At 36.5% G+C, this 72,089-nt stretch overlaps 1 protein-coding gene across 1 annotated transcript; it reads left to right on the forward strand.

Moving 5' to 3' along the window:
- The first annotated feature begins 35,231 nt into the window (after positions 1-35,231).
- LOC115695060 (uncharacterized) lies at positions 35,232-36,659 on the forward strand. Its single transcript, XM_030622157.1, has one exon. The coding sequence runs from the start codon at positions 35,232-35,234 to the stop codon at positions 36,657-36,659; it is 1,428 nt and encodes a 475-aa protein (XP_030478017.1).
- The last annotated feature ends 35,430 nt before the right edge of the window (positions 36,660-72,089 follow it).

Below are 72,089 nucleotides of genomic sequence, written 5' to 3' on the forward strand. Positions count from 1 at the left end.
ACTTCCCATATCTCATTGTGTTTCGCGGCCTCGGCGTATCGCTTTCGCTCCTTGCGAGTGTTCCCTCCGATATGGGGACCTCCGGAGATCATGGCCACCCGCCCGTTAGGCCGGGGCGGTAGCCCGGGAATATGCTGGGCGTCACCTGCGGGAGCAGCTGGAGCCAATACTCCTGCTGTACCCCCTGGTGTTCCCGGAGCCATACCCCCAGCCACCTGTCCCGGATTAAGGTGGGGCAACCTATTTTTGATCCACTCATAGAGGTGGCCCAAACGGATTAGATTTTCGATCTCGTCCTTGAGATTTTTACACTCATTGGTGCTATGACCAATGTCATTGTGGTACTCGCATCTTTTGCTCGGATCTCTCCGTGAGCTGTCTTTGTACAACGGTTGTGGTCTCCGGTAGTGCGTATTTTGCCTAGTGGCGAAGTACACACGTTCCTGAGAGTCCGATAGCTCCGTGTATTAAGTGTATTGGGGGGTGTACCCCTTTTTCTGGCGCTTCTCTCCCGTTCAGGTGCTGCCTTTGGAGGACCTTTTACTCCTCGATCCCTGGGTAGGGCCTGTTAAGCTAGCAGTCGGGGCAGCCTGCGAAGGAGCTTGCCCATTCACCCCGGACGGGTTGCCAAAATGAGAAGATGCTGGCGCCAAAGCTTGGCCCTGGCTATACCCGGGGGTAGCAGAGAACTGTATGCCACTCACCTGCGGAGTTGCAGTCGGGGCAGTACCCGAGGGTGATACTCCGGGCATGTACCACCTTATCCCGGTGGGATAATAGCCTCCATAGGCCACGATTTGGGCTTCTTCGAGGTTGATATACTTTTGGACTCTTTTCTGGAAGTCCTGGAGGCTAGCAGCCCCTTCTTGCTGCAACTCATTCCAGAAGGGAGTCCCAGTACGGATTCTTGCTTGGAGAAGTGCAAGCTGTTGTCCGTCATCAACCTTCTTGGTCTTCGAGGCTTCCTCTCGGAACCTCTTGATGTAATTCTTCAAGGTCTCAGTGGGCAGTTGCTTGATATTGGTCAAGGCACTAACCTCCAAGTTGACCTTTCTGGCGGCGACAAACTGTCTCCGGAAGTTGGTCTGGAGCTTGTTCCAACAGCCCACGGATCCTGGTTCCAGCTTTTTGAACCATTCCTCCGCGGACCCACTCAGAGTGAGTGGGAAGCACAGACATTTGGCATCATTGCTGACCCGCATGATCGTCATGACACGGTTGAACCGCGACAGGTGGTCACTGGGATCGGAGTTCCCGGTATATGCCGCCATTTCGGGCATCTTGAAGTTTTTAGGGAGCTCCGCCTCCAGGATGTGCTTGGCACACGGCTCCCGATCCTCGCTGTCTGAATCGGAGTCGTCTCCCTTCTGCCTCCGGGAGACTCGAGCAATGTCTTTTCGGAGTATGGCGAGTTCCGCCATAATTCCTTCATTTAACGTACCCGAGGAAACCACGGGCCCGTATCTTTTTTGATCAAGGTGATCCCGGAGGTCACCTTGATTCCCATTGATTTGATTTCTCAGATCAATGGGAGGACATCTCTGTCCTCTTCTCCCTCTACCCCCTGGTTCCTGGTGCACAGAAACACTTTTTCGGTCCCCTCGATCCTGAGGGCCAAGACTCCCTTTTTGGGGCTTGCCCCTCTGCGGAACTTTCCCCTTAGGGAAATCTGAGCGGACCCTTCGCGGATCCTGCACCTTTTTCTTTCGCCCAGGGGTAGAAGTAGGGTTTTTTGTCTGATTTCCCGCAGCAGGATATCTTATAGGGCTAGGTTCCCTAGATTTCTGCTACTGGGAATTAGGCGAAGATGTCGCTGGCTCCCTGTTGAGTCCAGCGGTCATTGCCTTGGGGTGCACGTGAATGCCAGCTGCTTCCATGGCTTTCTGCATGGCTAGCATCACTTCCTGCATTTTCTCGTTTTACGCTTTCTGAGCTTCGATCTCGGCTTCGTGATCGATAGCTTTTTGTCTGAGAAGCACCAGCTCTGAGTAACTTCCTTCGTCATAGGCATACTCGTCGAGGTTCCCCTCGTAGTCCTCGTCGGGGACTATTTCTTCTTCCTCGGATTCCTCTGCTGCTCTTGAGGCTACATCTTCCTCATTCGGGTCTTGAGCATCTTCCAGAGGGCGAGGCTGACGTGTACTTCTTGTCTCCACCATCTTTGTGAAGCCAAACGCTTGTTGTGTAGCAGCTTTCTTCAGCTCTCAATGAAAGTACCAAAATGTTGACCGAGATTTTCGGGAACTATTAAAATATGATTATAATATTGAGCTGTAAGAAAGCGAGATAAGGATTTTTACGTGGTTGGGGCGTTAATGAGCCTTAGTCCACGAGTCTTTGTTATTGATGGATGTATTTAATACAGATTCCACACTTGTGGGAATGTTACCCTTATAAATACAGAGAATGTTCTTGGTGAGTATTTACTCTTCTTGCTCATATGCAACCCAAGATTCTCGATCCCATTAAATGAGCTTTGAGGGGGTATTTATAGTGTTTTGGTGGGGTAATCCCTAGAATTGTTCTTACAAACGTATCTGTAAGTATCCATAAAGTTGGGTATTCCCAATGAATATACCATGGGTAATGCATGGTCAAATCCCTAGGTGCTGTAGGGTTTTTATGAGGAACGTCCTTTTTGCCTTGTGATTGATGTGACTCTTCGCAGAGTAGCCGTCGCTAGACTTAAATGATCATTACTGTGGCGCTGCTGTTTGGAGGTTGTGCCGTCAGACTTTATTGCGTGTTGCAGTCCCAACACGCTTCCTCCCATGCAGCATTAAATGCGACTGGATTGCTCAGGAGAAGCCTGACACTTCGCGGAGAGGCTTTATGCTATGCGAGCTTCCGAGAGCACCTTGTACTCCGGGTGCCTCCTCCGGGACTTATGCCCAGGGTGCTTCCTTGTGGCATTCAAAGACTTAGCAAATATTTACAAGTTATCTGATCCACGTGTCCCTGCTTGATTGGTCCACGTATATTGGGCGAAATCAGGGGCAACAGCTATCATAAACATGGAATCTATAGCTTCTTCTGGCGAATAGTAAGCAAAGGATGATCTCCTTCGAGCTTGACCAAACGAACATAAATGGTGGAGTACTCATTTCACATAAGTTGAAATATCATTTATACGGGGTTAAGTATTTTAAGGATAAAATACATTGTAGGGTGTAACGGTAATTTAATCCCTTTACAGTGTAGATCATTCATATAGAGGATCATTGATCACATTAGGATTATAACAATGGATAACTAATGATGTGTCTATATGGTGGAACATATAGAGCATTCTATATACTGAGAGTGCAATTCTAAGTTCTATGCGTGGATTCAACGAAGAATTAATAAGTTAGTGAATTTTAGTAATAAATTCTTGATCTACTTATTGGAAGCTCGGTTATATAGACCCATGGTCCCCCCACTAGTTGAGATAATATTGCTTGTAAGACTCATGTAATTGGTTTTGATTAATCAATTATAATTCTCAATTTAGACTATGTCTATTTGTGAATTTTTCACTAAGTAAGGGCGGAATTGTAAAGAAAGAGTTTATAGGGGCATATTTGTTAATTATGATACTTTGTATGGTTCAATTAATAAATATGATAAATGACAATATTATTTAATAATTATTTATAGTTATTAAATAGTTAGAATTGGCATTTAAATGGTTGAATTAGAAAATTGGCATTTTTGAGAAAATCTGATGCAGAAAAGATAAAACTGCAAAATTACAAAAAGTGAGGCCCAAATCCACCTTGTAGGGCCGGCCACTTTTGTAGGGTTTTTCCCTCTGATATTTTCATTATTTTAATGCCAAATAATTCAAACCTAACCCTAGTGGAATGCTATAAATAGATAGTGAAGGCTTCAGGAAAATTACACACTTTTCTTTTGACACTTTCTGAATCAGAAAAACCTGAGCCTTCTCTCTCCCTATCTGGCTGACCACTCCCTCTCTTCTTTTCTTCTTCAATATTTCGAAATCCTTAGTGTATGAGTAGTGCCCACACACAGCAAGTGATACCTCAATCATAGTGAGGAAGATCGTGAAGAAAGATCATCAGCAAAGGAGTTTCAGCATCAAAGATTCAGAGAAAGAGATCCAGGTTCAGATATTGATAATGCTCTGCTACAGAAAGGAATCAAGGGCTAGATATCTGAACGGAAGGAGTCATTATATTCCGCTGCACCCAATGTAAGGTTTCTTAAACTTTATATGTGTTTATTTCATCGTTTTAGAAAGTTCATATTTAGGGTGTTAATCAACATACTTGTGAGTAGATCTAAGATCCTGGTAAAATAAATTCCAACAACATCGTTCTTCTTGATGTCCCTTTTCATTACAATTCGAACATAGAAGATTATGTCTAATAATTGTACTTGAAGAAGCAGCTTTGCTAGATCCTTCATACCTAGTCCTTTTCCTCTGATTATGAATTGCAAACCCAGGGGGACCTATTGCAACCAGATTCCGTTCATGGGCTCGTAATTTTGCTTCGAGCTTATCCATGTCGGAGGAGTTGAAATTGTTGATCATGTAAGAGATAAAAAATTCATTATACTTCGGAGGAACACTATTAAGGATGAGTTGGACCCATTGTTCTCTTGATAAATCAATTCCTAGTAGATTTGCCTTTTGGAACTTCAGATTCATCATCAACAGGTGCGAGTTTATGCAACTACCAGGATGCATTTTCACACTATAGAGTTCTTTTGCTAAGATATTAACTAGGAGAGGATCGGGGTGTGGGTTATTCATAATGACACTACAACACATCAATAAAACAGAAGTAAGGTTTTAGCTCATAAATTCATACATAGTTCAGAAAATAACAAGTAATGACATATGTTATAGAAATACTAAATCTAACATAGTTTATTTTCCAATGTCTTTCAACAAACTGATACAGTGTCCCGTTTAGGCGAGAGTCAAAGCATCATCCATTGAATAGAGTTGTCAACTCATCTAAAATGATAACCATTCTAGCAACCTTTTATTCGATCAAGATTGAAATTCAGTGTTGTCCCGTTTAGGCGAGAGTCAAGGCAATTCTATCTTATGAGCTTCCACCATTGTTTCATAATTTGCAAGTCAAGTATGGTCGCCACCATTAGGGTGATCTATACCATACAAAACACTTACAAACTACTTATCTTTTGAGATTAAACGGTGTGAAATTGCTAATGAACGTTCCTCTATTAGGGAGGATTACTCACTAAAACAAACGCGATGTAAAACCAACAATGGAGATCGAATGTCTCTTGATTAAAAGCTCATTATTTAAAAATATTATATGTATTTTGTATAATCATTTTATTCGATATTATAATAATGAAAAATTACAAACTAAAGTTGGTTTAAATAAAAAATCAACTTCAATTAATTTTCAATTATTATTTAATTCGAAAAATAAATTCGAATAAATATCGAACAAGTTCCATATTATAATAATGAAAAATTACAAATCAATGTTGGTTTAAATAAAAAATAAACTTTGATTAAATTTCAATTATTATTTAAATTCGAAAAATAAATTTGAATATAATGGAACAAATTTGAAAATATCTTGTTTAAGTTGTTTTAGAAGAATCTAAACAATTAACTTAAATATCTTTCAAATTAGATTTAATTAAATTAAAATTAAGTTGTAACCACTTAATTTGAAAATATTTTTTAAGTTAATATTCGAAAAGATATTAACTTAAAAAATATCTAAAATATTCCATTTTAAGTTAATATTCGAAAAGATATTAACTTAAAAAATATCTAAAGAATCTTAATAACCAATGCCTAAAATTCCTCAACTTAATTTTGAAATTTTAAATCCAAAAGATATTCAGATTTAAGTTGGTTAGTTGTAGATAACTAAATATCAACTTAAATAGGAATATTTAATGAAAAATTTAAATTAAGCTTCAGAAAGAATCTAGATGGTTATAATTCTATATTTAATTAAATACAAGAAAATACATATAGTTTAGCTTAGAATATAAAATTCTTTAAACTATGGTTTTCTAAATTAATTTCAAAATAAATGAAATTAATTATGTTGCTAATCAATTTTATTAGGTTAAACTAGTGTAATTAACCTAGTACAGTTATTCAAATTAGGCAAATGGGCCTTCACAATTGGGGTGGTTCATGTGAGGGGGTGCTGGGTTCAGTATGTCGTACCCACTTCTATGGCTCCCAACTCTCACACAAGGCCCAAAAGAGAGGAATTTAACCTTAAAATGAACAACTGTTATTAATTGAATAGGCCCAAAAACTAAATGGGCCTAAATAAAATCTATCAAGAACTATGATATTTTATTTAGCTACAGCAACCTATATGCATCTATAATGAAGTTAAACACATAGGTTCACACAGGCACACTTTGGATGGGTCCTATCATGTTGCTAGGTCATACACAGATGAAAGAAGATTGTAAATATACATGTTACAAATTATTTACTTGACCAAGGGAGCCATCAGAACATTAGATCTCGCAAAAGTAACCATGGCTATTTGCAATCAAGTAATAATAGGTTTTGAAAACTTACAAACAAGCTAAAACACATACTCCTGCAACAAGATTAGCTAGATAGTTGGATGTAGGATTTATTTAATTTTAAATAAAATAATTTCGAAAAAATAATTAATTAAATAAAAAAATATTTTTGAAAATTTTTTAAAAAAATTTGAAAAATTCTAAATTAAAAAAAAAATTAATTTAAAATTAAACCTACAATTTTGAAAAAATTAGGTTTCAACCAACCTAAATATCATTTCAAAATTTGCTAACTACGTTTAAAAATTAAATGTTATTTTATAAATAAAAATTAAATAAAAAATTAAAAAAAAAAGATAAATGAATATCTTTTTCAGATTTTAAATGTAATTTAAATAAATAAAATAACAAAATTCAAAAGTTAGCAAAATATCTAAAATCTATTTAAAATTACATGATTATAGTTATCTTATTTTAAATTTAAATAAGGTGAAATTATTTTAAAAAAAAATTAATTTAAAAAATTTAAAATCTGACCTTAAATTTAAAAATAAGATAAGATATAATCAAATTTAGAAATAAGATAGATAATTAAGCAAAAAAAAGATAGATATTGACTATTTCAAATTCAAATTACACTAATATCATGAATTAAATTTAAAAAATATTAAATTAATTCATTATGATAATTACAGTTGAATTAGAAATAGTAAATATATAAATACAGAACTATACAAAAAATTGGAAGTTAATTCCATGAAAAAGCATGAAAAAACGAAGAAAAATGAAAAAATTGCAAGTTGTACGGACGAGATGCAGTGCATACCCGTCCACGCGCGCGTGCTGGGTGCTGGGCCGAGTTTTCTCGGTGGAATGCGTGTCACGCATGATTTCCGCGCGCGCAGGGGGAAATCCAGCAACCCTATCTTTTTTCGAATCTTCAAAAAAATCATAACTAATTCAAATTAAATCGAAATTGAGTTCTGTAAAAAAAGTAACTTGCTTAATTTTTTCCACACTATCGAATAAAAATAATTCTAGAAACAGATATTCAATTATTTTTCACGAAAATTCACAAACATCAATCAATCATCAAATAACACTCAATACAACATGATACCATCCAAAACATCAAACAATCGTTTTAAAGTCCAAATTTCATGCAAGCAAATCAATTACCATGGCTCTGAGGCCAGTTGTTGGAAATTATTTTGCCAGGATCTTAGATCACAAGTATGTTGATTAACACCCTAAATATGAACTTTCTAAAACGATGAAATAAACACATATAAAGTTTAGGAAACCTTACATTGGATGCAACGAAATTAAATGACTCCTTTCGTTCAGATCTCTAACCCTTGTATCCTTTCTGTAGCAGAGTATTATCAAGATCTGAACCTGGATCTCTTTCTCTGAATCTTTGATGCTGAAACTCCTTTTGTTGATGATCTTTCTTCACGATCTTCCTCACTATGATTGAGGTATTTCTTGCTGTGTGTGGGCACTACTCTAATCACTAAGGGGTTTCGAAATTATCAAGGAAGAAGAGAGAGAGAGGTTGGCGGCCAAGGTAGAGAGAGAAAGGCTCAGGTTTTCTGAATCAGAAGTGTAATTTTCCTGAAGCCTTCACTACCTATTTATAGCATTCCACTAGGGTTAGGTTTGAATTATTTGGCATTAAAATAATGAAAATATCAGTTTAGATTGCCTACAAAAGTGGCCGGCCATGGGTTATTGGGTTTGGGCCTTGCTTTTTGCTATTTTGCAGTTTTAACACTTTTGTATCTGATTTTCTCAAAAACGCCAATTTTCTAATTCAACCATTTAAATGCCGATTCTAATTATTTAATCACTATAAATAATTATTAAATAATATTGTCATTTATCATATTTATTAATTGGACCATACAAAGTATCATAATTAACAAATATGCCCCTAACAACTCATTCTTTACAATTTCGCCCTTACTTAGTGAAAATTTCACAAATAGACATAGTCTAATTTGAGAATTATAATTGATTAATCAAAACCAATTGCATGAGTCTTAAAAACAATATTATCTCAACTAGTGCGGGGACCATGGGTCTATATAACCGAGCTTCCAATAAGTATATCAAGAATTTAGCACTAAAATTCACTAACTTATTATTTCTTCGTTGAATCCACGCATAGAACTTAGAATTGCACTCTCGGTATATAGAATGCTCTATATGTTCCACCATATAGACGCATCATTAGTTATCCATTGTTATATTCCTAATGTCATCAATGATCCTCTATATGAATGATCTACACTGTAAAGGTATTAGATTACCGTAACACCCTACTATGTATTTTATCCTTAAAACACTTGACCCCGTATAAATGATATTTCAGCTTATGTGAAATAAGTACTCCACCATTTATGTTTGTTTGGTCAAGCTCGAAGGAGATCATCCTTTGCTTACTATTAGCCAGATAGAAGCTATAGATTCCATGTTTATGTTAGCGCTCCCACTCAATTGCACTACCGTGTTCCCAAAATGTACGTATCACCCTGACCTAAAAGTAGGCTTAACTAACAAATCAAAGAACACGAATAGCCTTTCAAGATTGAGCGTAATCATAACAGGATTAAGAACATTTGATCTACGATCAACTTGGCGATATTTACTTGAATAGATTTTATGGTAAGTTTAATTAAATCTAAGTCAAAGTTCAATATCGTTCCCTTCCGATGCATACTCCATGCATCCAACGTGAGCTTTACTTTAACCAATGTTTTGGAAAGAACATAGCATTTCTCCAAATGCGAATAAACTCTTGTTGTAGATTATCATATCAGCAAAACCCCTGTGTCCGATAAATCTAGGAAACTTTATTCACATAGTCATGTTTACTTTCTAATGTGATGACAACGCAATAAACAGGATCAAGTATGTGAAAAGGGTTTATGATGAATTTATAAATCAAATAGACAAGCAATTGATAAAGTGAACCAAAACATACACAAATGAATGAAAAATACTTTTGTTTCTTTATTGATGTTAAATAAAATAGATTACATTGAAATGGAGTTTTATTTAGGGCATAAAACCTAACACTTAAGACGATCACTCTAGATTTTACCTTATGCAGAAGAAATTTGAAATGTTTAGAAAATTTCATAAATTTCTAGCTATGTTGAAAAACATTAAGGTAAGTGGTTAAAGATCTTGCGAACTGATCGGGGTGGAGAAATAGTTAGTAGATATGCAGTTCAAAGATCATTAAGTTGATTTTTGAATTATATCCAAACTTACCTCCCCAGAAATTCTATTTGTATATTGATGATTAGTTACTAGTCGTTGCCTAAGTCCTTCTAGGGATATACCCTAGTGATAGGAAAATTTCAGAATGATGAAATGGTTGTGTACTTAGTGTAAACCATTACTAGATTCATGGATGACCTAATTGAAATCTTAAGAAAAGCTAGAACTGTTAACCAAGGTTTGCATGTTCTTTAGCTATTCTAAGTGATTAGGGGTGGACCATCCCATAGTCATTAGATAAGAAAGTGTTTGTTTAAACAAATACTACTTTTCTAAGAAAATGACTAAGTCTGAAAATAAAGTAGCAAATAAAGGAGATAATTTTCTTGATACCAAAAGTGTTCTATCATCTTATTCTATAGAAGATGATCCCACTTCCTCTGTTGTTTTAACACAACCGAAGAGGTCAATATCATTTAGTTTTCTTAGACATAATTCACGGTACCTTGTCGTAGTGGGAGAGTTTCAAGGAACTCACCCTATTATGACTTGGAAGACACTAGTGATTAAAATCTATTGTTAGCTTAAACAAGTAATGGATTGTCAAAATAATAAACTACGAAATAAAGCCAAGAGAACTATGGTTTAATCCATTCATATGGAACAACCAAAAGTTTTCTATTACAAGGACATGAAAGAAAATTTCGTTAGTAAGTCTATTTAATGGACTTAACAAAACTTCCTGTTCCTAGTATTATATGTTTGAGTTTATCTAAACCTATGGCTTGTGGTATGCCTGGTTGATTTACTTACGCTAGTGCAAGCAACTTACTTTAGTAAGATGCTGAGGCATTTTCTTTTATAATGGCAATCTATAGAAGTCTCGACTTCTAGACATAGATTTTATTTATCTAAGGAAAAGTCTCAACTATTCAAGAAAAGATAAAGCCATGAAAGAATTCCTTCAATCAACAGTGAGAGGTCTCAGATATGCTTTAGTATGCCTTAGACCAGACACCTGCTGTTGAGGGGGAGTAATGAGTAGGTATCAGATTAATCTAGGAAAGGAACATTGGAAGACAATGAAGTAAATCTTAAGATCAAGAAGAGAAACTATATGTTAGTCAATAAAGGGTGTATTTAATACTCTTAGACTACACCAAATCAGATTTCTAGACTTGCCTTAGTGCTAGAAAGTCTGTTGATGAGATGGTGATTACTCTGGGGGTGGACTGGTGATTTTGGAGAAGTGTAAAAACCAATCTGAAGTCTCTAAGTCTACCAGAGAGAGACTGAATGTTAAAGTTGCAGGAAAGGTACTTATTCAGTCTAAGGAAAGTTCTATACATTTTTGGCATTGTTCCAACATTTCTTAATTACTAGTGTTACTTCTTGATTAACACAAAAGTAGTTGCCAATAGTAAAGAATCCAGTATCCCAAGAGAGTAGACATATAGAGAGGAATTTCACAATATCAAGAATTTTGTGATTAAGGAAAGGTAATGGTGGAGAAAAGGTTGTGTTTAGTACAAACTGTCAGATCCTATTACGGAGAGTACACTACATACTACACTTGATTTGGATATCAAGATGTTGAGATTATTTGAAATGCACTTTTTGTTTTATATTAGTGCAAGTGGGAGTTTGTTGGGTTTTGTGCCCTAAATAAAACCCATTTCAATATAATCAGATTTACTTATTAATAAAGATCAGAAATAACATTTTATGTTGCATGGTTCACATGATTTATTTCATGATTATATTTAATGTATAAGTTCTATTAAGTCCAGAATATATATATTTGTTAATGATTATAGTGTTGTCAACACAGTGGAATATAATCGTGATAATATGTTCGAAAGTTTAATTCCCTGATTTGTCAGTTCACTAGATTTAGACTGGCATGATAATCAGCGATAGGTATTCTTACACCTTGGATAAGTGGTATGTCCATTCCAGGGCATTGGAAAAGTTTACCAGTATTAGATGTATGGAGTATACATTGGAATGGACCGATATTGAACTTTGATTAGATATGTTAAATTTACCGTAATATCTATTCAATTCAATATCACATAGTTGATCCAAGATCAAATGATCTTAATCCTGATATGATTAGGTTCGATCTCAAGAGTATTATACATGTTCTTTGATTTGTTAGTTAAGCCTACTTTTGGGTCAGGGTGATATGTACATTTTGGAAACATGATAGTATAATTGAGTGGGAGCGCTAAACATAGATATGGAATCTATAACTTCTATAGGTATTTAGAAGTGAAACGATGATTTCCTTCGAGCTTGGCTAAACAGAGATAAATGGTTGAGTACTCATTTCACTTCGCTGAAATATTATTTATACGGAGCTAAGTGTTTTAAGGATAAAATACATTGAGGGGTGTAACGGCAATTTAATCCCTATACAATGTAGATCATCTATTAGAGGATCATTGATCAAATTAGGATTATAACAATGGATAATTAATAGCGTATCTATATCGTAGAACATATAGAGCGTTCTATATGACTGAGAGTGCAATTCCAAGTTCTATGCGTGAAGGCAACAAGGAATTAATAAGTCAGTGGATTTACTTGGTAAATTCTTGATCTGCTTATTGGAAGCTCGGTTATATAGGCCCATGGTCCCCATACTAGTTGAGACCATACTGCTTGTAAGACTCAGTTAATTGATTTTAATTAATCAATTGTAATTCTAAAATTAGACTATGTCTAGTTTCTGAATTTTCACTAAGCAAGGACAAAATTGTGAAGAAAAGTGATTCTAGGTTTTATTTGTTAATTAAGAGACTTTATATGTGTAATTAATAAATATATTGAATGACAATATTATTTAATAATTAATTTTTAGTTATTAAATAATTGGAATTGGCATTTAAGTGGTTAAATTGGAAAATTGGCGTTTTTGAGAAAATGGGATGGAAAAATGACAAAATGACAAAATGGCAAAACTGCAAAGTGGGCCCAATAATGTTGGAAATTATTTTACCAGGATCTAGATTTACTAACAAGTATGTTGGATTAACAACCTAATATGAATTCTAAAACAATGAAAATAAACACATATAAAGTTAGAAAACCTTACAGTGGGTGCAGCGGAATAATATGACTCCTTCCGTTCAGATCTCTAGCCCTTGATTCCTTTCTGTAGCAGAGCATCACCAAGATCTGAACCTGGATCTTCTTTTCTCCTTCTTTGATGCAGAAATTCCATAGTCTTCCATACTATGATTGAGATACCACTTGATGTGTGTGGGCACTACTCATTCACTTAAAGTTTTGAAATTACAAAGAAGAAAAGAGAGAGAGAGAAGGTGGCGTGTGAGGCTTTTTTCTGAGAGAAACAAAGTGATCAAAGATGTGTGTTAGTTTCCTCAAGCCAACACTTTCCATTTATAGAAAACCCTCTAGGTTTAGGTTAGAATTGTATGGCATTAAAATAATGGAAACTACAAATGGTATTTCTCATGCATAGGGCCGGCCATACAAAGGGTATTGGGCCTCACTTTGCAACTTTCCCATTTTGTTATTTTCCATTCCCATTTTCTCAAAAATGCCAATTTTCCAATTGAACCTTTTAAATGCCAATTCTAATTATTTAATAACTTGGAAATAATTATCAAATAATATTGCCATTTAATATATTTATTAATTTAGACATATAAAGTCTCTTAATCAATAAATAAACCTAAAATCTCTTTTCTTTACAATTTCGCCCTTGCTTAGTGAAAATTCATAAAGTAGACATAGTCTAACTTTTAGAATTTTAATTGATTAATTAAAATCAATTAACTGAGTCTTACAAGCAGTATGGCCTCAAGTAGTATGGGCACCATGGGTCTATATAACCGAGCTTCCAATAAGTCGAACCGAATTTACCAAGTAAATTCCCTAACTTATTAATTCCTCATTGAATCCACACTTAGAACTTGGAATTGTACTCTCAGTCATATAGAAACGCTCTATATGTTCCACGATATAGACACGTCATTAGTTATCCATTGTTATAACCCTAATGTGATCAATGATCCTCTATATAGATGATTTACACTGTACAGGGATTAAATTACCGTAACACCCTACAATGTATTTTATCCTTAAAACACTTAACCCTGTATAAATGATATTTCAACTAAGTGAAATGAGATCTCCACCATTTATCTTCGTTTGGTTAAGCTCGAAGGAAATCATCCTTTACTTCTATTTGCCAAACAGAAGCTATAGATTCCATATTTATGTTAGCGCTCCCACTCAATTGCACTACCGTGTTCCCAAAATGTAAGTATCACCCTGACCCAAAAGTAGGCTTAACTAACAAATCAAAGAACACGAGTAACACTCTTGAAATTGAGCCTAACCATATCAGGATTTCGATCATGTGATCTAGGATCAACAGGTGATATTGAATTGAATAGATATTACGGTAAATAAATCATGTGAACCATGCAACATAAAATGTTATTTCTGATCTTTATTAATAAGTAAATCTCATTATATGAAATGAGTTTTATTTAGGGCATAAAACCCAACAAACTCCCACTTGCACTAATATAAAACAAAAGTGCATTTCAAATAATCATTAACACCTTGATATACCAATCAAGTTTAATAGTAGTAAACTCCTCGTTATTCAGGAAGTCACCCTAGTAGTTAAGGCAAGTTGGAACACTGCCACAAATGTATAGAACTTTCCTTAGACTGAATAAGTATCTTTCCTGCAACTTTTAACATTCAGTCTGTTTCTGGTAGACCAAGAGATTTCAGATAGGTTTTTACACTTCTCAAAAATTGCTACTCCACCCCCAAAGTAATCACCATCTCATCAGCAGACTTTCTAGCACAAAGGCAAATCTTGAATACTGATGTGGTGTAGTCTAAGAGTTTTAAACAAACACCCTTATTGACTAACATATAGTTCCTCTTCTTAATCTTAAGATTTACTTGATTGTTTTCCAATGTTCCTCTCCTGGATTAATCTGATACTTACTCATTACTCCCACTCAACAGCAGGTGTCTGGTCTAAGGCATGCATATTAAAGCATATCTGAGACCTCTCACTGTTGATTCAAGAAATTCTTTCATGGCTTTATCTTTTCTGGAATAGTTGAGACTTTTCCTTAGATAAAAAAAATCTATGCTTAGAAGTTGTGAAGCTTCTATAGATTGCCATTGGAAAGAAAGTGCTCCAGCATCTTACTAAAGTAAGTTGCTTGCATTAGAGTAAGTAATTACCAGGTATACCACAAGCCATAGGTTTAGATAAACTCAAACCTACAATACTAGGAACAGGAAGTTTTGTTAAGTCCATTGAATAGACTTATGAACGAAAATTTCCTTTCATGTCCTTGTAATAGAAAACTTTAGGTTACTCCATGTGAATGGATCAAACCATAGTTCTCTTGGCTTTCTTCTTAGTTTCTTATCTTGACAATCCATTACTTGTTTAAACTCACAATGGATTTTAGTCACTAGTGTCTTCCAAGTTATAAGAAGGTGAGTTCCTAGAAACTCTCCCACTACAACAAGGTACCGTGAACTATGTCTAAGAAAACTAAATGGTATAGACCTCTTCAGTTGTGTTAAGACAACAGAGGCAGTGGGATCATCTTGTAAAATAAGATGATAGAACACTTTTGGAATCAAGAAAAAATATCTCCTTTATTTGCTACTTTATTTTCAGACTTAGTCATTTTCTTAAAAAAGTAGTATTTGTTTAAACAAACACTTTCTTATCTAATGACTATGGGCTGCTCCACCCCTAATCACTTAGAATAGCTAACAAACATGCAAACCAAGGTTAGCAGTTCTAGCTTTTCTTAAGATTTCGATTAGGTCATCCACGAATCTAGTAATGATTTACATTAAGTATACAACCATGACATCATTCTGAAATTTTATTTCCATAGAAGGATTTAGGCAACGACTAGTAAGTAATCATCAATATGCAACTCGAATTTCTGGGCAGGTAAGTTTGGATATAATTCAAAATCAAATTAATGATCTTTGAACTGCATATCTACTACCTTTTTTCTCCACCCCTATCAGTTCGCAAGATCTTTAACCACTTACCATTGCTAGAAATTCATGAAATTTTTCAAACATTTCAAATTTCTTTTGCGTAAGGTAAAATCTAGAGTGATCGTTTTAAGAATACAACGAAAACTCATATCCACCCCTGAATGTACATCCATCTGCGAATGAGATGATTATAATTTCAGTGGATATAGGCATATTAACTCTTTGCAGAGAATGATCTTGTCAAAACCACTATGAACAAGATACAAATGCCATAGATTTATAAAATATGTGGTTGTATCTTTTGATGACTTACTTTAGTTACATCAAAGAGTTTTTAGAATAGTGCAAGTGGATTCTGATCACAGAATACTAAACTCATACAGTTTGAATCCATTGAAAGAAAATGGTTATGAAACACTTGTGAAAGTGTAACTGTATAATTAGTAATTCTTTCTTGGACCACCACTACTAATCTAACTCTATGATTTGCCTATACAAGTAGGAGATATCTAAGATTGAAGATTTATATCATTTAGGGATAGAATTCCGGGAATATAATCATATGTGTCATCTAATTTCTTAAGAGAAAATAAGACTTTATATGATTTATAGACCATTCATCCAATGATATGTCATTAAGCTAATTCGAAATGAATAAGCTAAGAGGAATTAGGATAATTTCGTTTTAAATAAGAATCCAACGATGCTCCGATTAGCGAGAGTCAAAGTAATCTGATTTATACAATCTTCTTGTTTCATATTGTAAAACACTAGTCTAAGGTGTCATCAATTGATGAACAGCTAGATGTTGCATATACAATATTTATCTTTCGAGATCTAACACTATTATGTTAGTCTAATGGTGAAAATCCATTAGGGATTTATCTCATTAGAAAAACAAATCAAGTTAGACCAACAATGAAGATTCGAAATTAAACTACAATTTAATAACAGAAAATAACATGGTTCAATACAAATTCATACACAATTCAGAAATTATGAAGCACATAGCAAGTAGGAATGACAAGTGAAAATACTAAAACATACAATCCTAAATAATTTCCAAGGTTTTCAACAAAATGATATCAGCGTCCCGTTTAGGCGAGAGTCAAAGCTACCATTCATTGAATTGAGTTGTCAGCTCATCTAAAATGATCAAACATTCTAGCAACCTTTTATTCGATCAAGATGTGAATCCGCGTTGTCCCGTTTAGGCGAGAGTCAAGGCTATTCTATCTTATGAGCTTCCACCATTGTTTCATATTCTTGCAACTCTTATATAGTCGCCACCATTAGGGTGATCATAAACTATATAAAAAAAAACTTACAAGATTACTTATCTTTCGAGATTAAACGGTGCTAACTTGCTAATGAACGTTCCTCCATTAGGGAGGATTACTCACTAAAACAATAGCTATGTAAAACCAACAATGGAGATCGAATATCCTTATAACAATAAAGCTCATTATTTAATGAAGGGTTGTATTTTCTTCTAATATTTATTTTAATCCATTTATTTTAAATATATATTTAATTAAAATTTCTAATTTAGAATGAAAAATTCTAAATATAAATTTTAATTTAATATTTATAAATTATACTTAGATAGATAAATAACGTGAATTATTTCCATCTTAGTAATAATTTCCATAAATATTTAGAAAATTATTCAATTTAAGTTGTTTCAAAATTAATTTAAATTAATTTACAACTCAAATTTAATTTTCTATAAATATATATTACATTTTCGAAAATGCTTTAAAATAAAATAAAAATAAATCCTGGAAAATTACTCTAATTTTATGTTGGCCCAAAATTAAGAAAAATTAATTTTCAACAAAAAATATAATTTCCCTATTTAATTAAATTTCTAAGAAAAATTTCAAATATTTAAGTATCATGATTAAAAATCAACTTAAATATTAATTTTCTATTTAATTAAATACACTAGAAAAATACTTCAAGCAAAACAGATAATATCTATCTAGACTTTCATAGACTAATTAATCCAATTTCTAATTATAATATATTTTAGTTCATTTATTTTAATTAACCATTAAATGAAAAAGTCATTGATTTAAGTTGGTCCAAAATTAAATAAATAATTTTCAACTTTAATCTATTTTTCAAATAAAATTCGAAATTTCTGCATCAAGGTGATGCAATTTCGAAATTTTGGGAAATGATTAATAAAATAAAATAAAATATATTTTGAAAATTATTCAAACTTAAGTTATTCTGAAATAAGATTTCAAACTTAAAATAATTTTCAACTTTAATTAAATAACATTAAAATAGCAATATTAAAGTATCATGATGAAAATCAACTTAGATATTGAAATTTTCAATTTAATTAAATGTATTAAATTCAAGAAATAAATAATTAAGTAAAGAGGAAACTTAATTATTAATTCTAGTTTAATACTAGGAAAATATACTAAACTTAGATTGTACCAAAATTAATTAGGAAACTATTAATTTCACAATCTATGATATTTTACTAGAAATAACTATCTAGAGTATATCATTGACTAAGTGTTTTTCTAAAATTAACTTTAAAATATTACAATGAAAAATAAATTTCATATATTTTAAAAGTTAATTATGTTGCTAATTCAATTTTAATTAGGTTAGACTAATATAATTAACCTAATACAATTATTTAAATAAGGCAAATGGGCCTTCACAATTGGGGTAGTTCATGTGAGGGGGAGCTGGGTTCAGTATGTCGTACCCACTTCTATGGCCCCCAACTCTCACACAAGGCCCAAAAGAGAGGAATTTAACCTTAAAATAAACAATTGTTATTCATTGAATAAGCCCAAATCTAATTGGACCTAAATAAATTTCCTTATGTCAAAATTTATTTTAGCAACCTAGTCCATTTACTTAGTAAAAACTTAAATGGGCTACCTATATGCATCTAAGCCCTAAAGCAAACATATAGCCTCACACAGGTCAAATGATTTTGATGGGCCCTATCATGTTACTAGGTTTACACAGATGAAAGAAGTACAAAATTTACCTGTTACAAATTATTTATAAGATCTATCGTCAATTGGACTATGATAAAAATCAGATCATTGGATCATGATCTGTCAACAAGTTAATCATAGCAATTTAGATCAGATAAATAATAGGTTTGTTAAAAAGTTTTGAATAAACAATATAAATAAACAAACATTGTCCATGTAACATAATCATAGCAATTTAGATCAGATAAATAATAGGTTTGTTAAAAAGTTTTGAATAAACAATATAAATAAACAAACATTGTCCATGTAACAGATGTGAAAATAAGATATTAATATAATTAAATTATTATTCTTAAACTAACCAAATAAAGGAAACTAATTTTAAAATATCTAGGTTTATTTGAATCAAATTAAATTAAATATCTATTAAGATCAATGATTTAAAAGGAAAGAATCTCCAATATGACTTTCAGATCTTATAATTTAATAAAATAAACCAATTTTAAAATAGATTTGGTTAAATAATAATTACCATAATTATATGTCAAAATATCTCAAATTAAGCAATATTCAAATCTCTACAAAAATATCTATGTTATTTAAATATTTAAGATATGATTTATAAATTTCTAATAAGGAAAAAATGATATATATATATATAGAAAAAAAAATTATTTTTATACTTATAATTTATAAATAATTAAATATTTAACAAAATAACAAATTTTTGAATTTGAAAAACATTATGGTAAGTATATCTATAAAAATATCTATGTTAATTTCAAATTTATTAATTATTTAATTTGCCATATAAGATAATTTTAATATAATATTTTAAATAAAAAGACAAAGTTATCTTTTAATTTAAAATATCTTAAATATCAAAATATCCAATCTTATAATTAAATAACAAATAAATATTAAAGAAGTTAACAAATTTTTAAATCTGACCATAATAAAAAATATTTAAAATTGGAAACATTCCAAAATAGAAATATTTAAAATTGGAAAAAATTCCAAATTAAAAATATTTAAAATTGGAAACATTTCAATTTAGAAATATTTAAAATTGGAAAAATGAATTTTGGGAAACAATCCCATGAAAAAATTGGATTTTTGGGGAAAAAAATCCAAAAATCGCAACTTTTTGGGAAACTGCCCAGGAGGCTGCACGTGCAGCCCAGGAAGGCTGCACGCAGCCTCCTACGCGCGCGGACACAAGGCACCCAGCCGAGGTTTCTCGGCGTCAGCAGGGTGCATGAGTGGCATTACTCGTCGTCTACAGGATTCTCGTGGGCGGACTCAACGTGCATGCGGACAAGGGATTTCCCTTGTCCCGCGCGCGGATCCTGAGTGCACGAGCACCCATTCGACCCCATGAAATCCCTATTTTCCAAAATTCATAACTTTCTCAATTTTTATCGAAATCAAGTTCCGTAAAAAAAAAATTGCTTAATTTTTCACAAGGAATTCAAATAAAATATTTTCAAAAATCGAAAAAATATTTTTCATGGAAAACGAAACTATACAACATCAACATTCATCAACTAACACATAAACCAACATGAAACCATCCAAATCAACACAGAAACATGCAATCATCGTTTTAATTCATATTACATGAAAGTAAATCATTACCATGGCTCTGGTACCAATTGTTGGAAATTATTTTACCAGGATCTAGATTTACTAACAAGTATGTTGGATTAACAACCTAATATGAATTCTAAAACAATGAAAATAAACACATATAAAGTTAGAAAACCTTACAGTGGGTGCAGCGGAATAATATGAGTCCTTCCGTTCAGATCTCTAGCCCTTGATTCCTTTCTGTAGCAGAGCATCACCAAGATCTGAACCTGGATCTTCTTTTCTCCTTCTTTGATGCAGAAATTCCATAGTCTTCCATACTATGATTGAGATACCACTTGATGTGTGTGGGCACTACTCATTCACTCAAAGTTTCGAAATTACAAAGAAGAAAAGAGAGAGAGAAGGTGGCGTGTGAGGCTTTTTTCTGAGAGAAACAAAGTGATCAAAGATGTGTGTTAGTTTCCTCAAGCCAACACTTTCTATTTATAGAATACCCTCTAGGTTTAGGTTAGAATTGTATGGCATTAAAATAATGGAAACTACAAATGGTATTTCTCATGCATAGGGCCGGCCATACAAAGGGTATTGGGCCTCACTTTGCAACTTTCCCATTTTGTTATTTTCCATTCCCATTTTCTCAAAAATGCCAATTTTCCAATTGAACCTTTTAAATGCCAATTCTAATTATTTAATAACTTGGAAATAATTATCAAATAATACTGCCATTTAATATATTTATTAATTTAGACATATAAAGTCTCTTAATCAATAAATAAACCTAAAATCTCTTTTCTTTACAATTTCGCCCTTGCTTAGTGAAAATTCATAAAGTAGACATAGTCTAACTTTTAGAATTTTAATTGATTAATTAAAATCAATTAACTGAGTCTTACAAGCAGTATGGCTTCAACTAGTATGGGGACCATGGGTCTATATAACCGAGCTTCCAATAAGTCGAACCGAATTTACCAAGTAAATTCCCTAACTTATTAATTCCTCATTGAATCCACACTTAGAACTTGGAATTGCACTCTCAGTCATATAGAAACGCTCTATATGTTCCACGATATAGACACATCATTAGTTATCCATTGTTATAACTCTAATGTGATCAATGACCCTCTATATAGATGATTTACACTGTACAGGGATTAAATTACCGTAACACCCTACAATGTATTTTATCCTTAAAACACTTAACCCTGTATAAATGATATTTCAGCTAAGTGAAATGAGATCTCCACCATTTATCTTCGTTTGGTTAAGCTCGAAGGAAATCATCCTTTACTTCTATTTGCCAAATAGAAGCTATAGATTCCATATTTATGTTAGCGCTCCCACTCAATTGCACTACCGTGTTCCCAAAATGTAAGTATCACCCTGACCCAAAAGTAGGCTTAACTAACAAATCAAAGAACACGAGTAACACTCTTTAAATTGAGCCTAACCATATCAGGATTTCGATCATGTGATCTAGGATCAACATGTGATATTGAATTGAATAGATATGACGGTAAATTTTAACATATCTAATCAAAGTTCAATATCGGTCCCTTCCGATGTATACTCCATACATCCGATACTGGTAAACTTTGCCAATGTCTTGGAAAGGACATAACACTTTTCCAAGGTGTAAGAATACCTATCGCTGATTATACCATGTCAGTCTAAATCCAGTGTTCTGACAAATCAAGGAATCAACTTTTGAACATACAATAAAGATTATATTCCACTGTGCTGACAACACTATAATCTTTAACCAACTCATATGTTCTGGACTTAAAAAAAATTCATACATTATATACCTATAATCATGAAATAAATCATGTGAACCATGCAACATAAAATGTTATTTCTGATCTTTATTAATAAGTAAATCTGTTTATATGAAATGAGTTTTATTTAGGGCATAAAACCCAACAAATAACTATCCTATGGCCGAACACACTTGTAGAATTTTACTATTATTTTAATGCCAAATAATTCTAACCTAAACCTAGGTGGTTACCTATAAATAGATAGTGATGGCTCATACTTAAAGCGGATGAAATTTCTTGTCTACAAAAAGTTGAGCCTCCTATTCTTTTCTCTATAGACGAAACCAATACCTCTCTTTTCTTCTTCAATTATTTCGAACCTTGAGTGAATGAGTGAGTGCCCACACACATCAAGTGGTATCTCAATCATAGTGTGGAAGATTGTGCAGAATCCAATCAACAAGAAGGAGAATTAGCATCAAAGAAGGAGAGAAAGAGATCCAAGTTCAGATCTTGGTGATGCTCTACTACAGAAAGGAATCAAGGGCTAGAGATCTGAATAGAAGGAGTCATTCTATTCTGATGCACAAAATGTAAGGTTTTCTTAAACTCTTATGTGTTTATTTCATTGTTTTAGAATTCATATTAGGATGTTAATGAAACATACTTGTTAGTAAATCTAGATCCTGGTAAAATACTTCCAACCGTATCATTAAAAATTTCTTCGCAGTGGCACATCCTCAAGAGAATGGTCAAGGCGAAGCAGTCAACAAGACCTTGAAGGATACGCTGAAGGAAAAACTCAAAGATGCCAAACGAAATTGGCCAGAAGAACTTCCTGAAATTCTATATGTTGGAAAATATTTTACCAGGATCTTAGATCTACTCACAAGTATGAACTTCTAAAACGATTATAAAATAAACACATAAAGTATGAGCAACCTTACATTGGATGCAGCGGAATAAAATGTCTCATTCCGTTCAGATCTCTAACCCTTATATCCTTTCTGTCGCAGAGTATTATCAAGATCAAAACCTGGATCTCTTTCTCTCCTTTCTTTAGTGCTGAATCTCGTTCTTGTTGAATGTCTTTCTTCACGATCTTCCTCACTATGATTGAGGTATCACTTGCTGTGTGTGGGCACTACTCTATCACTAAGAGGTTCGAAATAAATCAAGGAAACCAGATGTGAAAGTGTAAATTTCCTGAAGCCTTCACTATCTATTTATAGTGTACCACATAGGGTTAGGTTTGAATTATTTGGCATTAAAATAATGAAAATATCACATGATAATGCCTATAGAAGTGGCCGGCCATGGCTATATGGATTTGGGCCTCACTTTTTGCAATTTTGCAGTTTTATCATTTCTGCATCTCATTTTCTCAAAAACACCAATTTTCAAATTCAACCATTTAAACGCCAATTCTAACTATTTAATAACTATAAATAATTATTAAATAATATTTTCATTTATCATATTTATTAATTGAACCATACAAAGTATCTTAATTAACAAATATGCCCTAAAAACTTTTTCTTTACAATTTCGCCCTTACTTAGTGAAAAATTCACAAATAGACATAGTCTAATTTGAGAATTATAATTGATTAATCAAAACCAATTAAATGAGTCTTACAAGTAATATTATCTCAACTAGTGGGGAGACCATGGGTCTATATAACCGAGCTTCCAATAAGCACATCAAGAATTTATAACCTAAATTCACTGAATTATTAATTCTTCGTTGAATCCACGCATAGAACTTAGAATTGCACTCTTAGTATATAGAATGCTCTATATGTTCCACCATATAGACACATCATTAGTTATCCATTGTTATAATCGTAATTTGATCAATGATCCTCTATATGAATTATCTACACTGTAAAGGGATTAGATTACCGTAACACTCTACAATGTATTTTATCCTTAAAATACTTAACCCCGTATAAATGATATTTCAGTTATGTGAAATGAGTACTCCACCATTTATTTTCGTTTGGTCAAGCTCGAAGGAAATCATCATTTCCTCTCTATTCGCCAAATAGAAGCTATAGATTCCATATTTATGTTAGCGCTCCCACTCAATTGCACTACTGTGTTCCCAAAATGTACGTATCACCCTGACCCAAAAGTAGGCTTAACTAACAAATCAAACAACACGAATAACACTCTTGAGATTGAACCTAATCATATCAGGATTAAGATCATTTGATCTAGGATCAACTAGGCGATATTGACTTGAATAGATATTACAGTAAGTTTGATAAATCTATGTCAAAGTTCAATATCGGTCCCTTCTGATGCATACTCCATGCACCCAACCTGAGCTTTACTTTAACCAATGCTCGGGAAAGAACATAGCATTATACCAAATGCAAGTAAACTATGTTGTAGATTATCATAGCATTAGGTCCACTTTCTCAACCAGTACATCCCCTCTTGACACATATTCTCTGATGATGTGATACTTCCTTTCTATGTGTTTGATTCTCTTGTGGCTTCGAGGTTCCTTACTATTGGCTATTGCTCCATTATTATCATAAAGTAGGACCAGAGGCTTTTCCATTCCAGGCACGACACCGATACTGGTGAAGAACTTTCTTAGCCAGACAAGCTCTTTAGCAGCTTCTACTGCAGCTATGTATTTTGCTTCCATTGTTGAGTCCGATATCGCCGTTTGTTTTGCACTTTTCCAAACCACTGCTCCACCCCCAAGAGTAAACACCATCCCAGATGTAGATTTCTTGTCTTCAAGACATGCCTGGAAATCTCAGTCAGTATAACCTATGGGATTTAAAGCACCACCCTTGTAGACTAATACAAGATTCCTTGTACTCTTTAAGTATTTCAGAATATACTTAATTGCATTCCAATGTTGTTGTCCTGGATTAGACTGATACCTGCTCACTATTCCAACTGCATAGGAGATGTCAGGTCTAGTGCATAACATTGCATACATTAGACTTCCAACTGCAGAAGCATAAGGAATTTTCGCCATGTCCTCTATCTCTTGAGGATCAGTAGGAGACTGTTCCTTAGATAGACGAATACCATATCTAGAAGGCATGTTCGCCCCATTGGTGTTGTTCATGGAGAATCTCTCTAAAACTTTGTCAATATAGGTTGTTTGAGAGAGAGCAAGATATCTGTTCTTCCGGTTTCTAATAATCTAAATACCAAGAACAAAGGCTGCCTCACCCAAATCTTTCATATCGAATTGAGTGTTAAGCCATTCCTTGATGTTAGTCATTTTCTTGATATTGTTTCCAATAATCAAAATGTCGTCAACATAAAGGACCAGGAATACTACTACTTGGTCTTCCTTGAGTTGGTAAACACAAGGTTCATCTTCATTCTGAAGAAAGCCGTCGGTCTTGATGATTTCATCAAACCTTTTGTTCCATGAGCGAGAAGCTTGCTTAAGTCCATAGCTAGACTTATTTAATTTGCAAACTTTCTTTTCCTGCCCTGGAAGAACATAGCCTTCTGGTTGCTCCATATAGATGGTTTCTTCAAGTACCCCATTAAGGAACGCAGTCTTGGCATCCATTTGCCAGATTTCATAATCAAAAGCAGCAGCTATGGAGAGAAGAATTCAGATGGATTTTAGCATGGCAACAGGACTAAAAGTTTCCTCATAGTCCACACCTTCTCCTTGGGTATAACCCTTGGCTACAAGTCTAGCTTTAAAAGTTTCGACTTCGCCTCCAGCGCCTCTTTTCTTCTTGTAAACCCACTTACATCCGATTGGATGATAGTCATCAGGTGCGTCTACATATTCCCAGACTTTGTTCTTTTTCATGGAATCCATTTCTGAATCCATGCCGGCTGACCATCGTTTCCGTTGCGGACTTGCCATTGCCTGTTTATAGGTTAATGGGTCGTCATCAATACTGTCACCAACGACCATACGGATTTCACCATCCAAGCCATAATGAGCTGGTTTTTTTGAAACCCTCCACTACGACGAGGAGCGGTGATCTTCTGAACAGGAACTTTAGTAGTAGTTTTCTCAGTTGGTTCGACTGAGGGAGTGGGACTGTCCTCTTCTCGAGTGGAAGAGGACGGAACATTGGAAGGACTTATATCTGAAAGCATTTCCTCCAACACTACTTTACTTTGTGGTTTGAAATTCTTAATATAGTCATCTTCAAGGAAAGTGGCGTTTGTGGAAACAAACACTTTATCATCCTTGCGACTATAAAATAGTCCACCCCTAGTCTCTTTAGAATTTTCGACAAACATGCAAACTTTAATTCGTGATTCAAGTTTGCCTTCTTTCTTTCTCAAGACATGAGCAGGGCACCCCCAAATTCTGTAATGGCGTAAACTAGGTATACGACCATTCCATAGTTCTAAAGGTGTCTTAGGGATTGATTTAGATGGAACAACATTTAGAATGTCGGTTGCCATCTGAATTGCATATCCCCAGAAGGACGTAGGTAGAGTTGAATAACTAAGCATGGACCTAACCATTTCTAAAAGCGTGCGATTCTGTCTTTCTGCAACTCCATTTTGCTGTGGAGTGCTAGGGGCGGTTAATTGGGATTCAATTCCAAGTTCAATTAAATGATCTTTGAACTTCATATCCATATATTCTCCACCCCTATCAGTTTGCAAGATCTTTAAGGTTTTACCTAATTGGTTTTGAGCCAAAGCATGAAATTCTTGAAACTTTTCAAACGTTTCAGATTTTTTATGCATAAGGTAAATATGTCCATATCTAGAGTAACGTCAATGAAAGTGACAAAGTACTCATAACCACCTCGGGCTTTTACATTCAAAGGTCCGCAAACATCTGAATGCACTAACCCTAGGGGTTGTTTGGTCACCTAAGACGACATTTTTCAATGGACCGTCTTTGGTTAGCCTATTTAGTCTGTCATAGCTTATGTGACCCAAACGTAAATGCCATAGATATGTTTCATTATCATCATCGATCTTTTGCTTTTTGTGGTTTCTAGGTTTAGCTACTTTAAAAAGTTCGTTATGTAGGGCAAATGGTGTTTCTGGTCTAAGAACATAAAGCCCCTGTTCCATGGATGCAACACAAATATGAATGTCATTTCGAGAAATGGTAGAACCAGAACTCGAAAAATCTAATTGGTATTGTTGCAATTGTAAGCATGAAACAGAAACCAAGTTTCTACTGAAATTTGGAATGTATAAGACATTGTCTAATTCCAAAATTCTGTTTTGAAACTTGAGTTTGGCTTTTCCTCTAGCTCTAACCGAAACCATTTCGCCATTACCAACCTTAAGTTTCAACTCTCCGAATTTCAAATAATCCTATTTCTCAAGCAATTGCAATGAAAAACTTACATGGTTTGTAGACCCAGAATCAAGAATTCAAATGGATTTATCATTCTCTAAAACACATGATTCGAAGACTAAAGCATCACTGCTTATTCGTTTGTGAATCGTTGTTCTTGCCGGTTCATTTTGTTGTGAAGTATAACTGGAGGAAGTGAAATCACTTTCTCTTATCTTCTCAACTAAGCTTGAAATAGTAGGATTTATGGAGTTATGAACTATTTGCTCTTCAGAGTGAACAATTCCCAGCTTACCTGCTTTCTGGAATTTCATGTTCATCATGAGCACATTTGAAGTATTACTCTGACCAGGAGTTTTATTCATATCTTCAAGTTCATTTGCTAAGATATTAACTAGGAGTGGATGGGGATAAGGGTTATTAGCACTACAATACATCAATAAAACAGAAGTAAGGTTTTGGTTTAAATTCATACACAAGTTCAGAAAATAATGAATAATCACATATGTTATAGAAATACTAAATCTAACATAGTTTATTTTCTAAGGTTTTCAACATAATGAAATAAAGTGTCCCGGTAGGCGAGAGTCAAAGATAACATTATTTGAATAGAGTAGTCAGCTCATCTAAAATAAAACCATTTTAGCAACCTTTTATTCGATCAAAATGAGAATCCAATGTTGTCCTGGTAGGCGAGACTCAAGGTTATTCTCATTTTATGAGCTTCCACCATTGTTTCATGTTTTATGAGTTTATCTCTAAGTAGTCACCGTAGGGGAGAGTCTAATAGAGACAAAAACTCACAAAACACTTATCAAATGAAATCTTACGGTGTTAAAAGTTTTCAACGAATAACCATCCATAAGGGGGACGAAGTCTAGCGTCTCGAGGTTATATTGAAAAAATTTAACTATTGTACGACCAACAATGGAGATCGAATATCTTTTTGATTAAAGCTCATTATTTTAAAAAAATATGTATTTTATTTAATCATCTGTTCCATATTTTAATAATGAAAAATTACAAATTAAAGTTGGTTTAAATAAAAAAAATCAACTTTAATTAAATTTCAATTATTATTTAAATTCGAAAATAAAAATAAATTCGAAAAATAATGGAACAAATTTGAAAATATCTTGTTGAAGTTGTTTAGAAGAATCTAAAAAATCAACTTAAATATCTTTCAAATTAGATTTAATTAAATATAAAATTAAGTTGTAATCACTTAATTTGAAAATATTCCATTTTAAGTTAATATTTGAAAAAATATCAACTTAAAAAATATCTAAAGAATCTTAATAACCAATTCCTAAAATTCCTCAACTTAATTTTGAAATTTGAAATTTGAAATTATAAAGATATTCAGGTTTAAGTTGATTAGTTAGAAATAACTAATTTTCAACTTAAATAGGAATATTTAATAAAAAATTTAAATTAACCTTCAGAAAGAATGTAGTTGGTTATAATTCTATATTTAATTAAATACAAGAAAATACATATAATTTAGCTTAGAATATAATTCATTAAACTATGTTTTTCTTAAATTAATTTCAGAATAAATGAAATTAATTATGTTGCTAATCAATTTTATTAGGTTAAACTAATTTAATTAACCTAGTACAGTTATCCAAATCAGGCAAATGGGCCTTCACAATTGGTGTAGTTCATGTGAGGGGGAGTTGGGTTCAGTATGTTGTACCCACTTCTATGGCCCCCAATTCTCACACAAGGCCCAAAAGAGAGGAATTTAACCTTGAAATGAACAACTGTTATTAATTGAATAGGCCCAAAAACTAAATGGGCCTAAATAAAATCTATAAAAAACTATGATATTTTATTTAGCAACAACCTAGATGCATCTATAACAAAATTAAACATATAGGCTCACACAGGCACACATTTGGATGGATCCTATCATGTTGCTAGGTCATACACAGATGAAAGAAGATTGTAAAATTTACCTGTTACAAATTATTTACTTGACCTATTGACAATTGAACCATGGGTTAAAATCAAATCATTGGATCTGTCAAGAAGTTAACCATGGCAATTTAGATCAAGCAATAATGGGTTTTATAAAACTTACAAACAAGCTAAAACACATACTCCTGCAACAAGACGAATGGGATAGTGGGATGTAGGATTTATTTAATTTTAAATAATTATTTTTCGAAAATATTTAAATAAATAAAAAAATTCAGTTTTATTAAAATAAAATAAAAAAATTTAAAATTAAACCTACGATTTTTGAAAAAATAGGTTTCAACTAACCTAAATATCATTTCAAAAATAATTGCTCACCACTTTTTAAATTTTTAAAGTTATTTTATAAATTAAATATAAAATAAAAAAAATATATTTTTCAGATTTTATAATTTAATTTAAATAAAAAAATAACAAAATTTAAAAGTTAGCAAAATATCTTACTTCTATTTAAAATTACATGATTATAGTAATCTTATTTTAAATTTAAATAAGGTCAAATAAAAAAAAAATTTTAAAAAAATATTTACTATCTGACCTTTAAATTTAAAAAATAAGATAAAATAATCAAATTTAAAAATAAGATATAAAATCAAGCAAAAAGATAGATTTTTACTTGTTTTCAAATTCAAATTACACTAATATCTAAAATTAAATTTAAAAAAATTAAATTAATTTATTTCTGATATTAGATTTGAAAATTGAAAAGTAAAAATCAAAATACAAAACTACACAAAAAACGGAAGTTAAATCCATGAAATAGCATGAAAAATCGAAGAAAAACGAAAAATTTGCGAGCTGTACGGACAGTATGGGCGCGCAAGGGAGGAGTTGACCGAGAAACCTCGGCACAGGAGGCTGCTAGCAGCCTCTCAGCGCGCGCAGGCCTCAGTTTCAGACACGAATTCGTGTCCGTGGGAAACCCTTCATGCGCGCGTGTGGTGAAGTGACACCATCCCGATATTTTTTGAAACTTCAAAAAATCATAACTAATTCAAATTAAATCGAAATTGAGTTCTGTAAAAAAGTAAATTGCTTAATTTTTTCCATACTATCCATTAAAAATAATTCCAGAAATAGATATTCAATTATTTTTCACGAAAATTTACAAACATCAATCAATCATCATACAACACACAAAACAACATCATACCATCCAAAACACAAACAAATCGTTTTAAGTCAAAATTTCTTGCAAGCAAATCAATTACCATGGCTCTGATACCAGTTGTTGGAAATTATTTTATCAGGATCTTAGATCTACTCACAAGTATGTTGATTAACACTCTAAATATGAACTTCTAAATGATTATAAAATAAACACATATAAAGTATGAGAAACCTTACATTGGGTGCAGCGGAATAAAATGTCTCCTTCCGTTAAGATCTCTAACCCTTGTATCCTTTCTATCGCAGAGTATTATCAAGATCTGAACCTGGATCTCTTTCTCTCCTTTCTTTAGTGCTGAATCTCGTTCTTGTTGAATGTCTTTCTTCACGATCTTCCTCACTATGATTGAGGCATCACTTGCTGTGTGTGGGCACTACTCTATCACTAAGAGGTTCGAAATAAATCAAGGAAGAAGAAGAGGGTATAGGTGGCGTCTAGGTTAGAGAGAGAAGGCTCAAGTTTTTCTCTGAAGGAAACTAGATGTGAAAATGTAAATTTCCTGAAGCCTTCACTATCTATTTATAGCATACAACATAGGGTTAGGTTTGAATTATTTGGCATTAAAATAATGAAAATATCAGATGATAATGCCTATAAAAGTGGCCGGCCATGGCTATATGGATTTGGGCCTCACTTTGCAATTTTGCAGTTTTATCATTTCTGCATCTCATTTTCTCAAAAACGCCAATTTTCAAATTCAACCATTTAAATGCCAATTCTAACTATATAATAACTATAAATAATTACTAAATAATATTGTCATTTATCATATTTATTAATTGAACCATACAAAGTATCTTAATTAACAAATATGCCCTAAAAACTCTTTCTTTACAATTTCGCCCTTACTTAGTGAAAAATTCACAAATAGACATAGTCTAATTTGAGAATTATAATTGATTAATCAAAACCAATTAAATGAGTCTTACAAGTAATGTTATCTCAACTAGTGGGGGGACCATGGGTCTATATAACCGAGCTTCCAATAAGCAGATCAAGAATTTATAACCTAAATTCACTCACTTATTAATTCTTCGTTGAATCCAAGCATAGAACTTAGAATTGCACTCTCAGTATATAGAACGCTCTATATGTTCCACCATATAGACACATCATTAGTTATCCATTGTTATAATCCTAATTTGATCAATGATCCTCTATATGAATGATCTACACTGTAAAGGGATTAGATTACCGTAACACCCTACAATGTATTTTATCCTTAAAACACTTAACCTCGTATAAATGATATTTCAGCTATGTGAAATGAGTACTCCACCATTTATTTTCGTTTGGTCAAGCTCAAAGGAAATCATCCTTTACTCTCTATTCGCCAGATAGAAGCTATAGATTCCATATTTATGTTAGCGCTCCCACTCAATTCAACTACCGTGTTCCCAAAATGTACGTATCACCCTGACCCAAAAGTAGGCTTAACTAACAAATCAAAGAACACGAATAACACTCTTGAGATTGAACCTAATCATATCAGGATTAAGATCATTTGATCTAGGATCAACTAGACGATATTGACTTGAATAGATATGACGGTAAGTTTGATAAATCTATGTCAAAGTTCAATATCGGTCCCTTCCAATGCATACTCCATGCACCCAACCTGAGCTTTACTTTAACTAATGCTCTGGAAAGAACATACTATTATACCAAATGCAAGTAAACTCTGTTGTAGATTATCATATCAGTAAAACCCTGTGTTTGATAAATCTAGGAATCTTTATTCACATAGTCATGTTTACTTTCCAATGTGTTGACGACATAATAAACAGGATCAAGTATGTGAAAAGGGTTTCAGATGAATTTATAAATTAAATAGACAAGCAATTGATAAGATGAACCAAAACATACACAAATGAATGAAAAATACTTCTGTTTCTTTATTGATATTGAATAAATTGGATTACATTGAATTGGAGTTCTATTTAGGGCATAAAACCCAACAAACTCCCAAATGCACTAATATAAAACTAATCAGTACATATCAATTAATCCTAAATTCTGACGATGCTTTTCAAATGCAGTTACTGCCAAGACTTTGGTGAATGGATCAGCTAAGTTTTCTTCTGGGTCCACTTTCTCAACCAGTACATCCCCTCTTGCCACATATTCTCTGATGATGTGATACTTCCTTTCTATGTGTTTGCTTCTCTTGTGGCTTCGAGATTCCTTACTATTGGCTATTGATCCATTATTATCACAAAGTAGGACCAGAGGCTATGCTGCCTGTAGAACTCGAGCCACCATCCCACAGAAGATTGATGTACAACCAAGATACCAATCACGTACTCCTAGATAAATCACTTGACGAAATCGAAGAGAGACGAGCAACTGCAAACTTGAAATTGATGGCCCATCAACAACAAGTAGCTCGATATTTCAACAAAGAAGTGAAGGCTCAGAAATTCTTCGCGGGAGATATGGTCCTAAGAAGGGTATTTTTAAACACCAAAGACAGTACGACATGTGTACTTGGACCTAAGTGGGAAGGACCGTATCAAGTGGTGAAAGTTCTCGAATCCGGAGCATACAAATTAGGTAAGTATAATTAAAAACTACAACTCATTTTATTACCACGGTTGTGGAATGGGGAACATTTAAGAAAATACTACCAATAAAGTACCAGGTCGGACGACCACACTAAGTACTGAATGAACATTTACTCTTAAGTGAATGGCCTGTGTTATAGTGAGATTTCTCTCACCTAGACACTCGAGACCAGACTCCTGTTCAGAGGACACGTGTATTCAGTTTTCCAAGAAAAGCTGAAATGTCCACGAGAGATTCCTCGAGTTTAAACCTTGCCTGAGTTAGAATAAGCGAGATGATGCGAAAATGACCAAAGTCTAGTTCCATTCGCATTATGTAGGACCAAGGAACAAATTTAACTCGCATGTACCAGGATATGTGCGAGTATCCCCTCGAACCTCCTGCAAAAACATAGAGATCAACTCTCTATGATGCGAGCTAGTCTCGATGACCCAATAGCCTCGATAATCCAATATAAACTTGCGTATCTAGGTTCTATCAGCTCGTTATGCGATGTCCGTGAGTGCGACTATGCAAGAATGCAGACATCCTAGACTTAACTAAATATTAGGTATATCCTAATCCCGCGAGCTTATACCAGAATATGAACAGCCAACTCGAGCATTAGAAGTTGCATACGTTGTTGTATTTAGTGAATAGAAACTATTATTCATTTATTGATGTTTACGTTTTTAGTTTAATTACTGTAAATCAATGTATAAACGGATTGATAATGAATGCAATCCTTGTGTAACTAACTGGACACTTGCTTTGTATATAAAGGAGTGATCCACCATGAAATGACGGTACGAAACTCTTGCAACAGTGCACTAAGCAGACCGTGATCTGACTGAACCACTATACTCCTTTGTCTTCTTGATATTTCCAGTTTTTACTAAGTACTTACGTTCCAAGTTTGAGTACTCGCCATTCTAGGTTGAATACTCGCAGTTGTTCTTCACGTAATTTCTTCTTATTCTTAATATTATTATTCATTTTTGGTGTTGCGAATTTTGCTCGACAACATTTGGCGTCGTCTGTGGGAACGGAGAAGTACATTCTTACTGAATACAAGAAGGAGAATCATCATGGCTGGAAACCAAGTAAACAGAGGTATTAACAACGAATCCATCAACATCAAAATGATGAATGTTCCATTGTCTGGGGTTAGGACACCCCCTTATATGTCATCAATGGCGAAGTAGGTCGAGGTAATGTCAGGCCCCTCAATCTATTCCTTGAAATTGCTGGCCCACAAGTCGGAGAAACATCCACGCCAGCAACAACAATGGGGCACTTTCCACCCATCACTCCGGTGGCAGTGTCCGAGGTTATTGTCCAGCTAACCACCGACCAGTATATCGCGATCCAAGACAAGCTGCGCGCCCTGCAGGCCGAGATGGATGGACAGAACAGGGCCCGACGCCCTCCTCGAGCCCCCACTACTCGCACAGAAAACCCTCAGGTAACCCACTCTAGACGTCGTAATAACCGTGTTCGCAGGGAACGAAGGACCAACCCCGAAGGACTCGACCTGAATCAACCAACCTCGAGAGACTAATCTGTGAGGTATCCCAACCAGGAGACACAGATCGACGAAGACCCCGAACGACGTAACCCTCGCAGCAGACCTTCGCGAGACAACGACGTAGAATTCGCCTCCTCGTCCTCGCATGGTCGCACACCTAGCAGGTACATGAGGTCCGGTTCTATGGAGACGCAGCAGGGAGGATGATACCAGATTCACAGGGGTGATCTGCGTGATCACCTTAACACTGTTTTCAGAGCACGCTCCCACGCCCCTCGTGAGGAGGAAGAGCCCCGTGATCCCCAAATGGGCAATCAGGGTGTAAACACTCGCACAAATCTACCTAACGCACCAGCTGCGACTACCGGGGTTAATGTCCCAACAAACCTCGCTGCAGTAGCCACAGCCCCTGCAGCCGCAGCACTCCCTGCTCCCTTAGCGGGAGGTATTGATCAAAGCATGCTCTTCCAGGCTTTGAAAATGCTCAAGCAGCAGAGAAAGCCCATATACAAGCTGCATGGGACCTCTCCTTTCACTATGAAAGTGCGACAAGCTCAGCTCCCCAAGGGATTCCGATTATTCGAATCCTGAAGTACAAAGGTACCTCTAATCCCATTGGTTATTTAGAAAAATTCAATACAATTATGGAAGTGGATCAGGTACCTCAGCTCGCAAAATGTCGCATTCTTGCGGCAATGTTGGAAGAAAATGCCCACGATTGGTTCAGCCAATTGCTTGAGGCCTCTATCTCGATGTGGGAAATCTTTGTCGACCTGTTCCTCACGCATTTCCAAGCCACATTGATCTATAGGCCGCCCTATACAACTCTAGCTAACATCAAACAAGAACCTGGTGAGTCTTTGCAGGACTATTTTAAGCGTTTTAATGCAGAAGTAACAAAAGTTCAGAAGGCTCCCGAGTCTTTGATAGTTTGTATGTTAATAACAGGTGTCCTGCCGAGAACCGATTTTTGGAAGGAGCTGCAGGCTCGAAGACACGAATTGCTAGTCGAGTTCTTTGCCATGGCAGAACCACATAAGAGGATTGAGAATTCTCTGGCAGAATTAGAGAAGGGCAAAGATAAGCGTAAGTCAGCAGTGCCACGGTCACGATCCCGCAGTCCCCGAGGGAAAAGTTCCAGAGGTCGAAGCCCAAGAAGACGCAGTCCACGAAGACAGCGAAGTCCGAAATTGGCCAAGTCCCCTCCAAAGAAGGAATCCTCACCGAAAAGAAAAGGTGGACCGCGCTTCGTGAACTACACTGAGCTCGCAGTACCACGAGACCATATCTACGCTATCGAAGAGAAGAATGGGGTCTTCAAGAAGCCTCCCCCCATAAGGGGAAACCGCAACAAGAGGGACCCCAAAAAAATTTGTAAGTATCATAAAGATATCGGTCACACTACTTTGGAGTGTTGGGTTTTGCAGGACGAAATTGAAGAGCTGATTAGGAGAGGGAAGTTCAACAAATACAAAAAGAGCGAGGAGAGTCATCCCCGAGCAGATGACAAAGAAGAAAATCAAAACGTGAGTGGTTCGAGAACTCCTCGAAACATCCTGACCATCATAGGCGGGCCTCACATCGTAGGTGATTCCAGAAAGTTGCAGGAGCGATATGCAAAGGAAGCCAAGGAGAAGCCGCTCACCAACGTGAACAATCTCAGCGAGCGACCAGAGAAGTTGTTCAAAAGAGAATGCAATGACATCACGTTCATGGAAAGTGATGCGAGATGGGTCCATCACCCGCATTCTGACGCATTGGTCATCGTTGCCAATATTGGCGGAGATAACGTCCACCGTATACTCGTGGACAACGGAAGTTCAGTGAATCTCTTGAACTTCCAATCCTTTAAACAAATGGGGTTGCATGAGAAGGATCTGCGACCTATAGCGTCGAGTATATACTATTTTACCGATGACGTCATCGCATTGAAAGGGATGATCAAACTCACGATTACCTTGGGAACCGCCTCTGTAGTAGCCAAGTCGATGGCTGACTTCGCGGTAATTGACCAATATTCGGCATACAATACCGTGATTGGTCAGCCAATTTTGAAAGAGATGAGATCGTGACGTCGATCTATCAACTCACAATGAAGTTCCCTACTCCCGCTGGAGTAGGTTCTGTGCGAGGAGTCCAGTCAGACTCGCGAGAATGCTACAATGCAGCAGTCAAGCTCGCAGAGAAGAAATTGGTTAATGTCATCTATCTGTTAGAGGCACCACCTCCTCGCTAGGAGGTCCTAATTATAGAAGAAGTGCCGCATAAAGACGGTCCGAATTTGGATCCTAGGATCCACGATTATGCCGCAACCGCTCAAGCCGCAGAAGACACTATTGAGATATGGTCGGAATATCTCCGCAGGTCATGTGTCATTGCTTGAACATTGACCCTGAAGTGCGAGATGTCCAAAAGAAGCACCGCAAAATGGACCCCGCGAGGTACCAAGCGCTAAAAGAAGAAGTCGACCGCCTCCTAGCATGCAGCTTCATACGAGAGTCGTTCTACCCTGATTGGTTAGCAAATCCCGTACTCGTGCCCAACCTAACGGCTCATGGCGCACATGCGTTGACTTTACAGATTTAAATAAAGCCTGTCCCAAAGACAGTTTCCCACTTCCTAGCATTGACGAACTTGTTGATGCCACTGCAGGTCATGAACTTCTCAGCTTCATGGACGCATACTCAGGATATAATCAAACCCCGATGTATGAACCAGATCAGGAACATACCTCGTTCATTATAGATCGAGGCCTGTATTGTTACAAAGTAATGCCTTTTGGTTTGATAAATGCATGTGCGACGTATCAGAGATTGGTAAATATGATGTTCGCAGATTTGCTTGGGGATACCATGGAAGTGTATGTTGACGATATGCTCGTAAAATCTCAACAGGCGAAAGACCATGTGAACCATTTACAAGCAATGTTTGAGATTCTAAGACGATATAAAATGCGGCTAAATCCACTAAAGTGCATCTTTGGAGTCGGTTCAGGGAAATTCCTCGGGTTCATGGTTAATCAGCGAGGAATAGACGCAAACCCTGCGAAGATCAAAGCATTAGTCGAAATGCGATCGCCAACTAAGCCAAAAGAAGTCCAAAGTCTCACAAGTAAAATCGCCGCTCTAATCTGTTTTATATCGCGATCGTCTGATAAATGCAAGGAGTTTTTTCAAATTTTAAAAGGCAATAAGAAGTTCTAATGGACCGAGAAATGCGAGGAGGTTTTTCAAGCATTGAAAACGCATTTGGGGTAGCCCCCAATCCTATCAAAACCCATGTCCAGCAAAGTCTTCCATTTACCTAGCGGTGTCAGAATATGCGATTAGTTCGGTACTAATTTGCGAAGAGCAAGGACGATAGTACCTAGTGTACTATGTCAGTAAACGTTTGTTAGATGCTGAGTCTCGCTATCCTCAAATGGAAAAATTAGCGTTCGCCATGGTAATATCGTCGAGAAAACTGCGACCTTATTTTCAGGCCCATAGAATTGAAGTTTTGACAAACTACCCTTTGAGGCAAGTCTTAGCAAAACCAGAGACATCGGGGAGATTGTTGAAATGGTTGGCAGAGTTAAGCCAGTTCGACATCAGATACAAACCGAGAACTGCGATCAAGGGGCAAGCCTTGGCAGATTTCATTCTCGAGTTCCAAAGTACTGAAGTGGCACTCATAAACGACAAGATCGACACTGCTGTACCAAATGGAGAAGGATGGACGTTGTACGTCGATGGGGCTTCTAATAGTGAAGGTTCCGACGGTGGAATCATACTAATTAGTCCCAACAATTTTAAGGTACACGCTGCTTTAGGTTTTGAATTTTCTGCATCTAACAATGAAGCTGAGTATGAGGCTTTAATAGCAGGATTGAAGCTTGCTCTCAAGATGAGAATAGAATACTTACATGCTTTCCACGACTCCCAAATCGTCGTATGCCAGGTGAATGGAGAATATCTGGCCAGAGGCGGGCGCTTGGCAAAGTATCTCGCCATAGTATGCGAGCTGTTGTAGAAATTCAAGAAAGTTGTCGTGGCCCGAGTACCGCGTGCTCATAACTCACACGCAGACTCATTGGCCCGCTTGGCCTCAACTAGGGAAGCTGAATTACTCGATGTAATCCCTGTTGACGTATTGGCTCAGTCGATAGTAAGTCGAGAAGAAGTGATGGAAATAGATGTTGCCAAAGAAGTCACCTGGATGACTCCAATAATCGCCTACTTAGTATCTTGCCCGACGACAAAATGGAAGTGAGAAAACTGCGGCAGCGGGCTGCCCGATATGTCATCTATGATGGAAGATTATATCGCAGAAGATTTAGTCAGCCGCTACTTAAATGTATTGACGGGGAAGATTGCGACTACATACTCCGCGAGGTGCACGTGGGTATCTGTGGGAATCATACTGATGGTAATTCCCTTGCCCTAAAAATCATGCGACAAGGGTATTACTGGCCTACCCTACGACAAGACGCTTTCAACTTCGCAAAGAAATGCGAGAAATGTCAGCGAATAGCCACGTATGTGTTGGAATTTATTTTACCAGGATCTTAGATCTACTCACAAGTATGTTTATTAACATCCTAAATATGAACTTTCTAAAACGATAAAATAAACACATATAAAGTTTAGGAAACCTTACATTGGGTGCAGCGGAATAATATGACTCCTTCCGTTCAGATATCTAGCCCTTGATTCCTTTCTGTAGCAGAGCATTATCAATATCTGAACCTGGATCTCTTTCTCTGAATCTTTGATGCTGAATCTCCTTTGCTGATGATCTTTCTTCACGATCTTCCTCACTATGATTGAGGTATCACTTGATGTGTGTGGGCACTACTCTAATCACTAAGAGAGGTTCGAAATATTGAGGAAGAAAAGAGAGAGAGAGTGGCGGCTAGAGAAGAGAGTGGAGGCTCAGGTTTTTCTGATTCAGAAAGTGTGTTATTTTCCTGAAGCCTTCACTATCTATTTATAGCATTCCTCTAGGGTTTGATTTGAATTATATGGCATTAAAATAATGAAAAAATCATTTAAAAAAGATGACATAAGTGGCCGGCCCTAGGCTAGGTGGACTGGGCCTTATTTTTGCAATTTTGCAATTTTACCACTTTTGTATCTGATTTTCTCAAAAATGCCAATTTCCTAATTCAATCATTTAAATGCCAATTCTAACTATTTAATAACTATAAATAATTATTAAATAATATTGTCATTTATCATATTTATTAATTGAACCATACAAAGTATCATAATTAACAAATATGCCCCTGTAAACTCTTTCTTTACAATTTCGCCCTTACTTAGTGAAAATTTCACAAATAGACATAGTCTAACTTGTGAATTATAATTGATTAATCAAAACCAATTACATGAGTCTTACAAGCAATATTATCTCAACTAGTGGGGGGACCATGGGTCTATATAACCGAGCTTCCAATAAGTAGATCAAGAATTTAACACTAAAATTCACTAACTTATTAATTCTTCGTTGAATCCACGCATAGAACTCAGAATTGCACTCTCAGTTATATAGAATGCTCTATATGTTCCACCATATAGACACATCATTAGTTATCCATTGTTATAATCCTAATTTGATCAATGATCCTCTATATGAATGATCTACACTGTAAAGGGATTAAATTACCGTTACACCCTACAATGTATTTATTCCTTAAAACACTTGACCCCGTACAAATGATATTTCAGCTTATGTGAAATGAGTACTCCACCATTTATGTTCGTTTGGTCAAGCTCGAAGGAGATCATCCTTTGCTTACTATTCGCCAGATAGAAGCTATAGATTCCATGTTTATGATAGCGCTCCCACTCAATTGCACTACCGTGTTCCCAAAATGTACGTATCACCCTGACCTAAAAGTAGGCTTAACTAACAAATCAAAGAACACGAATAGCCTTTCAAGATTGAGCCTAATCATAACAGGATTAAGAACATTTGATCTAGGATCAACTAGGCGATATTGACTTGAATAGATATTACGGTAAGTTTAATAAATCTAAGTCAAAGTTCAATATCGGTCCCTTCCGATGCATACTCCATGCATCCAACCTGAGCTTTACTTTAACCAATGTTCTGGAAAGAACATAGTATTTCTCCAAATACAAGTAAACTCTTGTTGTAGATTATCATATCAGTAAAACCCTGTGTCTGATAAATCTAGGAAACTTTATTCACATAGTCATGTTTACTTTCCAATGTGTTGACAACACAATAAACAGGATCAAGTATGTGAAAAGGGTTTCAGATGAATTTATACATTATGTACATATAATCATGAAATAAATCATGTGAACCATGCAACATTAAATGTTATTTCTGATCTATATTAATAAACAAATCTGATTATATTGAAATGAGTTTTATTTAGGGCATAAAACCCAACAAACTCCCACTTGCACTAATATAAAACAAAAAGTGCGTTTCAAATAATCTCAACACCTTGATATACAAATCAAGTGTAGTAGTAGTAAACTCCTCGTAATAGGATCTGAAAGGTTGAATTAAACACAACCTTTTCTCCACCATTACTCTTCCTTTAATCACAAAATCATTGATAATGTGAAATTCCTCTCTATATGTTTACTCTCTTGGGATACTGGATTCTATATCTTTGGCAACTACTTTTGGTTAATCAGGAAATTAACACTAGTAGTTTAAGGCAATTTGGAATGGTGCCAAAGATGTATAGAACTTTCCTTAGACTGAATAAGTACCTTTCCTGCAGCTTTAACATTCAGTCTCTCTCTGGTAGACCTAGAGACTTCAGATAGGTTTTTACACTTCTCCAAAATCACTATTCCACCCCCAGAGTAACCACCATCTTATCAGAAATATTTACTAGCACATAGGCAAATTTCGAAATCTGATATGGTGTAGTCTAAGAGTTTTAAACACACCCTTATAGACTAACATATAGTTCCTCTTCTTAATCTTAAAATTTACTTGATTGTCTTCCAATGTTCTTCTCCTGGATTAATCTGATACCTACTCATTACTCCCACTCAATAGCAGGTGTCTGGTCTAAGGCATACAAAAGCATATCTAAGACCTCTCACTGTTGATATAAGAAATTCTTTCATGGCTTTATCTTTTCTGGAATAGTTAAGACTTTTCCTTAGATAAATAAAATCTATACCTAAGAAGTTGTGAAGCTTCTATAGATAGCCATTAGAAAGAAAATGCTTCAGCATCTTACTAAAGTAAGTTGCTTGCATTAGAGTAAGTAATTACCAGGTATACCACAAGCCATAGGTTTAGATAATCTCAAACCTATAATACTAGGAACAGGAAGTTTTGTTAAGTCCATTGAATGGACTTATAAACGAAAATTTCCTTTTATGTCCTTGTAATAGAAAACTTTAGGTTACTCCATGTGAATGGATTAAACCATAGTTCTATTGGCTTTCTTCTTAGTTTCTTATCTTGACAATCCATTACTTGTTTAAACTCACAATGGATTTTAATCACTAGTGTCTCCCAAGTCATAAGAAGGTGAGTTCCTAGAAACTCTCCCACTACGACAAGGTACCGTGAATTATGTCTAAGAAAACTAAATGGTATTGATCTCTTCGGTTGTGACAAGACAACGAGGCGGTGGGATCATCATATGTCATATAAGATGATAGAACACTTTTGGAATCAAGAATTAAATATCTCCTTTATTTGCTACTTGTTTTTCAGACTTAGTCATTTTCTTAGAAAAGTAGTATTTGTTTGAACAAACACTTTCTTATCTATTGACAATGGGATGGTCCACCCCTAATCACTTAGAATAGCTAAGAAACCATGGTTAACAGTTCTAGCTTTTCTTAAGATTTTGATTAGGTCATCCATGAATCTAGTAATGATTTACATTAAGTATACAACCATTACATCATTCTGAAATTGTATTACCATAGAAGGATTTAGGCAACGACTAGTAACTAATCATCAACATGCAACTCGAAATTTCTGGGGAGGTAAGTTTGGATATAATTCAAAAATCAATTTAATGATCTTTGAACTGCATATCTACTAACTATTTCTCCACCCCTATCAGTTCGCAAGATCTTTAACCACTTACCTTAATGGTGTTTAACCATTGCTAGAAATTAATGAAATTTTTCAAACATTTCAAATTTCTTTGCATAAGGTATAATCTAGAGTTATCGTTTTAAGAATACAACGAAAAACTCATATCCACCCCTGAATGTACATTCATCTGCGAATGAGATGAACTACTTTCAGTGGATATAGGCATATTAACTCTTTGCAGAGATTGATCTTGTCAAATCCACTATGAACAAGATACAAATGCCATAGATTAAGAAAATGTGGTAGTGTCTATGATGACATAGGTTTAGTTACATCAAAGAGTTCTTAGAATACTTCAAGTGGATCCTAGTCACAGAATACCTAACTCACATTCCATACAGTTTTAATCCATTAATAAAAGATGGATATTAAACACTTGAGAAAGTGTAACTGTATTGTATTCTGGAATTAGAAATTTAAGAAAATTTCTATTTGGAATCTAAAATTAAAGTCAAAGACTTGAATTCAACCAAATTTAATGAGTAATTCTTTCTTGGACCACCACTACTAATACAAACTCTAAGTCAGATTTGCCCATACAAGTAGGAGATTTCTAAGATTGAGGATTTATATCAATTGGGAATAGAATTTCGGGGTTATAATCATATGCGTCATTTAATTTCTTAAGAGAAAATATAATGACATGAAATGATTCATAGACCATTCATCCAATGATATATTTGAAAGCTAATTCGAAATGAATAAGCTAAGAGGAATTAGGATAATTTCGTTTAAAATAAGAATCCAACGATGCTTCGATTAGCGAAAGTCAAAGTAATCTTATTTATATAATCTTCTTGTTTTATATCGTAAAAATACTAGTCTAAGGTGTCATCAATTGATGAACAGCTAGATGTCGCATATACAATATTTATCTTTCGAGATCTAACACTATTATGTATGTCTAATGGTGAAAATCCACTAGGGATTTATCTCATTAGATAAACAAGCCAAGTTAGACCAACAATGAAGATTCGAAATTAAACTACAACTTAATAACAGAAAATAACATGGTTCAATATAAATTCATACACAATTCAGAAATTATAAACATATAGTATGTAGGAATGACAAGTGAAAATACTAAAACTTACAATCCTAAATAATTTCCAAGGTTTTCAACAAACTGATATCAGTGTCCCGTTTAGGCGAGAGTCAAAGCTACCATTCATTGAATAGAGTTGTCAGCTCGTCTAAAATGTTAAACATTCTAGCAACCTTTTATTCGATCAAGATTGGAATTCAGCGTTGTCCCGTTTAGGCGAGAGTCAAGGCAATTCTATCTTATGAGCTTCCACCATTGTTTCATAATTTGCAAGTCAAGTATGGTCGCCACCATTAGGGTGATCCATACCATACAAAACACTTACAAACTACTTATCATGCGAGGTTAAACGGTGCGAAATTGCTAATGAACGTTCCTCCATTAGGGAGGATTACTCACTAAAACAAACGCGGTGTAAAACCCACAATGGAGATCGAATGTCTCTTAATAATAAAGCTCATTATTTAAAAAAAAGTTGTATTTTCTTTTATTCTCTTTATTTATTCTATTTATTTTAAATATATATTTATTTAATTAAAATTTCCAATTTAGAATGAAAAATTCTAAATATAAATTTTAATTTAATATTTATAAATTTTACTTAGATGGATATGAAAATAATATGAATTATTTCCATCTTAGTAATAATTTCCAATAAATATTTAGAAAAAATATTTAAGTTGTTACAAAATTAATTTAAATTAATTTACAACTCAAATTTAATTTTCTATAAATATATATTGCATTTCGAAAAATTAAAGTATATAAGAATACAATTTTCGAAAAATGCATATTAAAATAAAAAATAAATCCTGGAAAAATTATTCTAATTTAATGTTGGCCCAAAATTAATTAATAAAATTAATTTACAACAAAAAATATAATTTTCCTATTTAATTAAATATATAAGAAAAATTACAAATATTTAAGTATGATGATGAAAATCAACTTAAATATTAATTTTCTATTTAATTAAATACACTAGAAAAATACTTCAAGCAAAAATATCACCTATCTAGATTTTCCTTTGACTAATTAATTCTATTTCTAATAATATACTTTAATTCAATTTATTTTAAATTAATCAATAAATGAAAAAATCATTGATTTAAGTTGATCCAAGAATTAATTAAAATAATTAATTTACAACTTAATCTATTTTTCAAGATAAAATTCGAAATTCTAGCATTTAAGAAATACAATTTCGAAAATTGATTAATAAAATAAAGAAAAAATATATTTTGAAAATTATTTAAATTTAGTTGAAAAAAATAAATTTCAACTAAAAATAATTTTCTATTTAATTAAATGTCATGAAAAAGAAATATTTAAGTATGATGATAAAAATCAACTTAGATATTTAATTTTCAAATTAATTAAATGTATTAAATTCAAGAAATAAATAATTAAGTGTAGAGAAGGCTTAATTATTAATCTCTAGTTTAATACTAGGAAAAAATATATTTAAAATAAATTGTACCAAAATTAATTAATAAATAATTAATTTCACAATTTATAATATTTTCCTATTTAATATTAGAAATAATAAGTAGTCTATAAATAACTATCTAGAAAATATCTTATTTGACTAAGTATCTTTTCCACAAAATTTAAAAAAATATCTAATTTAAGTTGTACTAGAAAAATCTAGAACTTAAATATTTTCAAATTTAAATTTAATTAAATATCAAAAATTAAGTTGTAACCACTTAATTTGAAAATATTCCATTTTAAGTTAATATTTGAAAAGATATTAACTTAAAAAAAATATCTAAAGAATCTTAATAACCAATGCCTAAAATTCCTCAACTTAATTTTGAAATTTTGAATTCAAAAGATATTCGCATTTAAGTTGGTTAGTTGAAGATAACTAAATATCAACTTAAATAGGAATATTTAATGAAAAATTTAAATTAAGTTCCAGAAAGAATCTAGATGGTTATAATTCTATATTTAATTAAATACAAGAAAATACATATAGTTTAGCTTAGAATATAAAATTCCTTAAACTATATTTTTCTTAAATTAATTTCAAAATAAATGAAATTAATTATGTTGCTAATCAATTTTATTAGGTTAAACTAGTTTAATTAACCTAGTACTCATTCAAATCGAGCAAATGGGCCTTCACAATTGGGGTGGTTTGTGTGAGGGGGTGCTGGGTTCAGTATGTCGTACCCACTTCTATGGCTCCCAACTCTCACACAAGGCCCAAAAGAGAGGAATTTAACCTTAATAAGAACAACTGTTATTAATTGAATAAGCCCAAAACTAAATGGGCCTAAATAAAATCTATCAATGACTATGACATTTTATTTAGCAACATTAACCTATATGCATCTATAATAAAATTAAACACATAGGCTCACACAGGCACACTTTGGATGGGTCCTATCATGTTGCTAGGTCATACACAGATGAAAGAAGATTGTAAATATACCTGTTACAAATTATTATCTTGACCAAGGGAGCCATCAGATCATTAGATCTGGCAAAAAGTAACCATGGTTATTTGCAATCAAGTAATAATAGGTTTTAAAAACTTACACATAAGCTAAAACACATACTCCTGCAACAAGGTTAGTTGGATAGTTGGATGTAGGATTTATTTAATTTTAAATTAAATATTTAATTTCGAAAATAATTAATTAAATAAAAAAATAATTATTGAAAAAATAATTATTAAATATTTATTAAATTTTTCGAAAAATTTAAAAAAAATTTGAAAAATTCGAAATTTTTTAAAAAAAATTTAAATTTAAAATTAAACCTACAATTTTTTGAAAAATTAGGTTTCAACCAACCTAAATATCATTTCAAAAAAAATTGCTAACTACTTTTAAATTTTAAATGTTATTTTATAAATAAAAATTAAATAAAAAATTAGAAAAGATAAATAAATATCTTTTTCAAATTTTAAATGTAATTTAAATAAATAAAATAACAAAATTTAAAAAAAATAGCAAAATATCTTATATCATTTAAAAATTACATGATTATTAATATCTTATTTTTAAATTTAAAATAAGATAAGATATAATCAAATTTTAAAATAAGATAGATTTTTTAAGCAAAAAGATAAATACTAATTCTATTCAAATTCAAATTACACTAATATCTTGAATTAAATTAAAAAAAATTTAAATTAATTCAAAATGATAATTAGAATTGAATTAGGAATAGTATTAGTATATATACAAAACCATACAAAAATTTGGAAGTTAATTCCATGAAAAGGTATGAAAAATTGAAGAAAAAGGGAAAAAACCGAAACTGTACGGACAGTTCTGCGATCGCAAAATTTCAAAGACAAAATTTCCGATTTTGTCAAATCTTCAAAAAATCATAACTAATTCAAATAAAATCCAAATTGAGTTCTGTAAAAGGCTAACTTGCTTAATTTTTTCCATACTATCCAATAAAAATAATGCCAGAACCGAAATAACAATTATTTTTCACGAAAATTTCACAATCATCAATCAATCATCAAATAACACTCAATACAACATGATACCATCCAAAGAACATACAAACAATCGTTTTAAAGTCCAAATTACATGTAAGTAAATCAATTACCATGGCTCTGAGGCCAGTTGTTGGAATTTATTTTACCAGGATCTTAGATCTACTCACAAGTATGTTTATTAACATCCTAAATATGAACTTTCTAAAACGATAAAATAAACACATATAAAGTTTAGGAAACCTTACATTGGGTGCAGCGGAATAATATGACTCCTTCCGTTCAGATATCTAGCCCTTGATTCCTTTCTGTAGCAGAGCATTATCAATATCTGAACCTGGATCTCTTTCTCTGAATCTTTGATGCTGAATCTCCTTTGCTGATGATCTTTCTTCACGATCTTCCTCACTATGATTGAGGTATCACTTGATGTGTGTGGGCACTACTCTAATCACTAAGAGAGGTTCGAAATATTGAGGAAGAAAAGAGAGAGAGAGTGGCGGCTAGAGAAGAGAGTGGAGGCTCAGGTTTTTCTGATTCAGAAAGTGTGTTATTTTCCTGAAGCCTTCACTATCTATTTATAGCATTCCTCTAGGGTTTGATTTGAATTATATGGCATTAAAATAATGAAAAAATCATTTAAAAAAGATGACATAAGTGGCCGGCCCTAGGCTAGGTGGACTGGGCCTTATTTTTGCAATTTTGCAATTTTACCACTTTTGTATCTGATTTTCTCAAAAATGCCAATTTCCTAATTCAATCATTTAAATGCCAATTCTAACTATTTAATAACTATACATAATTATTAAATAATATTGTCATTTATCATATTTATTAATTGAACCATACAAAGTATCATAATTAACAAATATGCCCCTGTAAACTCTTTCTTTACAATTTCGCCCTTACTTAGTGAAAATTTCACAAATAGACATAGTCTAACTTGTGAATTATAATTGATTAATCAAAACCAATTACATGAGTCTTACAAGCAATATTATCTCAACTAGTGGGGGGACCATGGGTCTATATAACCGAGCTTCCAATAAGTAGATCAAGAATTTAACACTAAAATTCACTAACTTATTAATTCTTCGTTGAATCCACGCATAGAACTCAGAATTGCACTCTCAGTTATATAGAATGCTCTATATGTTCCACCATATAGACACATCATTAGTTATCCATTGTTATAATCCTAATTTGATCAATGATCCTCTATATGAATGATCTACACTGTAAAGGGATTAAATTACCGTTACACCCTACAATGTATTTATTCCTTAAAACACTTGACCCCGTACAAATGATATTTCAGCTTATGTGAAATGAGTACTCCACCATTTATGTTCGTTTGGTCAAGCTCGAAGGAGATCATCCTTTGCTTACTATTCGCCAGATAGAAGCTATAGATTCCATGTTTATGTTAGCGCTCCCACTCAATTGCACTACCGTGTTCCCAAAATGTACGTATCACCCTGACCTAAAAGTAGGCTTAACTAACAAATCAAAGAACACGAATAGCCTTTCAAGATTGAGCCTAATCATAACAGGATTAAGAACATTTGATCTAGGATCAACTAGGCGATATTGACTTGAATAGATATTACGGTAAGTTTAATAAATCTAAGTCAAAGTTCAATATCGGTCCCTTCCGATGCATACTCCATGCATCCAACCTGAGCTTTACTTTAACCAATGTTCTGGAAAGAACATAGTATTTCTCCTAATACAAGTAAACTCTTGTTGTAGATTATCATATCAGTAAAACCCTGTGTCTGATAAATCTAGGAAACTTTATTCACATAGTCATGTTTACTTTCCAATGTGTTGACAACACAATAAACAGGATCAAGTATGTGAAAAGGGTTTCAGATGAATTTATACATTATGTACATATAATCATGAAATAAATCATGTGAACCATGCAACATTAAATGTTATTTCTGATCTATATTAATAAACAAATCTGATTATATTGAAATGAGTTTTATTTAGGGCATAAAACCCAACAGTATGCCCATCAACCTCCGAGCCACTTGTATTCCATCACAAGCCCTTGGCCCTTTGCAGTTTGGGGCATCGACTTGATAGGCGAACTACCAAAAGGAAATGGTAGGGTCAAGTACGATGTAGTCGCGGTCGACTATTTTACAAAATGGGCCGAGGCCAAAGCACTAGCAACCATCACAGCGGCTAAACTGCGCGAATTTGTCTACAACTCCATAATCTGTCGATTTGGCATCCCCTACAAGCTCATTTCAGATAACAGAAATAAATTTGACTATAAGGAAATGAGGCAACTGTGCGATGACTTAGGGATTAAAAAGGCGTTCTCAGCAGTCGCCTATCCGTAGAGTAACAGGCAAACTGAAGCAGTCAACAAGATAATAAAGCACAACATCAAAGGAAAACTCGAAGAACGTAAGGGGGTATGGCCAGACGAGCTTTCGCAAGTTTTATGGTCATACAACACGACCCCCCGATCCACGACTAGTGAGACTCCTTTCTCGCTCTCTTATGGATGTGAGGCTATGATACCAGTTGAGATTGGGGCAGGTTCCCTACGAAGAGATGTTTTCAACATTGAACAAAACGAAGAAAAGCAGTCGCTTTACCTCGACCTTCTAGAAGAAAAGCGCGATCAGGCTCACCTAAAAAACGCGGCTTATCAGCGGCGAACTGCAAGATACATCAACTCTAAGGTCAAGGAAAGAGTTCTGCGAGTAGGAGACTTTGTTCTTCGAAAAATAATGCCAAACACGAGGAACCCAGCACATGGGGTCTTCGGAGACAATTGGGAAGGACCATATCTTATCGCAGAAAAGGTTGGCAACGCAACATACTGACTCGCAGAACTCGATGGTACTGCAATTCGAAGAGCCTGGAATGGTGAGAGCTTAAAATTTTATTATCAATAGTACTCGCTACGTACTTATACTTAGTCATTTTACATAAAATTTCTAAGTATAGGGGGTATATACCACTATGTACTATTGATTAATAAAGAGTTATGAAATTTTTTCGAGATTTTAAAATTTTTCTACCTTAATACTTATTACACCAAGCTGTAGTTAAGTCGCAATCGAGATATTATAAGTAGCAAAAAATGCGAGTACCCGTGTACTGCAAAAATGTTATAAATAAATATCCCCGAAAGGATGTAAATTTGTTCAAAGGAAAATAAACATAAATTTGTCCAAGTACAAGTTGCGAGTACCCTTGTACCACATATCTATATAAAAAAAAAAGAGTTTAACAAAAGTAAATATTAAAGTAAAAGTTAAGCGTTAGGAGCGGCAGGGGCAGATCCTTCTGCGACTTTGCTGACAGCCTCGTCCACGACTTCCTCAGTGTCCGCAGCATCAGCATCCTCGGGAAACAGATTTCCTCCACCGCCTTCAGTCTGCGTGGGCGACATGGCTCGAAAAGCCTCTGCCATCTCAGCGGCTTTTTCCCCAAGGATTGAGAAGTCGAAGTCTGGAATTTTGGAAAGAGTGGTATAAATATAGTCAGAGACCGCTTGGTCATACTGCTTCTTCCCATTCTCCTTCTCGACCTCCAAGTCGCGAGACATCTCCTCGACCTTCATCTAAGAGTTCTTGGCTTCAAGCTCCACTTGCTCCTTAGACTTGCAAAGTTCTTTGAGCTCCTTGTCCTTGTCTGCCGCTTCCTATTTTAGTTTCTTGACGCTCTCCTTAGAGCCAGCAACAACTGCTTTCATGAACATTTCCACAGAACGCGGAATAAGCTCTTCAGATGGAGTCCTCTCTGCCTTGGACATGAACTCCTCGCCCACAAACTTTTCCTGCAGAATCAGGAAGTCGCGAGTTCAGACAGCTGGATCGATCATGACTTTCTTCCCCTTGTCTTGTGGAGCCTTAGCCAGCTTCTTGGAGGAATCCGCGGCAGGAGTGGCCATAGCATCGCTTTTCCTCTTCTGAGGAACGACAGGAGATGTCGTCGGTGTTCCAGATTTTGGCTTACGATTAAGCACAGGTGCGAACTTCAGGAAAGTCATCTCTGCGAGGACAAAAACAGATAAGTGCCAATAACAATAAGATTTTAATGCACTAGTTTATACATGCGATATGTTACCTGACGTTGGTCAAGAAGTTTTCTTGGAGAGGCGTTTGTCTATTCGCTCTTGTTGCTTCTCAGACGGCTCCTTGTACACTGGCTCTCTTTGAAGACTTGCGTTCTCTAGAATCAATTTGTGTTCCCGCAGCTTTGAGGTCGTGCACAGTAATCGCCAGTCACGATCTTGCACAGGGAGGCTTCTAAGAACTTCAACAGTTTCTCTGCGAGTCGCGTCAAGTGCAGGTCGAGCCGGTCTATCTGCGACAATAAAAAAGAACGAGTTAGCTTGAAGTCACAAGATAACTTGAAAAATTGACTAAGTAAAGAAGCGCGACGTACTAGGCCGCCGATTAAAGTCAGTCCTAATCCCTGGAACCTTAAACACATAAAACCATTTGGATTTCCAATCTCCCATATTGGAAACCATGCCTTCCACCATGTTGATCTCAGAAGTGGCCTACTTGCTGAAACAATAGAAGCCGTTGTGGAGACCTACATTCTTTATGTCATAAAAATAGCTAAACTCTTCCATCGAAGGTGCCCTGGGCACATACTCCATATACATCGCGTAACAGCCTAAGGCTATGCGATAACTATTTGGGGTTAATTGGAAAGGGGACATATCATATTGCTTGAGAACAGCGGAGATGAATGGATGGAAGGGGACTGACACTTCACATCGGAGAATGGGGATAGAGACTACAACGTCTTTTGAGGGTATGATCGCAGGGTTGGTAAAAGGAAGGTGTGGTCTTTGAGTAGGACGAGGACACATGGTGCTGAGACGCAATAAATTTAATCTCGAAAAAGTGTTCAGGTCAGATTTGGTGACCCGCGAGACTAAGTCTTCGCATGAGAACGACTCATTTAATTGCGTGTTGTCAACCGAATCAGACTCGCTCCCTTCGGCATCTCCATCCTCGCCTGATCCACGATCAGGAACCTCTTAATCTTCACCCATCTCCTCAACTTTGACGTCAGGAGCGTGCCTGGAGTGAATAAGGTGATCACGGGCTGACACCATAGACTCGCTGTCTCGAATCTCGATAGTTCCTAGTTTAGCGAGCTCCTGGACCATCCTCTCGATGTCTGCAGAGGACAACAGACCCAGCTCTGTGTCTCCAGCAGTAGGGACCTCCTCTTCTGAGATTAAAGTCTAGATAAAGCTATCTTCCTGATCGCCATCGAACGTGTTGCCTCCCGAGCCAAGCATTTGGCTGTTCGATAGATCGCTCATCTGAAAGATAAAAGATCTTTTCAGCGTGGTGAATGTGCGAAAAACAAAATAAGTCACCTCACCTGCATATAAAAATTTACAATCTCCTTAGAGGACCGATTTGGATTCTTGCGAAAACCAATCAGCCCACCAAGGCATGAAATCGTAGGTGTGCGAATAGAAGGACATCTCAAAAAACAGCTTGGTGTATCCTAGTAACCTAAGCGACATGCGTTTTCGAGCATGACCCTGAAGTGACTGGGAAACACCCACCGTTTCGAGGAACCTAACCAATCACAACCTGCGGATGTGTCACGCATATCCAGCTAGCAATGTACCTCAAAAAACGGCTGGGAGTATCCCAGTGACCCAAGGGGCAGGCGTTTTCGAATATGACCCTGAAGTTACTGGGAAACACCCACTGTTTCGAGCAAATCTACTAGCCGAAGAATACGCTTATATTGGAACAGAAAGCACTGGCGTATGTCGCAAATGGTTGGGCGTATCGCAGTACCTCAAGGAACATACGATCGCACGTATGAGCATTGGAATATTGCGATACGCCCACCATTTGAAAGACTTAACTAGTGTCCCCACAACAACATATACAGAGGATATAAAACCCTAGGTTCTAAATAACGACTAGGAATGATAAAGTCTTTGTAAAGCCTAAGGCAAGCAGGTATCTGAGTATTCGAAGTGTTCATCCGAATACCCGCGTGTATTCAAGAAATAAACAAGCAGGAAAGGTGCGATTATTCAAACATTCTTCCAAAAGTTAACGGCTATGCAAATTTCAGGTCTATTTTCTACTAGGATTACCTAGTTCTACACAGAAAAATATAGCCCTATGTATAAGAGCATGTATTTTCAAACCCCTAAAAGCATAAAAACCCAGAAAATGCAGCTTTCCCTTTCAATTAGAAAACAAAAATGCAAGTAGATTCGAAACTAACCTTTAGTTCTGATGATTCTTAATGCGGCTGGTTTCAATCACCTCTGAAACTGAAGAGATTCAAGAGAAAGAAGCAAAAATCTGGACAAAGTATGGGAATCTTAGTGAAAGAGAGAAAGGGAAGTTAAGAACGAGAGGGAAAATGAGGAAGTTATTTCGTATCAATGAGTTTAAATACTCATATCCCTCATAAATTGGGATTATGACATGTGGCAGCCAGAATGCCTAACGTCATCCTATCCAACAGCCAGCCATGGGCACGCCCACACGAAAACCAAAGAGTTTCGTGACGTGGCACCATAAATAGGATAAAACGAAATAATTACAGCTGTCATTTTTCGAAACCCTCGATGGGACAACCAAAGGTCACCTCCTCGTGACAACCTTTCGCCTGTCTCTCGCGTATAGTTTCCCTCATGACCCCATCTGTCACATCGCGAAACTAGGGGCATGTGTTATAGTGAGATTTCTCTCACCTAGAAACTCGAGACCAGACTCCTGTTCGGAGGACAAGTGTATTCAGTTTTCCAAGAAAAGCTGAAATGTCCACGAGAGATTCCTCGAGTTTAAACCTCGCCTGAGTTAGAATCAGTGAGATGATGCGAAAATGACCAAAGTCTAGTCGCATTCGCATTATGTAGGACCAAGGAACGAATTTAACTCGCATGTACCAGGATATGTGCGAGTATCCCCTCGAACCTCCTGCAAAAACATAGAGATCGACTCTCTGTGATGCGAGCTAGTCTCGATGACCCAACAACCTCGATAAACCAATATAAACTCGCGGATCTAGGTTCTATCAGCTCGTTATGCGATGTCCGTGAGTGGGACTATGCAAGAACGCAGACATCCTAGACTTAACTAAATATTAGGTATATCCTAATCCCGCGAGCTTATACCAAAATATGAACAGCCAACTCGAACATTAGAAGTCGCATACGTTGATGTATTTAGTGAATAGAAACTGTTATTCATTTATTGATGTTTACGTTTTTAGTTTAATTACTGTAAATCAATGTATAAACGGATTGATAATGAATGCAATCCTTGTGTAACTAACTGGACACTTGCTTTGTATATAAAGGAGTGATCCACCATGAAATGACGGTACGAAACTCTTGCAATAGTGGACTAAGCAGACCGTGATCTAACTGAACCACTATACTCCTTTGTCTTCTTGATATTTCAAGTTTTTACTAAGTACTTACGTTCCTAGTTCGAGTACTCGCCGTTCTAGGTTGAATACTCGTAATTGTTCTTCACATAATTTCTTCTTATTATTAATTTTATTATTCATTTTTGGTGTTGCGAATTTTGCTCGACAACAGCCTGCTGGGCAGACTACGCTCAAAGGTTTTGACAAATGGAAAAAAGTACTCAGGTCAGATGACCACTATTTAAAGTACAATTTCTTATTTCTACAATTTGTTTTATTTCATGTTATGCTAAAAGATTATATTAGATCAAATAGCTCTGATGTAAGTTACTATGGTAACAAACACATTTTTTGATCAATAAATGAATAATGATAGTTATTTCAAAATTCAAATTGAGTTGAAATTATCAGCATGTTTCTAATTTACCATCCAGTGCCTACAAAAGGTTTGGTCGAACGCAAAGCACCGAATAGATCAAAAGTATACTTGTAAGAAACAAGTGACCAAGAGTCATAAGTCTGCTCGGTCACTTGGGGGGCACCTATCCCTGTACAAAGCATTTGGTAAAGATAAAACAACCACAATTGCACGATGATTATAAACAGAGAATGAAATTCATTAAAGATAACAAAAGCACATAATACCGAGATTAAAAGCTGCCCGGTCAGCCCGTTGTTTGTAAAATGAAAAACAATTCTAAGTTTAAAGACCGCTTCGTCGGTCATGATGTCTTAGGAAAGGCCTTATGGCCGAAAAAAACATATAAAAAATAAAATGATAAAAGAAGAAGTATTTAAACAGCTAGAGTCCCAGGCTCTTGGTTCGGGTCTTCTGGGTCGGTAGGAGCTGGGGGATCTGTTGTTTGAACAAGAGGAATATCAGCATTTTGGCCGGAGGTAGAAGCAGCCGCCTTAGTTTCACTATAAGCCACTTGGGAAGCGCAGAACTCGAGGTACATGTCTTTGGCTTCACCCAAGTAGTCAAAGTTTGCCTGAGGATTAGCCCTCGAAAAGTCATAGAAGAGCTCGAGACCAGCTGTCTACAAGGCATGAACTTTCTCTCCCGGCCTTGTCACCTCAGATGTAAGCTCCTCCTCCTTAGACTTCTTCTCCTCTTCCAGCCGACGAAGGACCGCTCGAAGGGATGTTCTTTCATCTTGAAGGCTGTTTACTTCGGCAGATAAGGTCTCGATGATCTCTTCAATTCGGTCAGAAGCCTCAAGATCCGTAGTCAACTCAGTTATTTTCTTGTGGGCCGTAAAAAGCTTCTTGTTGACTTCACCCAACTTCATCCGAACAGCTCCAAGTTCCACCCTAGCGTCATTAGCGTCCTTCCTGGCCAAGTCCACCTCCGCCCTCATGGTGTTGGACAGAGCTGCGTTCTTGGAAGCAGCAGACTTAGCCCGGGAGTATGTACAAGCCAACTTCAGACTGGCCTGCAAAGAGAAAAAACTTTAGAATTTGAGCGAAGTAATAAGGATTAAAGGAAATTTTCAGGAAAGACTTACCCTTGTGAATTCCTTTAAGACTCCACCCATCAGCAGCTCCAGAGAAGAGTTGTTGTCAATGCCGGCCAGTTGCTCACTAACCACAAGAACCAATCGGTTCATATAGTGGGCGAGCATCTCCTTGCCTTTCTTTGCCTCTGGAAGCACTGGCAAAGGTGGAGTAGGGGCCCGCATCTGCTCGGGTCCACTCTTGACCAGCTCAGAACAACCTTTCGGTTGTTCAGGCCTGTCCAAACATCCTCCTCGAGACTCCTTAGACTTAGCAACTTTTGGAGTAGAGGGGTTTGTAACCGTTAGCTTCTCAGAAAGATCAATGACCTCTCCGGCCGGCATCTTTTCCTTAGAAGAGGTCCCCTCACCGCCTCTAGATTTCTTGGCTGGAGGAGCTGCGCTGGAGCTTCCGCCAATCCTCTTCTTCAGAGGAACACGCATCTTCTGAGACATGTCTGCATGAAACAAAAACAACATGGTTAAAGAAAACAGACATCAGAAACATAAAGCATAATAGTCAAGAAGCTTAAAAATAAGACAGAGTAGTGTGCAAGATGATTGCCCGAGTAAGGCTCAAAAGTCCATCATCACCCGACAAGCCTCTTATTTCAGACATAACACCTTTCCCTTTTCCGAGCACGGGAGAAGGCGGACGAGTAGGCGAACTTGGCTCCTTAATGCGAATTGCATGTTCAATAGGCCTGGGCGGGGCTGGAAGTTTCTTCCTCCTTTTGAGCGGAGTCACCTGCTCTTCCTCAGCTTCATCTTCAGGATTCAAGGGCTCCTGAGCATATTGCTTTGCCCTTGCACCTCCTTTCAACTTAGCCTCGCGCTTTAGTTGAATCAGCTCATTCTTCGGATGAGCTCATTCAACCCGTCCAGCACCAGATTTCCTCTTCCTCCCCTTCACTGGCTTAGGAATGAAGTCCTTCGGATAGAGCCCGTACTTCACAAAGTTATCTTCAGAGGTCAACTGGATGATATTTCGGTCATCCCCCGGTAGCTGAGCAAGCTTTAGAGCTCTATCCCTAAGAGTAAGAGTGAGGGGAGGGCAGTGATATATTGGGATCTACTGGAACCGAGTTTGAATAATGCCCGCGCCATCCAACATGAAGTACTCATATACAAAATGCCCAATTTTGCTGATGGCCTTATCCCCAGTGCCCGTCAACCACTTGAAGTCTGGTTGAGAAAAATAGAAGTACCCCAACCTGCCTTGCTTAGGGGTGGACTTCAAATCAAAGAACCAGCTAACCTCATGGGGGGAAGGCATATCCCACTTCTGGGAGGCATAAAGGACGAAGAGGGCAGACAGATACTTAATGCCCTTGGGAGTGAACTGGGCCGGACAGAGGCCGAAGAAGTCTGCCACATTCTTCAAGTACTGGTGCAAAGGCAACGATGCCCCTTGCTAGGCATGAGCACCCGACCAAGCGCACATCCTCCTTTAAGGGTTTGTGGCACTATTATTGTGGGCAGGAATGTAGCAGTCCAATTCGCCCAGATAGCCACCCTGGTCGAGAGTCCGCAGGCGTGCCTCAGTAACTTTAGATGGAGGACTCACCCATCTTGCACCCAAGGCACCTTGCCTTCTGTGAGGAACCGCAGCAGTAAGTTCCTCACTAACGTAGTCCACTCCCTCAACCAGGACGTCTCCATCAGCATCGACTAGTTCCCCAACCTCATTGTATCTCTTGTAGTTTCGGGTGCAACATCCTCATCTTCCTTCGCTCAGAGGGACTGCTAGGGCGTACGTCGTCCTGCTCTTCAATCTCCTGAACGTCAGCGTCCCCTTCATGATCCCCCTCCTCCTGGACGGCTGGATCCTATTCGACGTTATGCAAAGTGGCGTGCCAAGCCACTTTAGGGTCAGATGCCTCGGTTCCCCCTTAAAAGCGAATATGGGAAATCAAAATAATCGAGTGCAGCCGTCAACCGTGGTGAGAGAAAATCGAATTTCAAAATATTAATTGTCAGAGTATTTATTAGCCAAAAACTGAAGGGACCCCCAGTCAGCCTCACATCAAGTCTCGAACAGATGCGCTCGACACGTGTCCCCATCAAAATGCAGAAGCAGCTCGGATAAAGTCTGCACGCAACTTTGGAAGTCCCGTATAGACTTGGGGGCAAATGTTATCCCAATTTTTGCAGTCTAATGTGGAATCACATGATGGTGACACGTGGTATCAACTTCGAGTATCTGCACGGAGAGTACAGTCCGAACATGATGCCTCGTAGGCATGCCTGAAGCAAAGCGATCAACAATCCGCGCAGAGCGACCAACACTTAGTGAATTCAGCTTTTGCATTGTTAGTCATCAAAGAAATCCCTATAACTTGGGGATTAGATTGCAGAGGTATGGCAAGCTGTCCAAATTCCACGATCAATGTATTCTGTATTTATCATACAATCTTTCTGCTTATATCCATTGTAACGAGAAGGGAAATACTTCATCTCCAAGTTCATAGCCCTATAAATAGTGATGAATACTCACTGGGCAAAGGGTCGAAAGATTTTTACCTAAGAGATACTATCTAAGAATTCATATTCAGAGATATTGTTGTAAGAGCTATAAGAAAAGGAACCTTTCTCCTTGTTCTTGAGTCAATACAAATAACGAGGATTAGGCTATTACCGAACTGCTCGGGGCTAAACCTCTATCAAATTCTTGTGTCTTTACACTGCTTTACTATATATCGATTGCTATAAATTACGTATCGCTTACTAAATAAGACTCACTGTCGTTGGCTAAAAGTGAGATCAATAGGGTGCAAATGCGACAACAATACCAATAAAGCAATTGTCTTCAAAACAACCGGTTTCACAGTGAGATTCACTTTACCATGAGAAAGTGAATCGATCGCCTCTTAAACTGATGAGATGCAACGAAGTTGTCTCTAGGTTAAGAGGTCCGTCACTAAGGTATGGTCCCTACACTAATAGTCAAATAGGGCATTAGTGTAGTGGGGATCACTTCACCTAAGCTTTGATGAAAACAAAAACTTGCAACTACTACTTCTTCTTTTAGCTAAGTTCACATTAATGTAATTGTATTTAATTTGATGAATAACAATGCTGAACAAAGTTTTTTTGGTAGTTCATTAACATTAATCAATTTTAGCTCACAGACTTGGCGATACTCTCAAGTGCTGAGTAAAGTTTATAGAGTTGGTCTTGAGATAAATTTAGTTGTTTCTTTAGTGATTTCGACATTTCCAACCCACGAATCTTCAGATAAGTGGAGGATGCTCACACATGTAACAGTCTCCTAAGAGTCATGATCAAGAAAGCCTAGGGTGATTTGGTATGGCAAGTGACCAATGAAGGCACTTCTTTGATCACTTGGGGGCACATAGGTTATGTAATGGTATACGAGAGCCACATGTTACACGAGCTTTCAATTTTTTTTTTGCATATTTGTGTGAGTACTCTCATGGTAAAGATAACTGTAAGAAACAATGACATACATCCCAATATCGAGTTTCTTAAGACATAGTGTATTGTGCAAGTGTTAAATGGTCAAGCGGTAACGAATAAAGTAAAAAAAAGCAAATATTGAAATAAAGTTTTAATTAATTTGGAATAATTTCTAATTTAATTTAAACAAATTTGATAATATTTTACAAAGGCTTATCCACATCGAAAGGTTACCTAGGATGACCTACTAACACACTAAAGCTAAAAGCTAAAAATAGGAAAAGAAAAAATAAACTAAGACAATATCCTATGAAGCCAATAAGATTTCTATGGCATTAACATCTTTAGCTTGTTCCTTATTCCCTACAACTAACGCATCAGCAAGAGGAGAAATGTGTAGATGCTTGGGATTGTAGCCTTCGACTCTTTCAGCTTCTTCGACCACTGGCTCATCACCATTTAAGTTAAAGTCAATCCTCCAGAGAACGTCGTCATTGAAATGCTTCTTGCATTGCCTTATAAACAATGGGATTTCTTTCTCAGAGAAGAAGCCATGCCATGCATGGCTAGGGTTCAATTGAACACATGCCATGGATGGGTCGACTCTAATTTTCACACCTAAGAGAAGTGCAAAACAAAAAATGGTAGAGCCATTTCAGTTCTTTTTGAATCAAAATTGATCCAATTTCAATTCCAATAAATATGTTTATGCAATATTATAACCAACTAATGTTTCAATAAATATAAAAAAACATATATACACACATAGACAATATATATAACAATGAAACATTCATATAAACAATCACATCAAATACGTACAACCAAAACATGTAAAAAATTATTTTTAAACATATTAAGTCGTGAAAATTAAATGGTACCAAGGCTCTGATGCTAGTTGTTGGAACTTATTTTACCAGGATCTTATTTACTAAACATGTATGTTGATTATAACATTATGATTTAACATCCTAAAGATGTAAAACATAAACAATTAATTTAAAAATGTAAAAGATTAGATTTGATACATTGGATTGCAGCAGAATATAGTTTTTCCTTCCATTCAAACACTCTAACATTTGATTTCTTTCTGTAGCAAGGTATTATCAAGTGTAGAACCAGGATCTCTTTAATCTCTGAATTTGAATATGAATGTGAAATTGAGAATACCATAATCTTCCACAATTTCTTGAGTATCAAATTGAAAGTGTGGGCTAAGCTAAAGACACAAAGGTTTGATCTCTTGGTTGTATGGGGTTGAAACCAAAGAGAGAGAGAGAGAGGTCTTGTGGCTGAAACTTAGAGAGAGAAAGGGAGAACTTTGTTGCTTTGTTGCTTGTGTAGACAACTCTCTCTTCTCTTCCATTAAATAGTCGAAGACTTAAGTTTTTGTTTCACTTTGCTAATAAAACTTTTATTAATTTTATTAAATAAATAAATTAAAAACAAATTGGGCCTAGATACCCTAGTCTAGGCCACCGCCCCTTATAGTTGTTGGGCGAAGTTGGATTTTTGCCATTGATTTTATATCATACCATGATTAAAAATAAATTTGACTTTCACAAATTTATCTATTATCTTAATTAAACTTATTTAAATACTAATTTTGATTTAATAATTATGAATAATATTCAAATATAATGTAGTGTAAATATATTTATTAATTAAAATCACAAAGCTTCATAATTAATAAATAAAAGCTTATCTCTCGTTTATTCTCAATTAAATATAACATCAGACCTTATAGTAAATTCACTAAACATGACATAGACAATTTATGAATTTTAATTGATTAACAAAATCAATTACTTGAGTTCTTCAAGATGATGTTATCTCAGGTATTGTGGGGATCATTGGCTTGTATAATCAAGCTCCCAATAAGTTGATCTAAAATTTACCCACGTAAATTTCCTAACTTATTAATTTCTCATGATTCTACTACAGTTTCATCATTACACTCTTAATTATATAGAACGCTCTATATCCTCCAACTTATAAATGTTATGAATTATCCATTATTTCAATCAAATTAATCATTGATCTTTTATAGACGGTCTACATCAAGTAGGGTCAAAATTATCTTTTTACCCTTCAATGTATTTTATCCTTTTAACACTTAGCTACTTGTAAATGATAAGATAATTTCAAATGAGTATCAGCAATACATAACTCCGACAGTGAAGTCAGTTTAAATAGCTTTCAAACATCCTCAATTAACAAACGTAACCACCCAGTTGATGGTTGTGACGCCGCATGATTTTAAACGAGTGTCACCCATCCTTCTTGCAATGAAGTCGGTGACGATGGCTTTCAAACATCCTCAATAACCCAACGTGAACGCCTGCTGAAATCCCACAGGAGGGTGCTGACGCCGGATGATTTCAACTGAGTGTCAGCAATACAACACTCCGACAGCAAAGTGGGTTCGGCCAGCTTTCAAACATCCTCAATCAACCAACGTAACCACCCAGTTGACGGTTGTGACGCCGCATGATTTTAGACGAATGTCGACCATCTTTCTAACAATAAAGTCGGTGAAGATGGCTTTCAAACATCCTCATTTGCCCAACGTGAACGGCGGCCGAAATCCCATCAGAGGGTGGTGACGCCGGATGATTTCAAATGAGTGTTAGTAATACATCACTCTGACAGTGAACTCGGTTCAGATAGCTTTCAAACATCCTCAATCAACAAACGTAACCACCCAGTTGATGGTTGTGACGCCGCATGATTTTAGACGAGTGTCCCCCATTCTTTTGACAATGAAGTCAGTCAAGATGGCTTTCAAACATCCTCAATCACCCAACGTGAACGCCCTCCGAAATCCTATCGGAGGGTGGTCACACCGGATGATTTCAAATGAATGTCAGCAATACATCACTCCGATAGTGAAGTCGGTTCGGACAGCTTTCAAACATTCTCAATCAACCAACGTAACCACCTAGTTGATGGTTGTGACGACGCATGATTTTAGACGAGTGTCCCCCATCCTTCTGACAATGAAGTCGGTCAAGATGGCTTTCAAACAACTCAATCACCCAACGTGAACTCCGTAAAAATCCCATCGGAGGGTGGTGACACCGAATGATTTCAAATGAGTGTCAGCAATACAACACTCAGACAGTGAAGTCAGTTCCAACAGCTTTCAAACATCCTTAATCAAACAACGTAACCACCCAGTTGATGGTTGTAACGCCGCATGATTTTAGACGAGTGTCACCCATCCTTCTGGCAATGAAGTCGATGAAGATGGCTTTCAAACATCCTCAATAACCCAACGTGAACGCCCGCTGAAATCCCATCGAAGGGTGGTGACGCTGGATGATTTCAAATGAGTGTCAGCAATACATCACTCCGACAGCGAAGTGGGTTCGGGCAGCTTTCAAACATCCTCAATCCACCAACGTAACAACCTAGTTGACGGTTGTGGCGCCACATTATTTTAGACGAGTGTCCCCCATCCTTCTGACAATGAAGTCGGTCAAGATGGCTTTCAAACTTCTCAATCACCCAACGTCAACTCTGCCAAAATCCCATCAGAGGGTGGTGACACCGAATGATTTCAAATGAGTGTCAGCAATACATCACTCAGACAGTGAAGTCAATTCCGACAGCTTTCAAACATCCTCAATCAACAATCATAACCACTCAGTTGATGGTTGTGACGCCGCATGATTTTAGACGAGTGTCACCCATCCTTCTGGCAATGAAGTCGGTGAAGATTGCTTTCAAACATCCTCAATAACCTAATGTGAACGCCCGCTGAAATCCCATCGGAGGGTGGTGACACCGGATGATTTGAAATGAGTGTCAGCAATACATCACTCCGACAGCGTAGTGGGTTCGGACAACTTTCAAACATCCTCTATCAACCAACGTAACCACCCAGTTGACGGTTGTGGCGCCACATGATTTTAGACGAGTGTCCCACATCCTTCTGACAATGACGTCGGTGAAAATGGCTTTCAAACATCCTCAATCACCCAACGTGAACTCTGGCCGAAATCCATCGGAGTGTGGTGACGCCAGATGATTTCAAATGAGTGTCAGTAATACATCACTCCGACAGTGAAGTCGGTTCGGACAGCTTTCAAAAATCCTCAATCAACCAACGTAACCACCCAATTGATGGTTGTGACGCCGCATGATTTTAGACGAGTGTCCCCCATCCTTCTAACAATGAAGTCGGTCAAGATGGCTTTCAAACTCCTAAATCACCCAACGTGAACGCTCGCCCGAATCCCATCGGAGGGTGGGGACACTGAATGATTTCAAATGAGTGTCAGCAATACATCACTCAGACAATGAACTCGGTTCCGTCAGCTTTCACACATCCTCAATCAACCAACGTAACCACCCACTTGATGGTTGTGACGCCGCATGATTATAGACAATTGTCCCCCATCCTTTTGACAATGAAGTCGGTCAAGATGGCTTTCAAACATCCTCAATCACCGAACGTGAACGCCCGCCAAAATCCCATCAGAGGGTGGTGACGCCGGATGATTTCAAATGACTGTCAGCAATACATCACTCCGACAATGAAGTCGGTTCGGACAGCTTTCAAACATCCACAATATACCAACGTAACCACCCAGTTTATGGTTGTGACGCCGTATGATTTTAGTCAAGTGTCCCCCATCCTTCTGGCAATGAAGTCAGTCAAGATTGCTTTCAAACATCCTCAATCGCCCAACGTGAACGCCCGCCAAAATCCCAGCGAAGGGTGGTAACGCCGAATGTTTTCAAATGAGTGTTAGCAATACATAACTGCGACAGTGAAGTCGGTTCGGAAAACTTTAAAACATCCTCAATAAACCAACGTAACCACCCAGTGGATGGTGATGAAGCTGTATGATTTTAGACGAGTCTCCCCCATCCTTCTGACTATGAAGTCGGTCAAGATGGCTTTCAAACACCTCAATCACCCAACGTGAAGGCCCGCCGAAATCCCATCAGAGGGTGGTGACACTGAATGATTTCAAATGAGTGTCTGCAATATATCACTCAGACAGTGAAGTCAATTCGTACAGCTTTCAAACAACTTCAATCAACCAACGTAACCACCTGTTTGACGTCTCTGACACCGCTTAATAATAGACGAGTGTCCCCCATCCTTCTGACAATGAAGTCGGTCAAGATGGCTTTCAAACACCTCAATCACCCAACGTGAACGCCCGCCAAAATCCCATTGGAGGGTGGTGACGCTGGATGTTTTCAAATGAGTGGCTGCAATACATCACTCCGACAGTGAAGTCGGTTCGGACAGCTTTCAAACATCCTCAATCAACCAACGTAACCCCCCAGTTGACGGTTGTGACGCCGCATGATTATAGACGAGTGTCCCCTAACCTTCTGACAATGAAGTCGGTCAAGATGGCTTTCAAACACCCTCAATCACCGAACGTGAACGCCCGCCGAAATCCCATCAGAGGGTGGTGACGCCGAATGATTTCAAATGAGTTTCAGCAATACATCACTCCGACAGTGAAGTCGGTTCGGATAGCTTTCAAACATCCTCAATCAACCAACGTAACCACCCAGTTGATGGTTGTGACACCGCATGAATCTAGACGGGTGTCCCCCATACTTCTAACAATGAAGTCAGTCAAGATGGCTTTCAAACACCCTCAATCACCGAACGTGAACGCCCGCCGAAATCCCATCAGAGGGTGGTGACGCCGAATGATTTCAAATGAGTTTCAGCAATACATCACTCCGACAGTGAAGTCGGTTCGGATAGCTTTCAAACATCCTCAATCAACCAACGTAACCACCCAGTTGATGGTTGTGACACCGCATGAATCTAGACGGGTGTCCCCCATACTTCTAACAATGAAGTCAGTCAAGATGGCTTTCAAACATCCCCAATCACCCAACGTGAACGCCCGCCGAAATCCTAACGGAGGGTGGTGACAGCAGATGATTTAAAGTGAGTGTCAGGAATACATCACAACGACAGTGAAGTCGGTTCGGACAGCTTTCAAACATTCTCAATCAACCAACGTAACCACCTAGTTGATGGTTGTGACGCCGCATGATTTTAGACGAGTGTCCCCCATCCTTCTGACAATGAAGTCGGTCAAGATGGCTTTCAAACACCTCAATCACGCAACGTGAACGCTCGCCCAAATCCCATCGGAGGGTGGTGACACCGAATGATTTCAAATGAGTGGCTGCAATACATCACTCAGACAGTGAACTCGGTTCCGTCAGCTTTCACACATCCTCAATCAACCAACGTAACCACCCAGTTGATGGTTGTGACGCCGCATGATTATAGACGAGTGTCCCCCATCCTTCTAACAAAGAAGTCGGTCAAGATGTCTTTCAAAAATCCTCAATCACCGAACGTGAATGCTCGCCGAAATCCCATCAGAGGGTGGTGACGCCGAATGTTTTCGAATGAGTGTCAGCAATACATCACTCCGACAGTGAAGTCGGTTCTGTTGGGTTTTATGCCCTAAATAAAACTCATTTCAATATAATCAGATTTACTTATTAATATAGATCAAGAATAACATTTAATGTTGCATGGTTCACATGATTTATTTCATGATTATATGTACATAATGTATAAATTCATCTGAAACCCTTTTCACATACTTGATCCTGTTTATTGTGCCGTCAACACATTGGAAAGTAAACATGACTATGTGAATAAAGTTTCCTAGATTTATCAGACATAGGGTTTTACTGATATGATAATCTATAACAGAGTTTACTTGCATTTGGAGAAGTGCTATGTTCTTTCCAGAGCATTGGTTAAAGTAAAGCTCAGGTTGGATGCATGGAGTATGCATCGGAAGGGACCGATATTGAACTTTGACTTAGATTTATTAAACTTACCGTAATATCTATTCAAGTCAATACCGCCTAGTTGATCCTAGATCAAATGTTCTTAATCCTGTTATGATTAGGCTCAATCTTGAAAGGCTATTCGTGTTCTTTGATTTGTTAGTTAAGCCTACTTTTAGGTCAGGGTGATACGTACATTTTGGGAACACAGTAGTGCAATTGAGTGGGAGCGCTATCATAAACATGGAATCTATAGCTTCTATCTGGCGAATAGTAAGCAAAGGATGATCTCGTTCGAGCTTGACCAAACGAACATAAATGGTGGAGTACTCATTTCACATAAGCTGAAATATCATTTATACGGGGTCAAGTGTTTTAAGGATAAAATACATTGTAGGGTGTAACGGTAATCTAATCCCTTTACAGTGTAGATCATTCATATAGAGGATCATTGATCAAATTAGGATTATAACAATGGATAACTAATGATGCACCTATATGGTGGAACATATAGAGCATTCTATTATACTAAGAGTGCAATTCTAAGTTCTATGCGTGGATTCAACGAAGAATTAATAAGTTAGTGAATTTTAGTGCTAAATTCTTGATCTACTTATTGGAAGCTCGGTTATATAGACCGATGGTCCCCACACTAGTTGAGAAAATATTGCTTGTAAGACTCATGTAATTGGTTTTGATTAATCAATTATAATTCTCAAATTAGACTATGTCTATTTGTGAATTTTTCACTAAGTAAGGGCGAAATGGTAAAGAAAGAGTTAATAGGGGCATATTTGTTAATTATGATACTTTGTATGGTTCAATTAATAAATATGATAAATGACAATATTATTTAATAATTATTTATAGTAATTAAATAGTTAGAATGGGCATTTAAATGGTTGAATTAGAAAATTGGCGTTTTTGAGAAAATCAGATGCAGAAAAGGTAAAACTGCAAAATTACAAAAAGTGAGGCCCAAATCCACTAGTATAGGGCCAGCCACTTTTGTAGGAAATTTAAAATGATTTTTTCATTATTTTAATGCCAAATAATTCAAACCTAACCCTAGTGGAATGCTATAAATAGATAGTGAAGGCTTCAGGAAATTTACACTTAAATTTCTACACTTCTGATTCAAAAAAAAACTGAGCCTTCTGTCTCCCTATCTTTGGCTGACCCTTCTCTTTCTCCTTCCCTCTTCAATTTCGAAAATCTTAGTGTGAGAGTAGTGCCCACACACAGCAAGTGATACCTCAATCATAGTGAGGAAGATCGTGAAGAAAGATCATCAGCTAAGGAGTTTCAGCATCAAAGATTCAGAGAAAGAGATCCAGGTTCAGATATTGATAATGCTCTGCTACAGAAAGGAATCAAGGGCTAGATATCTGAACGGAAGGAGTCATTATATTCCGCTGCACCCAATGTAAGGTTTCTTAAACTTTATATGTGTTTATTTCATCGTTTTAGAAAGTTCATATTTAGGGTGTTAATCAACATACTTGTGAGTAGATCTAAGATCCTGGTAAAATAAATTCCAACAGGTTCGGATAGCTTTGAAACATCCTCAATCAACCCACGTAACCACCCAGTTGATGGTTGTGACGCCGCATGATTTTAGACGAGTGTCCCCCATCCTTCTGACAATGAAGTCAGTCAAGATGGCTTTCAAACATAATCAATCACCCAACGTGATCGCCCGCCGAAATCCTAATGGAGGGTGGTGACACCGGATTATTTAAAATGAGTGTCAGCAATACATCACTCCGACAGTGAAGTCGGTTCGAACAACTTTCAAACATTCTCAATCAACCAACGTAACAACCTAGTTGATGGTTGTGACGCCGCATGATTTTAGACGAGTGTCCCCCATCCTTCTGATAATGAAGTCGGTCAAGATGGCTTTCAAACACCTCAATCACGCAACGTGAACGCTCGCCCAAATCCCATCGGAGGGTGGTGACACCGAATGATTTCAAATGAGTGTCAGCAATACATCACTCAGACAGTGAACTCGGTTCCGTCAGCTTTCACACATCCTCAATCAACCAACGTAACCACCCAGTTGATGGTTGTAACGCCGCATGATTATAGACGAGTGTCCCCCATCCTTCTGACAATGAAGTCGGCCAAGATGTCTTTCAAAAATCCTCAATCACCGAACGTGAACGCCCGCCGAAATCCCATCAGAGGGTGGTGACGACGATTGATTTCAAATGAGTGTCATCAATACATCACTCCGACAGTGAAGTCAGTTCGGACAGCTTTCAAACATTCTCAATCAACCCACGTAACCACCTAGTTGATCGTTGTGACGACGCATGATTTTAGAGGTGTGTCCCCCATCCTTCTAACAATGAAGTCGGTCAAGATGGCTTTCAATCTCCTCAATCACCCAACGTGAACTCTGCAAAAATCCCATCGAAGGGTAGTGACACCAAATGATTTCAAATGCGTGTCACCAATACATCACTCAGACAGTGAAGTCGGTTCTGACAGCTTTCAAAAATCCTCAATCAACCAACGTAACCACCAAGTTGATGGTTGTGACGCCGCAAGATTTTAGACGAGTGTCACCCATCCTTCTGTCAATGAAGTTGGTGAAGATGGCTTTCAAACATCCTCAATAACCCAATGTGAACGCCCGCTGAAATCGCATCGGAGGGTGGTGACGCCGGACGATTTCAAACGAGTGTCAGCAATACATCACTTCGACAGCGAAGTGGGTTCGGACAGCTTTCAAACATCCTCCATCAACCAACGTAACCACCCAGTTGACGGTTGTGACGCCACATGATTGTAGACGAGTGTCCCCCATCCTTCTGACAATGAAGTCGGTGAAGATGGCTTTTAAACATCCTCAATCACCCAACGTGAACTCCCGCCGAAATCCCATCGAAGTGTGGTGGCTCCAGATGATTTCAAATGAGTGTCAGTAATGAATCACTCCGACAATGAAGTCAGTTCGGACAGCATTCAAACATCCTCAATTAACCAACGTAACCACCCAATTGATGGTTGTGACGCCGCATGATTTTAGACGAGTGTCCCCCATCCTTCTGAAAATGAAGTCGGTCAAGATGGCTTTCAAACACCTAAATCACCCAACATGAACGCCCGCTGAAATCCCATCGTAGGGTGGTGACACCGAATGATTTCAAATGAGTGTCAGCAATACATCACTCAGACAGTGAAGTTGGTTTGGACAGCTTTCAAACATCCTCAATCAACCAACGTAACCACCCAGTTGACGCTTGTCATGCCGGATGATTATAGACGAGTGTCCCCCATCCTTCTAATAATGACGTCGGTCAAGATGGCTTTCAAAACCTCAATCACCCAACGTGAACGCCCGCCGAAATCCCATCAGAGGGCGGTGACACCGAATGATTTCAAATGAGTGTCTACAATACATCACTCAGACAGTGAAGTCGATTCGAACAGGTTTCAAACATCCTCAATCAACCAACGTAACCACCCATTTGACGGTTGTGACACCGCTTGATTATAGACGAGTGTCCCCCATCCTTCTGACAATGAAGTCAGTCAAGATGGCTTTCAAACATCCTCAATCACTGAACGTGAACGCCCGCCGAAATCCCATCAGAGGGTGGTGACGCCGGATGATTTCAAATGAGTGTCAGCAATACATCACTCCGACAGTGAATTCGATTCGGACAGCTTTCAAACATCCACAATATACCAACGTAACCACCTAGTTGATGGTTGTGACGCCGCATGATTTTAGTCATGTGTCCCCCATCCTTCTGACACTGAAGTCATTCAAGATGGCTTTCAAACATCCTCAATCACCCAACGTGAACTCCCGCCAAAATCCTATCGGAGGGTGGTGACGCTGGATGATTTCAAATGAGTGTCAGTAATACATCACTCCGAGAGTGAAGTCGGTTCAGACATCTTTCAAACATCCTCAATCAACCAACGTAACCACCCAGTGGATGGTTATGAAGCCGGATGATTTTAGACGAGTCTCCCCCATCCTTCTGACAATGAAGTCGGTCAAGATGGCTTTCAAACACCTCAATCACCCTACGTGAACGCCCGCCGAAATCCCATCGGAGGGTGGTTACACCAAATGATTTCAAATGAGTGTTTGCAATACATCTCTCAGACAGTGTTTTAAGGATAAAATACATTGTAGGGTGTAACGGTAATCTAATCCCTTTACAGTGTAGATCATTCATATAGGGGATCATTGATCAAATTAGGATTATAACAATGGATAACTAATGATGCGTCTATATGGTGGAACATATAGAGCATTCTATTATACTGAGAGTGCAATTCTAAGTTCTATGCGTGGATTCAACGAAGAATTAATAAGTTAGTGAATTTTAGTGCTAAATTCTTGATCTACTTATTGGAAGCTCGGTTATATAGACCCATGGTCCCCGCACTAGTTGAGAAAATATTTCTTGTAAGACTCATGTAATTGGTTTTGATTAATCAATTATAATTCTCAAATGAGACTATGTCTATTTGTGAATTTTTCACTAAGTAAGGGCGAAATGGTAAAGAAAGAGTTAATAGGGGCATATTTGTTAATTATGATACTTTGTATGGTTCAATTAATAAATATGATAAATGACAATATTATTTAATAATTATTTATAGTTATTAAATAGTTAGAATTGGCATTTAAATGGTTGAATTAGAAAATTGGTGTTTTTGAGAAAATCAGATGCAGAAAAGATAAAACTGCAAAATTGCAAAAAGTGAGGCCCAAATCCACTTGTATAGGGCCAGCCACTTTTGTAGGAAATTTAAACTGATTTTTTCATTATTTTAATGCCAAATAATTCAAACCTAACCCTAGTGGAATGCTATAAATAGATAGTGAAGGCTTCAGGAAATTTACACTTAAATTTCTACACTTCTGATTCAGAAAAAACTGAGCCTTCTCTCTCCCTATCTTTGGCTGACCCTTCTCTTTCTCCTTCCCTCTTCAATATTTCGAAATCCTTAGTGATTAGAGTAGTGCCCACACACATCAAGCAATACCTCAATCATAGTGAGGAAGATCGTGAAGAAAGATCATCAGCAAAGGAGTTTCAGCATCAAAGATTCAGAGAAAGAGATCCAGGTTCAGATATTGATAATGCTCTGCTACAGAAAGGAATCAAGGGCTAGATATCTGAACGGAAGGAGTCATTATATTCCGCTGCACCCAATGTAAGGTTTCTTAAACTTTATATGTGTTTATTTCATCGTTTTAGAAAGTTCATATTTAGGGTGTTAATCAACATACTTGTGAGTAGATCTAAGATCCTGGTAAAATAAATTCCAACAGGTTCGGATAGCTTTGAAACATCCTCAATCAACCCACGTAACCACCCAGTTGATGGTTGTGACGCCGCATGATTTTAGACGAGTGTCCCCCATCCTTCTGACAATGAAGTCAGTCAAGATGGCTTTCAAACATAATCAATAACCCAACGTGAACGCCCGCCGAAATCCTAATGGAGGGTGGTGACACCGGATTATTTAAAATGAGTGTCAGCAATACATCACTCCGACAGTGAAGTTGGTTCGGACAGCTTTCAAACATTCTCAATCAACCCATGTAACCACGTAGTTGATGGTTGTGACGACGCATGATTTTAGACGATTGTCCCCCATCCTTCTAACAATGAAGTCGGTCAAGATGTCTTTCAATCACCTCAATCACCCAACGTGAACTCTGCCAAAATCCCATCGGAGGGCTGTGACACCAAATGATTTCAAATGCGTGTCACCAATACATCACTCAGACAGTGAA

Source organism: Cannabis sativa, chromosome 6 (assembly GCF_029168945.1).
Source record: "Cannabis sativa cultivar Pink pepper isolate KNU-18-1 chromosome 6, ASM2916894v1, whole genome shotgun sequence".
Classification (NCBI taxonomy): domain Eukaryota; kingdom Viridiplantae; phylum Streptophyta; class Magnoliopsida; order Rosales; family Cannabaceae; genus Cannabis; species Cannabis sativa.

Coding starts and splice junctions, on each gene's coding strand:
- LOC115695060 (XM_030622157.1), top strand. CDS start 35,232: ATGGAAGTGGATCAGGTACCTCAGCTCGCAAAATGTCGCATTCTTGCG.